Raw genomic sequence first — 54,223 nt, forward strand, 5'->3', positions numbered from 1 at the left:
GGTATAAAATGTACAAATTGTCAAGGCAGTGCTCTCTCTCTCTCTCTGTGTGTGCGTGTGTGCGTGCGTGCGTGCGTGCGTGTGTGCGTGTGTGTGTGTTTAATGTCTACTCCCTCCTGTTGTGACTGACTGATAGTTTGACTGAGTTCTTGTTGTCCTAGTCTTCTTTGTCTTTTTTTAAAAAGACTCACATCGCGACGCGTTGTGAGCTTGTAGATCTGCTATTTTCAAATATTTTAGTACTTTTATTTTGGGTTCTTTAAGTACCTTTTGATGCCAATACTTTTGTACTTTTAATCAAGTTCATTTTGAATTCCAGACTTTTACTTTTAAATGTGAGTACTTTTTCCACCACTGCAAGATCTGAAAATTGTTTCATCCACTGTTGTATTTATAAGTGAAATGTACAAAGAACACAGAAAAGGAAACAAGTCTTAGTCTGTTTAAAAACAATGTTCCTTCATTACGGTCATTGTAGAGAGGAAGGAATAACGTCAAGTAAATTAAATTGACTGATGATAGCCATAGGCCTAATCATATTTTACAATTAAAAGGTGGAAGTGCAGTATGTAGGACTAGTAGTGTGGAAATGTTTTGGTTATGTCCTCCAAATGTTATAAATAGTTTGGAGGACATGAGTGTGTTTGCTGCTGCTTGGCATTCTGGGTAATGCCTCCATTCGTACAGGTTGATGATTTTATTTGTGCTGACGCCGATTCAACCTTGTTTCGAAAAACAGTGGTTTAAATTAATGTGAATTAACTATGAATTAGCAGATTATAATGCATTATAGCCATGGGCTTCATAGGAAGTTTTACCAGATTTTCTGAAACATCTACCGTACGAAGTAAATGAATGGAAAATAACTCCTTGAAAGGCAATGAATTACGTAAAACGTTTTACACACTGCACACATTATATGCAAAAGCTTTGGAAGAGAAGCGGAATCTATGCTAATGGCTAGGACTGATATGGCCCTTTATGAAGTCTGTTGCCTTCAACTGTGTGATACATGGGACCACAATGAAAACAATTCCCCAGGACTCTTTTGTGTTATCCTTTTAGCCTTAATGTATAACTATATCTTGTGCTGTTTACATTTCTGACCAATTAAGCATTAAATAAATCAAGACATCCCACCTTGGTTCTCATTCGTCACTGAACTGTCAATCTGGCTAAATTGATGAATTCATTTTGTTGTGGGAAGGGTGGGTGTCTACAAGTGAGGCGAGAGGAGAGAAAAAAAACAAAGTCCAGTATGTGGTTAGTCTTATCTTCTTGATTCATATTACAGCTAGGAAGAATAAAAAAAAGTAATATAAAACCCACTTCAGATTATTCAAAGCATTACTTGTGTCTCATCTCAATCAAAATGATGATATTTGTGTCCAGCAGCGAGTTTTCCATTGCCCACGGTGGTCTAATTGACTGTAAAAGGCACATTGAGGTGAGTTAAAATAAGCTATGTCAAGCTAGCAGCATTGTTTAACAATAGTATGAAGCCCAGCTAAGCCACTTACTTAAGCCCTATTTATTATGGTTGTAGCTGCTCTCTCTCTCTCTCTCTCTCTCTCTCTCTCTCTCTCTCTCTCTCTCTCTCTCTCTCTCTCTCTCTCTCTCTCTCTCTTCTTTCTCTCTCTCTCTCTCTCTCTTTGTGGGTTTGTGGGGTGATGGGCGGTAGTGGGCAGTGGGTTTATGTAGTGGCGAGTGGTTTGTGAAGTGGATTTGGGTAGTATAGTGTCAGTGGCAGTGGTGGAAAAAGTACTCAAATTCTTTACTTAAGTAAAAGTACCAATACTGCAATACAGAAATACTCTGTTACAAGTAAAAGTCCAGAATTACAACGCGTCGCATCGCGACGCATTGTGAGCTTGTAGATCGGCTATTTTCAAATAGCCTAGGTATAAAATAGGGCTAAAGTGGTTAATGTATGTTTTATAATGTAATAATTTATATCCGAAAAGTAACTAGTAACTAAAGTTTTCAAATAATTGTAGTGGAGTAAAAGTACAATGTTTGCCTCTGAGATGAAGTGGAGTAGAAGTAAAAGTATTGGAAATTGGAAATACTCAAGTAAAGTACAAATACCTCAAAATTGGACTTAAGTACAGTACTTGAGTAAATGTACTTAGTTACTTTACACCACTGGTCAGTGGGCATGTGTGTAGGGTTTGTGGGGTGATGGGTGGTGTAGCGATCAGTGGGTTGGACGGTTGGGAAGTGAGGATTTATGTTGCTACTTTATGGATGTTAGCGTATCATTTGCATTATGTACTTATGTATGTAATAGATTCTATTTGTATGGATGTTTATTTATATGTTTATTTTTTATGTTGTGGACTGCTGACGTGTGTGGTAGTTCATGTGGCTCTGCACCACTTATAGACAGGGCAGCAAAAAGTAAAAAAGAGCATTTCACGTCACCTTCAAGTTGTTTTCAAAATATGTAGAAAAAATCATTTGAAAATAGAAGATCTACAACGCGTCGCATCGTGAGGCATTGGCATTGTGAACTTGTAAGTATAGGGCTGAAGTGGTGAATGTATATTATGTAATAATAACCCAAATCTGCAAAGTAACTGGTAATAAAGTTGTCAAATATTGTTGTGGAGTAAAGGTACAATATTTGCCTCTGAGATGTAGGCCTAGTGGAGTATAAGTGAAAGTATTGAAAATGGGGAATACCTCAAATTTTTTACTTAAGTACAGTACTTGAGTAAATGTACTTAGTTACTTTACACCACTGCATGATACTTCATAATGTTTTATGCAGAGTACTTGTTTTACTTTTTACTCGGTACAAGTTTGGTAGTCAAAAGTACAAAAGTATTGGCCTTTAGCATGCTGGGAACTGCAGTTATGGCTGCCCAGCCAATAGGATCACAGAGGGGGTGAGGCTTAAGCGGGGCTTAAGCTCCCTATTGGCTGTCTAAGAGCACCTACTAAGTTTGGGGCCTTTAGCATGCTGGGAACTGGAGTTATGGATGTTTAAAGCCCCACCAATAGGAACACAGATGTCCCTGGTGTGGCTATTCTGATGGCTAACCCCTGCCAAGTTTGGTGCGGATCGGCAACGGTGCGCCTCGCTGGTCCGCATGTTACGTTTGTGACGTCTACCCACCCACTGTTCGCCCGTCCAACCGCCCGCCGGCTGTCGGTTGACCCTCTAAGTTATTTTAATACAGGATGTAGGGTGGGATTTTTTCCCTGGGCTAGTGGGAATGAGCGTGCAAAGTTTCACATCAATTGGATGCTGCGTTCATGATTTGAGGTATTTTGTTCAAAACGGGCCACTCCTGTAAACTTTGGAGGTACATTTTAGCCAATCAGGATGGAATATGAAAAATCGGACAGATCCATCTTGATCACAAGTCATGACTATAGAGATAATGTGCACCAATTTACGTGATGTTTGGTAAAAATATGTAGGAGCAATATCAAACTAGAAAAAGAGCACAAGTCTCCGCCAGGTCAGGTAGGTTATTATGGCCTCCTGGTGGCGCTATAATAGGCCAATGTGAAAAGGGTGCCATATCTTCTTAGGCCTTGCACGGCAATGGGACACTGCATTCATGATTTGAGGCATTTAGTTCAAAACATTTGGTTTGCTAAATTAGACCTGCTGGTGGCGCTATAACAGGCCAATGTGAAAAGGGTGGCATTTCTTCCTCTGCCTAGTGGGAATGTGCATGCAAAATCTCACGGGAATCGCACACTGCGTTCATGATTTGAGGAATTTTGTTCAAAACGGAGCACTCCTGCAAACTTTGGAGGCCAATCTTAGCCAATCATGATGGAATATGAAAAATCTGAAAGACCTGATTCGTTTAATGACTATAGAGATACTGTGTACCGAATTAAGTGATGTTTGGATCAAATCTGTAGGAGTACTGTCAAAAAAAAATTGTTTTGCCAAAATCGGCCTCCTGGTGGCGCTATAACAGGCCCATGTGAAAAATTTGGGGCAGAGGTTCTGCTCTGGCATCCAGGGAGAGTGTGTGCACAGTTTCGCTGCGATCAAGCCAGCGGTGCCGGAGATTAGAGTACACAGACAGAATGACACACGCACTCAGTCATATCGGAAGGACGGACGGACAGGGTGCAAAACATAGTCTCTCGCCAGGCCGAAAGAAGACAACAAATAAAGTGCCCATTACAATCAGTGCTTCAAAGTCTCAAATAATAGTAAGTATCAGTGCAATTCCAATCAAAAAAGTGTCCATTTGGTCAGTGCATAAGTGTGAGAAGTGAAAGTGCCCCACCCTAGGAATGTCATTAGAGGTCTTTAAAAAACTATTTATACCATGGACATAAACCACCATAAACCACTGACATGGACGGACATAAACCACATAGCCAAGAAGCACTATCAAGTATCATTGGAATTTATAAGGATGCTATTTGAATGGCATTTAAAGGACCTTTAAAGGCCATTCCTACTTTTACTTTCTGCATAGCATGCATTTATCAACAGATATAAGCATGCTGAGATGGTTCGCACCGCAGAGGAGTTCAGAGTTTCATCTGGTGGTGAGTGAGACTTCATCCGTCCTTCATAGTCCTATAAATGTGTTAGAGATGTTAGCTATTCATAGTCATAAAAATGTGTTAGAGGTGTTAACTATTCATAGTCATATAAATGTGTTGGAGATGTTAGCTATTCATAGTCATAAAAATGTTTTACAGATGTTAGCTATTCATAGTCATATAAATCTATTAGACATTCATTTTTAACATGACTCCGTACACAGTGCCACATAGCTACCCACATGACCCGAGACTACACACAATGAGTGGGCAGCATAATTGATGTTATATTGTACAGATTTAAATTATTTATTTTGTGTTCTTTTATTTATAATGATATGGTTTAGGCCAGATTGGAATACTTTTGTTCATTAATTTATATTTAGACATTTCAATTATGTTATGATTATTTAAGTAATAATTTGCATTGCATGTACTTTTACATCTACTAGAGTAATTATTATTATTTTAAAGTAGCAATATTTCTTTACTTGGGTACAGTTTGGCTAGTCTACCCACATTCTAAATGTAACCTTAATTCATACAATGGAATTACAGTGTTGTAGAGAGAGAAAAAAAACTATCTAGCACTGCTTCAGTACTTAATAATGATAAAAAAGGATCATATGACAAAATGACAAAAATAACTTGGTGAATATAGGAATAAGCAAATAACATACACACAAACAAAAAAACTGAATCGGCAAGCATCATTTCATTTCAATAATATTGTAATGGATCACTCTTTTCAGATGTGGAACTAATGAGAACTTATGAAGTGGTGTGTGGCAAGAATGAAATTAGGATTCATATAATCTAATTTAATTCATGATTATAAATTGTATTGAATCATTCAACTCATATTAACGTCCTCAAAATGATGTGTTTCTTTCACACTTAAGGGTTTCACACAAGGTTTCACTGCTGCTGGTAGAGGGAAAAAGTGAGTGTTCATAATCTTTCATAACCTACACTTAGCCATAACCATAAGAATAGTCCTACAATTATCAGCTCAGATCTCAAGTCAGCAAAGGCATTAACACCATCTATTTGTCTGTCTACAGAAAGCCGCCACCATGAGTACGGACGCAGAGATGGAGCAGTATGGCAAGGCCGCCATTTACCTCCGTAAGCCAGAGAAGGAGAGAATGGAGGCTCAAAGTGCGCCCTTTGATGCCAAATCTGCAGCATTTGTGACTGATGTTAAGGAGCTGTACGTCAAGTGTAAAATCCTATCGAAGGAAGGTGCCAACGTCACCATAGAAACGCTCATTACGAAGGAGGTACGTAGGTAGAGGTGGATCTGAAATAAAATAGTGACACAATACAAACTGTAATTGCAAGACATTCTAAAGTTGTGTTTTTATGCTTAGGAAAGAGTTGCAAAGGAGGCTGATGTCACCCCTATGAACCCTCCCAAGTATGACAAAATTGAGGACATGGCCATGATGACCCACCTCACTGAAGCCACTGTCCTGTATAACCTCAAAGAGCGTTATGCAGCATGGATGATCTATGTAAGGTTTTCTACATGCTGAGAACAGTACAGTATTGCACCTGTCGATAGCAAAGAAAGAAAAATACAGAGTACAAGTTATATCATCAAGTGAAAACCATAGAAAAACAAATTCAAACAAACTGATCCGTTGTCCCAGATATGTGGCATGCTCAGTGTTATGTTGTATGATGTTAATTCTCTCTCTTCTCCCCTTCAGACCTACTCTGGCTTGTTTTGTGCAACTGTGAACCCCTACAAGTGGCTCCCAGTGTACGACCAGGAGGTCGTAAATGCCTACAGAGGCAAGAAGCGTATTGAGGCTCCACCCCACATCTTCTCTGTCTCTGACAACGCTTATCAGTTCATGCTGATGGGTACGTACTAGTCAAGACAATGTAAAGAATATATAACTCTAATGGTTTTGTGCAGTATCCATGACTAAAAGTTTGCTTTACATTTTACAGATAAAGAGAACCAGTCTGTCCTGATCACGTAAGTTTCATCAAGCCCATCTACTAGGCATTAAAAAAGTAACATTGTGTACAAATTCACTAACTGCATTTCTCTGAATGTATGCATTTATAACCAGTGGAGAATCCGGTGCTGGAAAGACTGTGAACACCAAGCGTGTCATCCAGTACTTTGCAACAGCTAGTTCTGGTGGAGAAAAATGTGCGGCCGATAGCGGTAAAATCAAGGTATATGTACAGGTTTTTAACATTAACAAAAAAAAGATTTTTTTAACATGAAGCATTTATATACAATATAGCAATTCAATTTAAAATAATTCTGACCAAATTTTTAATTGGGCGATGTCTAAAACATTCTAGGGGTCACTGGAGGATCAGATTATTGCAGCCAATCCCTTGCTGGAGTCCTATGGTAATGCCAAGACTATTAGGAATGACAACTCCTCTCGCTTTGTAAGTATAAATAATTACATTTTATGAGAATACCTGCAATGATTCCACAATGTAGAGGGATGCAACAAATTGTGCTATGTCAAACAGGGTAAATTCATCAGAATCCATTTCGGCACAACGGGTAAACTGGCCAGTGCTGATATTGAGACATGTAAGTATGATGATAAATTATATACAGTATGCGTTCATTTGAGGATTACTTTTTGAGTTGTACAACCCATATAGATTATTATTATTATTATTATTATGAGTTATGTACAACCCATACAGATCTGCTGGAGAAGTCTAGAGTGACCTACCAGCTTTCTGCAGAGAGAGGCTACCACATCTTTTTCCAGATGATGACCAACCACAAACCTGAGATTATTGGTAAGTGGAATTACTGTTGATGCAGTGAGTACATAAATGAATGAATAAAAACACATGTTCACCCTTTTTTAATCCCTTTTAAGAAATGTGTCTGATCAGCTCCAACCCCTACGACTTCCCGTTGATCAGCATGGGTGTGATCACTGTGGCCAGCATTAATGACAAGGAGGAGCTGGAAGCTACTGATGTTAGTGAACATATTTTAATACTTTCTAATACTCACTGTGCACTGCAGTCAGTTGCTCTGCAAAATTTATTTTATAAAGCAGTGGTTGACAAGCACTTTGGAATTGTAGCAGTTGAGGTATTACATTTAGTTTAACTCGGTTCCACAGATACATATTGTGAAAATAGCCGATCTACAGTACATGTTTTCACATTCTTTACCTCTTTCTTAGATAATATTCGACAATTTGGCCAATGTTTGACAATTTGTATAGTATAGTTTGCTGATTACTTTGGACGCAGTAATGGTCTTATTTGTTTTATTTGAAATTATTTATTCCTAAATTGTCACTTTAGAAATGAGCAGATACAATGTATACACTTATACTGTATGTTGGATTGTTAACTGTTGAGTTGTACATAGTTTTAAATTATGTTTGTTAATCTTATGTTTAATCTCAATCTTTTGAATACATCAGGATGCTATTGACGTCCTGGGCTTCAACGGTGAGGAAAAACAGTTAATCTACAAGCTCACCGGTGCAGTGATGCATCATGGGGTCTTGAAGTTCAAACAGAAGCAGCGTGAAGAACAGGCAGAACCTGACGGCACGGAGGGTGAGCTGATATTTATTATTATTATTATTATTATTATTATTATTATTATTATCATCATTATTATTCATTATCACAGAGGGTGAGCTAAATCTTCAACTAAGGAAAATGTAAATGAAAATAATGCATACTTTGTCACAAGTACTGTATTTACTTATATTCAAAATGAACTACTGTAAGCTAAATATATTTCCAATAGATTTCCATTATTTTATTTATTTATATTATACTGGTTGCGGTGGCACGGTGGCGTAGTCTGTAGTGCTGTCGCCTCACAGAGCTAGAAGTTCCTGGGTTCGATTCCCGCCGGGGGCGTGCGTGTCCTCTCCTCCGCGTCATCATTGCCCATACCCTAGGTGGGGTTGGCAAAAGGGCCTTTCTGTATGGAGTTTGCATGTTCTCCCTGTGTCCCCCTAGGCTAGACACCCTCACAAAAAACATGCAGTAGTCCTGGTCTCTATACTGCCTCCCCCTGGTCAGCCGGGGCCTGATGGAGGGGAGAGGAACATGTTGGAATAACGTGTTCCTTACGAGCACTACGTACTACTTGGCCCAGGTTTACAGCTTAGAAAATTGGCACTGGTTTAAAAAATCGTGGGATAAAAAAGAAAAAAATATCTTATACTGTTTAGACTGATGATTATTTGGTTTACCTATGATCCTAGATTACTATCTCTATGCATTTGACGTATTACCTTGTATTTACCTTGCTTACTGTAAATCGCTCTCTGGATTAAGAGCATCAGCTAAATGCCGAAATTGTAAATGGCAAATTGTATGAACATTTCAGAGGCTGACAAGATTGGCTACCTGTTGGGTATAAACTCAGCAGAGATGCTTAAGGCGTATTGCTACCCCAGAGTGAAAGTCGGAAACGAGTATGTCACTAAGGGACAAACTGTGCCACAGGTGAGTAAATTACATTATTTCCATGTTCTGATTTCATACACACCTTATATTCTCAACACAGCATACCATAAGAACTCTAATATCTTTTTGAGTTGTAAAATATACCACTCTGCGGAAACATGTACAGTTCCATGCACCTCTGACATATTATTTTAACAGTATTGTTATACCTGTAAAAAAAATTAATTAAAAAAACACTACACATTGTGTATGCAACCATACAAACCCTCCTGCTCACTCAGCTAACACAGGGAAGCTGTCAGAACCTTCCCAAAACACCCGGGACAGACTCTTCTCCCTTCTGGCTTCGAAACTGTGGAACGAACTCCCCATTGCAGTTACTGTAGAACTGCAGACTCACTCCTAATCTTCCGCCGAAATCTGACGACTCACCTCTTCAGACTCCACCCTAGTGTGTCCTTCCCCTAGCCTTGAAGACCTTTCAGGCTTATGCAAAGGCTTAAATGTAATTTAGATAGCATGTTATGTAGATAGATGCCAGGTTCAATTGTAGACCTGGCATCCTATAGTGTGTATAGTTTCAATGTACAGATTTGTTTTAATTATTTTTTTTATACCGTTTAGACTGATGATAGGTTCTTGGTTTACCTATGATCCTAGATTACTATTGATATGCACTTGATGTATTACCTCTTGTTTTCCTTGCTTACTGTAAATCGCTCTGGATTAAGAACGTCTGCTAAATGCCCGAATTCTGAATTGTAAATTGTGTAATTCACACCCCTACTAATGTTCCTATTCCCTTAGGTAATGAACTCAGTCGGTGCCTTGGCCAAGTCCCTCTATGAGAAGGAGTTCTTCTGGATGGTCATTAGGATCAACGAGATGCTGGACACCAAGCAGCAGAGAAACCACTACATTGGTGTGCTGGACATCGCTGGTTTTGAAATCTTTGATGTAAGTAGCATGGACTTGTTTTAAGTGGGATAATCATTATTTCTGTCACAAAAACTTTAAGAGACTGCAGGCTAATGATATTTCCACCCACAGTTCAACACCCTGGAGCAGCTGTGCATCAACTTCACCAATGAGAAACTGCAACAGTTTTTCAACCACACCATGTTTGTTCTGGAACAAGAAGAGTACAAAAAAGAAGGCATCCCCTGGGATCTCATTGACTTCGGCATGGACCTGGCTGTCTGCATTGAGCTCATTGAGAAGGTATACAATTATTATTATAGTATATTAATATATTATTATATATTATCATGGACTTGGCTGTCTGCATTGAGCTCAATGAGAAGGTATATTATTATATTATCTAATTATATATTATCATGGACTTGGCTGTCTGCATTGAGCTCACTGAGAAGGTATACAATTATTTTGTCCTTTAATGTACATGATGTTAATATTGTTTTTGTTTATGGTGATGTGTCTCTTTTGTCTCCTTTACAAAGCCCTTGGGCATCTTCTCCATCCTTGAAGAGGAGTGCATGTTCCCAAAGGCTTCAGACAAAACTTTCAACGACAAGTTGCATGGCACACATCTTGGAAAGAATAAGGCCTTTGAGAAGCCCAAGCCTGCCAAAGGCAAGGGTGAGGCCCACTTCTCCCTGGTTCACTACGCTGGAACCGTGGACTACAGGTAGAGCATTGTGCCATACTAAGTAAAATGAAATTGTGCCCTGACTTAGGTTTCGCTATGACTCTATGGTTTCTTCCATTTTATTTTATGCAGCAGGTGTGTGGGGTTTTGAGGAGGCCACCGAATGTAAAAAACATTCAGAGTAGAGCTTTGAGGTGTTTTCTCGGGGTGCACAAGTATACCACTAAGTTGGCCATTGATGGTGACACAGGAAAGCTGCCTGACAAGGCAGAGATGTGAAATGATCAGACTGTGGAACCACCCTTCCCAACTGCCAGAAGAGAGGCTTACGAAAATTATATTTAATTGGAATAGAAGATGTTACATCAGGAGCAGTGGAGGGTGGACATTTGGAAAAAAAACAAAGTTAAGAAATTACGTTCAATTCAAAGAGGACTATATCACTGAACCTTATGTTGCATTTAATTTAAAGAGAGGACAGAGGTTCCTCTGTGCCCAGTTAAGATCTGGTGCATTACCTCTGGCAGTTGAGGTGGGTAGATATACGTGCATTCCTGAGGAGCAGCGATTGTGTGTTCTTTGTGACCTGGGAGTTGTGGAGGATGAGTTTTAATTTGTTTGTCACTGTCCACTGTACAATGATGTACAGTGCACATTGGAGAAAAAAATGCAGGATAAGAATTATGTATTCTGTTTGTGGTGTATCTTGGTGTATGTACATTTTGTGAGTGTCTTATAAGCCTGTGCAGGCTGGGCATCTTGTGGTGCAGGACACTATGATAAAAATCTATCTATCTATCTATCTATCTATCTATCTATCTATCTATCTATCTATCTATCTATCTACTACAGCATCACAGGATGGCTTGAGAAGAATAAGGACCCCCTTAACGACTCTGTCATTCAGCTGTTCCAAAAGTCTACTGTTAAACTGCTGGCTGTGTTCTATCCCCCACCTGAGCCTGAAGGTATGTTTATTAATCTCTGTTGGCACCAGTGTTTTACTCCCCCATGAATACATGTCTCAGCTCTGGCCCCGTCCATGCTGCTTTTACATGCTGTGGTGCAGCCGTTATTAAAAAAGAAGAATCTAGAACCTTCCGCTCTTTCTAATTCTAGGCCCATCTCACAGCTCCCATTTTTAGCCAAGGTTCTCGAAAAGGTAGTATATCTCCAGCTTCAATCTTTTTTAATCACTCATGGCATCCACAACACCTTTCAGTCAGGTTTTAGAACAGGCCACAGCACCAAAACAGCCCTCCTCCGAGTTTTTAACAATATTCTTTTAACTCTTTGACTGCCAGATCAATAGTGTAATAGTGTGCCACTGCTGCCAGCAAAAACTGATATTTTACTGTACCTTTGACAAGTCATGGAATATTGTCTGTGACCGGCGTCCTCACGTTACGGGGTTGTCGTAGTAGAGGTCGCGATCCTCTATTCAAGAGCTACAGTATGGCCGCTTCAATGAGGCTTGTTTTGCCACAAAGCAGGAGGAACGGAGATCTAGAAGAGATATGGCCGTTTCTTTTGCTCTGTTTGAATGTTTTTTAATTTGTTCTTATTCAGCAATTTGGTTCGACCTTGGTCGTTGAAAATGTGCTATATAAATAAACTTTGATTTGATTTGATGATTCTAACAAATATAAACAGATAACACAAAGAAGGGAGGCAAGAAGAAGGGTGGTTCCATGCAGACTGTGTCTAGTGCTTTCAGGGTAAGAATATTTATTCATTATTATCCATATTATATTCCTGTAAGAATGAAGCATTATTATCATCAACATTATATCCATGTAAGAAAATAGGCACGTCTTTTCATGTTGGAATTAAACAATTTCTGTATCTTAAGTTGTGAGCTTGTAGATCAGCTATCTTTGAGTGGCTGAAGCTTAAAATAGGCCTTGAGTGGTTAATGTATGATTTAGAACAATCTAAGCTGTGAAGGAACAAGTATCTAAAGTGTTCAAATAATTGCAGTGGAGGAAAAAGAACAATATTGTATGACCTTTTATTAATAATAAGCCTACTTGACTCTTTTATGTCTCAATAGGCGAACTTGGGTATGCTGATGACCAACTTGAGGAGCACTCATCCTCACTTTGTGCGTTGCCTGATTCCCAACGAGACCAAGACTCCAGGTAAACACAGAAAAATAATAATAATAAAAGTAATTTATATATATATATATATATATATATATATATATATATATATCCAGGTAAACACAGGAAATAAAAATGTGCACAATGATTGTGAGGTGGTCATTTAATACAACTTTGGCCAGTGTGTAACTATTCTGTCCTAATAATAATAATAATGGAGCAACATCTTCACAGGTCTGATGGAGAACTTCCTGGTCATCCACCAGCTGAGGTGTAACGGTGTGCTGGAGGGCATCAGAATCTGTAGAAAGGGCTTCCCCAGCAGAATCCCATATGCTGACTTCAAGCAGAGGTATTCATTCCTTTTTCCAGCAGCTTTTAGTTCCACACCTATTAACTGGAGGCACGCAAAATGACCATGAACTTCTGCTAAACAGGTACAAAGTACTGAATGCCAGCGCATGTCCCGATGGCGCGTTCATGGACAACAAGAAAGCCTCTGAGAAGCTGCTTGGGTCCATTGACGTTCCCGTTGATGAGTACAAGTTTGGACACACCAAGGTAAACACACTGTGAACCTGGTTTAACATTATCAAGAGAGGACTAAAAGTTGATGTTACAGTTGTTCAGTTACAGTGTTTGTAACATTGTGTTCAGGTGTTCTTCAAAGCTGGTCTGCTGGGTACGCTGGAGGAGATGCGAGATGAAAAGCTGTTTGCTCTGGTCACCATGACTCAGGCTCTCGCACGAGCTTACCTCATGAGGAAGAATTTTGTTAAGATGATGGCTCAGAGGTACTTTGAAAACATAATTTATGTACACTTACTGTTCAATACAATTTTGTTATAGTGTCAAATCACTATAATAAAACTATTACTTCTTCCATCACCGTCCACATTCACGACACACTTTATTTTTTTTCCACAGAGAAGCCGTTTTCACCATCCAGTTCAACCTTCGCTCGTTCGTCAATGTGAAAAACTGGCCATGGATGAAGGTCTACTACAAGATCAAGCCTCTTCTGCAGAGCGCTGAGACTGAGAAGGAACTGGCCAACATGAAGGAGAACTACGAAAAGATGACGACTGACCTGTCTGCTGCCCTGTCCAAGAAGAAGGAACTAGAGGAGAAGCTGGTGGCTCTGATACAGGAGAAAAATAACCTCCTCACGGCAGCATCATCAGTAAGTACACTGGACATTTTACAATTCCCTCCCTCAGATCACAAAGCTGTGCTTTCTCACACTATGCTTCCTAAGAGTCTGTACCCCCCAACAAGCAAATGCAAAAGTACGTCTTGGCCAGAAAAAATGCTGACATGCTTTTGTGTTTTTTTCTTTTTCATTGACCAAAAGGGAGATGAAGCATTGAATGATGCTGAGGAGAGATGTGAGGGTCTTATTAAAAGTAAGATCCAGTTGGAGGCAAAGCTCAAAGAGACGACTGAGAGACTGGAGGACGAGGAGGAGATCAATGCTGAACTGACCGCCAAGAAAAGGAAGCTGGAGGATGAATGCTCTGAGCTCAAGAAGGACATTGATGACCTGGAGCTCACCTTGGCCAAAGTGGAGAAGGAGAAACACGCCACTGAAAACAAGGTATAGATTATACACTCTCTGGGGTTTTATCGAGTTAGTAGTCGTTGCTGTCGGGCAGAAACCTCCTATCTCAATATTAAAACCATTTGTTTTTTGTTTTCGTAAATTAACGCCCTACTTGATCATACTACAGCGTCACACACCAAAAAAAAAAGCAGATCTACAAGCTTGTGGATAGGCAACTTTTGCTATTTCTGGATGTGAATCCTGAGAAGTGACTGTTTTGGACACGTGAGGTTTCCACCCGACAGAGACCAAGTGCAACAATGATCTATTGCATGACAACAAATTATGTTCTGCTTATTTAGGTGAAGAACCTGACCGAGGAGATGGCCTCTCAGGATGAGGGACTCGCTAAGCTGACCAAGGAGAAGAAGGCCCTCCAAGAGGCCCATCAGCAGACCCTGGATGACCTGCAGGCAGAGGAAGACAAAGTCAACACTCTGACCAAGGCCAAGACCAAGCTGGAGCAGCAAGTTGACGATGTGAGTTTTACCAAAGTGAATCGGATGTTTGGAACACATTATGTTTATTGTTTCACTGAATGACGATGAACAAATAATGTATTATTGTGCAGCTGGAGGGTTCTCTGGAGCAAGAGAAGAAGCTCCGCATGGACCTGGAGAGAACCAAGAGAAAGCTGGAGGGTGATCTGAAACTGGCCCAGGAATCCATCATGGACCTGGAAAATGACAAGCAGCAGTCAGAAGAGAAGATAAAGAAGTAATGTGGTCCAACAATATGAAATATCATGGAGATAAAACACAAGCAGAATGACACTAAAATATGATGTGCTGTGTTCCACAGGAAGGACTTTGAAGTAAGCCAACTTCTGAGTAAGATTGAGGATGAACAATCTTTGGGGGCTCAATCACAGAAGAAGATCAAAGAACTCCAGGTACTTTTATATTTTGTCAAATCATTCATAATAAGTAAGAGTAAATTATTACTTTCAGATGTTAATCTAACAACATTAATTTGATAGGCTCGTATTGAAGAACTGGAGGAGGAGATCGAGGCAGAGCGTGCTGCTCGTGCCAAGGTTGAGAAGCAGAGGGCGGATCTCTCCAGGGAACTTGAGGAGATCAGTGAGAGGCTTGAGGAGGCTGGAGGAGCCACCGCTGCTCAGATCGAGATGAATAAGAAGCGTGAGGCTGAGTTCCAGAAGCTGCGTCGTGACCTTGAAGAGTCCACCCTGCAGCATGAAGCCACTGCCTCTGCTCTCCGTAAGAAACAGGCTGACAGCGTGGCTGAACTGGGTGAACAGATCGACAACCTCCAGAGAGTCAAGCAGAAACTAGAGAAGGAGAAGAGTGAATACAAGATGGAGATTGATGACCTCTCCAGCAACATGGAGGCTGTTGCTAAGGCAAAGGTATGATGGAATGCCTTTGTATAATATAATTCTTAACACTTTTTTTCATTTTCATTTCACCTTTATTTATTCAGAAAGGTCAATTGAGGGCAAGCTCTCTTTTCCAATGACGCCCTGATTACAGTAAACATAGCATAACATTAAACAAAGTAAATTACAAGATAACAGACATTTCAGATATTCTAAGAATGCAAGTGCAGACAGATCTCAGAGTATTTCTCACAAACTGTTTAAAGCAATCGAGTGATATGAAATTCTCCAATTTCAAAACTGATTGTAGACAGTTCCACATGTGTGGGGCATATTAGTGAAAGGCAGTCTTAACCTTAAGCTGATAATTAGACAATTTCTTAACCACTTAAACCCCAGTATGCGTATTGTGGGAACACGTCGCGGTTATTTTCAGCGAAAGCTTTCCCCACATTAACAGAAAATGTGGTTTAAGTGGTTAAGTAAGTAGATAAAAACAGTGCAGTGCTGTTCTCTCCTCATAGCTAATGATGGCCAACCCAGTGATGAGTAAGGAAATCATCTCCAGTTATAAACAGGAGGGCTGAATGATAGACTGCATCGAGTGGCTTTACTGTTCAAATCAAAGCAATGAACCAATCAGAAAAAAAAGATGATTGAATATGTCCAATGTTTATTTACAGGGAAATCTTGAGAAGATGTGCCGCACCCTTGAGGACCAACTTAGTGAAATCAAGGCCAAGAGTGATGAGAACGTTCGCCAGATCAATGATGTTGGAGCTCAGAGAGCAAGACTGTTGACAGAGAACGGTAAATGTTCATCTTTAAGTCTACTTTGTCTACATGGTTTGTCGATGGTACTTGAGCAAATTGACCATAATTAGAGATAATGTTTTGATCAGCAGTTATCCCGGGACTTTGATGTTTGAAATGTTTGAAACAAATGTTACATTTCTAACTAGGTGAGTTTGGTCGTCAACTGGAGGAAAAAGAAGCTCTGGTCTCTCAGCTCACCAGAGGCAAGCAGGCCTTCACCCAGCAGATTGAGGAGTTGAAGAGAGTCGTTGAAGAGGAGGTTAAGGTAAGGAACAGTTTTTCTTTAACCTTTTTTGTTAGGCCTAGTTTTATATTTTTGCTAATTTCATTCAGCTGACATTATTTTGGCCATTTCCTTTTGACAGGCAAAGAATGCCCTTGCTCATGCTGTGCAATCAGCTCGCCATGACTGTGACCTTCTGAGGGAGCAGTTTGAGGAGGAACAGGAAGCCAAGGCGGAGCTGCAGCGTGGAATGTCCAAGGCCAACGCTGAGGTGTGTCAGTGGAGGAGCAAGTATGAGACTGATGCTGTCCAACGCACTGAGGAGCTGGAGGAAGCTAAGTAAGTGATCAGTGTTTTAAACCAGTGTTTCTCATACTTTTGGGTGTCACAGACGCTCCAATTGATCTATATTTGGCCGTGGACCACCCCCAGGTTTTGTGCCAGGGACCCCCAGAAGAGAATATTTATGTTAAAACAAATTCAAAATTATTCAAAATGTTTCGATATTTTTCAAAAACAAAACAGCAGAAAATAGTAGATGTACAAGCTCGCAGCATAGCACCAAGTGACGCGCAGTGAGCTTATAGATCTGCTAATTTTAAATAGCCAACGTATAAATGGATAAAGTGGTTAAAACGATCTTGATGCTACATTAACTACTTTTGTTGGGGAGCTCCTGGATCCCCCCCGAAGGACCCCTGGGGGTCCCCAGACCCCACTTTGAGAACCAATGTTTTACACTGTCAGGCAGCACTCACCATTCAAAATATTGCCCATAATAATTTGATTTCATTCAACACTGATCAACAGGAAGAAGCTAGCCCAGCGTCTTCAGGAAGCTGAGGAGCAAATCGAGGCTGTGAATTCCAAGTGCGCCTCTCTGGAGAAGACCAAACAGAGACTCCAGGGTGAAGTGGAAGACCTCATGATTGATGTAGAGAGGGCCAATGGGTTGGCTGCCAACCTTGACAAGAAACAGAGGAACTTCGATAAGGTGCTTTGACATTCATTAGTTTAAAACTAAAATAATTATTGCCTCCTTAAAGTGGGGTAAATGACACATTTCATTACAAATGGTGTGCAGGTCCTTAATGTGGGGTAAATTACACATTTCATTACAAATGCTGTGCAGGTCTTGGCAGAATGGAAGCAGAAGTTTGAAGAGGGCCAGGCAGAACTGGAAGGAGCTCAGAAAGAGGCTCGTTCTCTCAGCACTGAGATGTTTAAGTTGAAGAACTCCTACGAGGAGTCTCTGGACCAACTGGAGACCATGAAGCGTGAGAATAAGAACCTGCAACGTGAGTCTTTCTCTACATCATTCTTTTAACAACAGTTTTTATTTTTGCTTCAATAGTTTTTGCATATTTGTTTTGAGCCAAAAGCTGGTGTTGTTAACGGTTCAAAAGGTCATCATTTTGCTTTTAAATTTATTTAAATGTTCAAGATTAATTGTGGATATGCAGTAGGCTACACCAACTTTATTCAAATGCAAATACAAAATACTTGCTGACTGAAAGGTTCCTCAATCATTATGTTCAATCAACTGCAGAGGAGATCTCAGACCTGACTGAACAGATTGGTGAGACTGGAAAGAACATCCATGAGCTGGAGAAGTCCAAGAAACAGGTGGAGACAGAGAAGTCAGAGATCCAGACAGCCCTGGAGGAAGCCGAGGTAAAACTGCAGAAGAATGCAATTGTGTGTAGTGTAGTGTAGTGATCCCTCTGAAGTGGCTATGAGCGAGCTGCTTAGCGCTGCATTGCCTGTTGATATATCCGGGTTCGATCCCAGCTCAGCTCAGGGTGTTGTGCTATTCACTACATTGGTGTCAGAAGTGGGATGCCTCTCCTCGTAAGAGGTTTGTGGAACATTAAGCACAAGGATGCACTTGGACTCGAACAGGGGGGTAGTGTAGCGACCCCATAGAAGTGGCCCGGCATTAACTCGACACCCTGAGCTAGCTAGCTCTCTTAGCGTTGCCTGTTGCGTGCTGGACCGGTGAGTTGTCGATCAAAGTTTGATCCCAACTCAGGGCGTTGCGCTATTTGCTACAATATTTTACGCTCCAACATTTAATATTTCTTTCAATAAGTTTTATATTCAAACGGTATAGCAGTATATGATCTTACATTTTGATCATTTGTTACATTTAAGGGTACTCTGGAGCACGAGGAGTCCAAGATTCTTCGTGTGCAGCTGGAGCTCAACCAGATCAAGGGTGAGGTCGACAGGAAGCTGGCAGAGAAGGATGAGGAGACGGAGCAGATCAAGAGGAACAGCCAGAGGGTGATTGACTCCATGCAGAGCACTCTGGACTCTGAGGTCAGGAGCAGAAACGATGCCCTGAGGATCAAGAAGAAGATGGAGGGAGACCTGAACGAGATGGAGGTTCAGCTGAGCCACGCCAACCGCCAGGCTGCTGAGGCCCAGAAGCAGCTGAGGAACGTCCAGGGACAACTTAAGGTGCAACACATAGTAGTTAGTAGACAGACACATATTCAAACAGTGGAGCTGCTCTGAAAAAGATTCTGATGTTTCTCCTCACCACTTCAAATGTGAATTATTTTAGGATGCCCAACTGCACCTTGATGATGCTCTCAGAGCCCAAGAAGATATGAAGGAGCAAGCTTCCATGGTGGAGCGTAGGAATGGCCTCATGGTTGCTGAGATTGAGGAGCTGAGAGTGGCTCTGGAACAGACAGAGAGAGGCCGCAAAGTGGCTGAGCAAGAACTGGTAGATGCTAGTGAGCGCGGTGGACTGTTGCACTCTCAGGTACGTAAGTCAATAAAAAACTTCAATATTAAGAATAAAACAATGTTTACATCATGCTTACTTACATTGTTCAACTTAATCTTTATTTTAGAACACAAGCCTTTTGAACACCAAGAAGAAGCTTGAGGCTGACCTGATCCAGGTCCAAGGTGAAGTGGATGACAGCGTTCAAGAAGCAAGGAATGCTGAGGAGAAGGCCAAGAAAGCAATCACTGATGTAAGTTAGGATGTCCTACCCTTATCTATTAGATATCCTAATGTTGTGCTTGATATAAACATACAATACAATACAAACATGACTTTCCAGGCTGCCATGATGGCCGAGGAGCTGAAGAAGGAGCAGGACACTAGCTCTCACCTGGAGAGGATGAAGAAGAACCTGGAGGTCACAGTCAAGGACCTGCAGCACCGTCTAGATGAGGCTGAGAACCTGGCTATGAAGGGAGGCAAGAAGCAGCTCCAGAAACTGGAGGGCAGGGTAAGATGTAGTTTACTTCAATACAGGTTATAGTCATAGACAATGAAATAAGAAGAAATAACCTCAAAATGTCTAATTCAACTGTGAAGGTGCGTGAGCTGGAGGCAGAGGTTGAAGGTGCACAGAGAGGTGGAGCAGATGCTATTAAAGGTGTCCGCAAATACGAGAGGAGAGTGAAGGAGCTGACATACCAGGTACTGTATATGATGTTCACTTAAATAACCATCATGCCTCTGACTAAATTCATAGATTGCATGAACATACAACTAATGTTATGAATTCACTCTGACTTTAGACTGAAGAGGACAAGAAGAATCTTGGCAGGCTTCAGGATCTGGTAGACAAACTGCAGATGAAGGTGAAGGGCTACAAGAGGCAGGCTGAAGAAGCGGTAAGACAAATATACATATTGATGAATTTTCACATGGCCATGGGCATAGTGCCGTTGTCATAGTGTAACTAAGACATAATAGGAATCAGTTATGTAAAAAAATACGGCTGGTACTATGTGAAGATGACCAACAGCAGAGCATGTTTCAGTGTCCATCTCGCTGCTTTCCACAAGTGGCACATGGAATCTCTAGATTGCTGTGCTTGTATGGCATCGGCACCACGGAGAGGCTGTGGAAGCTCTGTTACTGTAACAGGTGCTAAAAGGAAAGGCAACCTGTTCCACAACAATGCACACATGCTGCAGACGCAGGCAGTGTGTTTCAGGCAAAATGGTAGACATTTCCAAAATGGACTAGAGAAAGCAATAGATGTTGTTTCGCTCTGGGTACCGAACAAGAACACAGCCATGACCGTACCTTTCCAATGAGAACCTGTAGTCCCAAGTCACTCATGAACATGCCACATGGGCTACTGCATCATTAGCCACAACCACACATTACAATTTCCTGAAATTGTCTTGTTTGGAATATAATTGCAAGATGCTCTTTTGAAATATTGAGGCTTTGAACCATCTCTATCATATTGTAGGAGGAAGCAGCCAACACTCACCTGTCCAAGTGCAGAAAGGTTCAGAATGAGCTGGAGGAGGCTGAAGAGCGTGCTGACATCGCTGAAAGCCAGGTCAACAAGATGAGAGCTAAAACTCGCGACGCCAAGGTAAATACATGTGCAATATGAAGGTTTATAAAGATGATCATCTTTAACTAAGATTTAACCAAAGATTAATGTTGAATATCTAAATGTATATTCCTATTTTTTCAGGGAAAAGATGCTGCTGAATAAGTTCTCCAATTCAAGATACTATAAAAAGTCATAAAATATGACCATTCAATAAAGGCGCCAACAAAATAATTTTGTTGTTTCTTGTGTTCATTTCTTCGTCTTTTTATTGTCAAGTTTGTCAGAGTATTCTACTATATACTATTTTGTAAACCCATTGCAAAGATAAATAAATGTGTACTTAAAGGGATACTTCACTTTCACATAAAATAAACATTAAAAAAAAATATTAAAAAAAAATGAAAGAAGTTATGGCAAAATAAAGGCCCCCTCACACATTAGTAGGACACTCTAATGCGTGAGGGGGCCATGAATTTTCCATTACTTTTTTCATTTATTTTTAATATATGTTTTAAATGTTTATTTTATGTGAAAGTGAAGTATCCCTTTAATCTTAGACGTTTTCAATGCAAATCACATGATGGTTTTCAAGTGCCAAGACCTTGTCAGCATGCTCATCAAATGTTGGTCCTTAGACACTTGCTTTGTCATAATTTATTTTACCAAATCAAATTTGTCTTCCAGCATTTATTACACAGAATACCAGAACAATCTTTTTAGCGACAACACCAGGAGGCTGAGTTACAGTATACTCATATTAAGATGAAAAGAACACAATATAAATATTTTCAGAACATAAATATCAGTAGAACTCTGTTATGAAACAAATCTAATTCTATTCTCAACTATATTCTATGGTACAGAATGTTACCAAAAATATATACAGAAACTGTACGTTTGAACATAGGGCTGTCCTCGACTGGAATTGTTAGTCGTCTAATAGTCATAGGAATATGCTTGCCTACTGTAGTATGATGTTTTCTGCATACAAACTTTTCAGGATATTGAGGTTGAGAACTGAACATTCCCAATTTAATTTCACAATGTCTACTACTGTAGCTATTGAACATTTTTGAAATGCAGAATGAAAGGGTTATGTCGAGTTTACAAGAGATGTGGCAAAGAAACTGGCAAAGCCTTTGTCAACTAAGACCAAACTGACCGATTAATTGATATGACTATGAGGGGACAGCCCTACAACATGTTTACAGTACGCACACACGCACGGCCGCACACACACATCCACGCACTTATGCACGTACGATTCACAAGCAAGTGCATTCCATAATGAAGTTGTGAACGAAAACATTACAAACATATAAACAGCTGCAAGCACATCATGTAGGCTACAACACAACCAGACAGTCAGAAAGTCAGAAAGGTCCTTTGACCACAGTGTTAAAAATGGAAGCAATTAATTTGTGTTCGCATTGTGATGATAAAACATCAGTGCATAGACAATGTTCCATTCCTCATTGATACAGATGTTCAGCTACAGTATTTCTGTGAGTTGGACATGGACAGTTGTGTCAAGCATACAGTAATACTTACTATAGCAGTGGTTCTGGTTGATCCAAGCCGGAACACAAGCCATTGATAATTAAAGTAAACATGCTATGAAAAACTTAACATGGCTGCCGTGTTAAGTGGTCAGATGGGTGATTGATTGATTGATTGATTGAATACTTTATTAACAGTTTGCAAAGAAATCACAGAACGTACAGTCTAATACAAATACAATGCTAAAAGGATTGAACCCAAGAAAGCACTATGGCTTGTTTCCAAGCCATGGGGTCCTCCTGTGTATTCAATTCTTTGAAACATTTAGTGACAGACAAATACTATGCAAAAACATCATATAAACGAGTAGTAATCAAAAAGAAAAATATGTACAGTAAACAGTTCAGGAGGGGGGGAAGGGATAGGCTTGAACTTTTTACGCTATAGAAATTCAAACACACTCAAACCCCACATGACGAAGCTCCTCGGCTGTGGAATGCCCTCCCTGACCATCTGAGGGCACCACAGTCCGTTGACGCTTTTAAAAGGGTAAAGAAAGGTTTTTAACTTTTCTTTTAAACAAGGCATTTGCCTAGATGGACTTATTGATGCCTTGTGTGTTTTACTTTTTAAACTTTTTCTTAGCTAGCTGACCTTTAATCTGAATTTTATTAATTTCACTGTTTCTAAAAAAAAAAAAATGTTTTTAATTATGTAGCACTTTGAGATTTGGTTCAAATATAAAGTGCGTTACAAATAAAATGTATAATTATTATTGAGGGGCCGAGGCCGTAGGTTAAGCTACGAACCTCTTTACATCTCTACACTTTCACTATTATTATTCTTCCGCCGTTTTTTCTGTCACGGCCTAAAGGTCCTTACACACCGGGGCGATTTTTTTCATGCGAATAATAAGTTTTTTTTAAAAACCTTATAAAGTCAATGCAAGCTTCCACACCAGTTTCGCGGAGCGAAAAAAGCGTCTTTTAATTATTCGGAACGAGTCCGAATTTTGCGTATATTCGCATATTCGCCGGTGTGTAACCGCCTTAACCGTGAGGTAACTTTTTACGAAAATCGGCAATATGGTAGAGGGCTATGCCAAACGGCCAAGGCACGAAACTCACAACCATTGGCTAAAGGGTGGCGCTATAGCAATCAATTGAAAGATGCCAACTTTGAACAGGTACAACTCATGCCCTGTTTGACCTACAGTTTTTTTTTTTGTCTGGGATTACATACTTTTATGTTAGTAAATTAGCATATTTCACTAAATGTCACTACATTTCAAAGTAAAAATACATTTAAATAAAAAATAGAAATACATTTGAAAAAACAAAATAATTCGAATAAAAATACAAAATAATTGTAATTATGTATATAAAACATTCGTAAGTAAAAATTTTAAATTATAAAAAATACATATTACTTAGTGATGTGCTTTTATTTGAGATAAAGTATGTTAATATGACTTATTTTTACAGTGTTACAATTGCCCCCAACTACTGTTACAACTGCCCCCGTCACGGGGGCAATTGTAACACTGTGACTCATTGCATTCAAATTAATATTTTAGTCTTGTCCTTATTAGTGAAAGCTTAAAAATGGTATTATTAATTAGGGCACATACATATGTTTCTTATAGCAAAAGATGACTAGAATATTTCAAGTAGTCTGTGAATTATGAAGGCAAATACAAAAAGTGTTACTTTTGTCTCCGGTCTCCCCTACTGTACTATTGCCACAGCCACTGTACTATTTTCAAACTGTTAATAAAGTATTCAATCAATCAATCAATCAATCAATCAATCAAACAAACAAACAAACAAACAAACAAACAAACAAACAAACAAACAATGTTAGGTGACCCTCGAACCCCCGCAAGGGGGAGCAAAGCTCTGGTTTCTATTATTGTTCAGCATGCATATCCGTTTTAAAGCCCGCCTACTGTATCCGGTCATTTTCACATGCACGTATAGACTGTTTCCGTATCCTTCTAGGCCGGATATGCAAACTTCAACTTGATCGCTGTGTAAATAATAACAGCGTTAAACCAAAACCAGGAAGAGCGGAGTGACGGGAGTGTCGACTGTTTTGTGCTGCGTTTGACTCGCTGTGAAATCACAGAAAACAACTGACAGTCCGGGAAATGTCAGCCTGAAGAAGCCATACAGACAAGTACGTAAGGTTCAGCATGTTACGTTTTTAGTCATGGTATTTACTGGGTGGTTGTGGTGTAAAGTAACTAAGTACATCAAGTAGGCCTACTGTATACAATTTTGAGTTTTAATTTTTTTTACTTTCTTAAGTATTTACAATTTTCAGTACTTTTACTTCTACTCCACTATATCTCAGAGGCAAATATTGTACTTTTTACTCCACTACAATTATACGAAAACTTTAGTTAGTTACTTTGCAGATTTTTTACAAAACACACATTAACCACTCCAGCCCTATATTTCGGCCATTTGAAAATAGCAGATCTACAAGTCGCGATGCAGATCGGCTATATTTCAAAAATATTTTTTACATTTTGAACTGAAATGGGACATTCTGCACAATGAGTAGTTTTACTTTTGGTACTCTAGGTATATTTTGATGACGATACTTTTGTACTTTTACTCAATTACATTTTGAATACAGGACTTCTACTTGTTACAAGAGTATAGACCAATTATTTGTTTACCAACATTGAGACTGCACGCACAGATGTTTCATGTAATCAATTCTCAACCTGTTGTTTTGAGGTGCGCTGGTTTCAGCACACCCCAACCCCCCCTCTTGTGTGTTGGCTAGTGCTGCGCGCCCTAGCGAGACCTGATAGAATGGGTTTCATTTGCAACCAGTATGACGCTTGCAACCAGTGTGACGTCGTCTGTTAAGGGGTCTATATCTACATTGCAGTATTGATACTAGAGTATTGAGTCATTGAGTATTCATTGAGTCATAACCAAGCCCCCCCCCCCCCCTCGAACTGTTTACTGTACAGACAGATACATGACTATGCAGAACATATGAACATTTTAACGGTAAGAAAAAGAAAAAAAAATACAGTGAATTTTTTTTTTCTTTTTTTTCTTTTTTTTTCTTACCGTTAAAATGTTCATATGTTCTGCATAGTGTATATCTGTCTGTCTTTTAATGTCTCCATGAATTGAGTATGTGAGGATCCTTTTTGAAACAAGCCATTGCGCGGCTTCTATGGGCGACCCATTTTAGCTGACCTTGTATTGTAAACTGTACTTACATGTGCTTTTTCTCTGCAACCTTCTAAATAGGGTTAACCCTAACCCTAAGTATTCAATCAATCAATCAATGTGATACTTTCCAGAGACTTTCCAGAGAATAGTTTTCATTGTTTGATATGTTATAGTTTTTGAGAGAGAGAGAAAGAGACAGACAGACAGACAGACAGAGAGATATGGTATTATTGGTTATTGATTGACAACATTGGCCAGGGGACAACACATAAATGAAGGACTTTGTCTTTACAGATAATGTCATCTGTGATGATATCAGTGGCCCAAAAATATTTATCCTGCATTTTAATAGGTCACATGACATGTGTTAATTAACTACAAAAGTGGAATAAGTGAAAAGGTGACAATATTGAATTGTAACAAGTGAAAATATTTGACTGTTCATGAGATGGCCCTTTTCTTTTCTTTTTCTTTTTTTGCAATGTACATCATATGATAAACGACTCCTGTATTTCCTTCCCAGCACTATTCCCCACTTTGCATTCCATAGTGGGGAGGGTCAGGCTCCTCTGTGTGAGTGTGTGTGCGCGCATTCATATGCCTGTGTGAGTGAGCTTTTGTATTGCACACAAGGCAACGCCAGAGTTATAAAGCCTTCAGTCGCTGTGCTCTCCTTGCAGGTGCAGTATGGCTCTATTTGAGAACTGCTCCGTGGTGTTGGAGCTGAAGACCTTGCCCCATAAGGAGAAGAAGAGGCTGGCGTTGACCCTGACAGAGCATGGAGGCAGCATCTCCTATGTGGTCAACAAACAGGTGAGATGGACACACAAGTATAGGCCAGGTGTAAGTTACACCAGTGGTTCCCAAACAGTGGGTCACCGGGGCTCATTTTTGATTAGTTGCGGACACATTTTTATGGGTTGCAACTAAATATCCCATTTTGTTTAAATCTTTTTTACATAAAAAAAAAAGGGAAAAAAATATTATTTATTATTTCAAAAGATTACAAAAATATATATATTTTTCAAAAATAATTCCAGAAATATATTTATATATTTTTAATCTGTAAGAAATATTGAAAATATTGTAAAACGACGCGTCGCGAGATTGTAGACTACTACTTTCACTATTGTTGAAATAGTGCTTAAGTGGTTAATCCATAATGTATTTTTGTGAGTTTGGGTCCTGGGGAGTCACTAAAATGTATCGTTTGGTCTTGAGCTGAAAAGGTTTGAGTTACACTCACTGCACACACTGTGTACCACTAACGGGTGTGATACTTAAAAAATGTGCAAGAACAGGATATATTAAAGTGGGAACTGGGAAAAGCATTTTGTGGGGAAGCATAACAAAACAAATGGTTTCAGGTTTCGTTGTGAGTGTCACGGACAAGAACCCTCTTTGTATGTGGGTGTCTAATGTAGGTTATGTACTGTTCTTGGTTGCAGTCAAAGGATTCTTCCATTCTCTCATATCGTCTTTGTCTCCAGGAGTAAGAACGTTTTGCACAGCACCTACAAGCACCTTATCTTTGTAAATGCTGCTGCTATTCATGATTATTATTATTATTCATTTTTTAAATTATTTTATTGTTACTTGTTATAAATACGGTATGCTGCAGCAAGATTTGACTAACCATAACAAAATAATTGTACTCTTATGTACCTGTACACAAGATGTAACAATAAGGAAACCTTGTGTTTCTGCCAGTTTTCTCACTTACTTGTTCTCCTTTTTTATTCATCTGTTTACTGACTGACTCACTCACTGTATCTGGCCTACACTTCCCACAGTGCTCTCTGGTGGTGGCCAGCAGCGTGTCCAGTCTGAGTTCCAACAGACTGAGGAGCATCCAGAAGCATCACACTCCAGTGGTGGCTGTAGATTATGTTTACAGCTGTGTGGAGAGGGGAGTGCTCCTCCCCGTTGACCAGTACGAGCTGGACACCTCTCCCTCTCCTCTTCTCCCTCTCTCCTCACAGAGGCCAGACCCACCCTCACAGCCAGGTATGTCACCTTTCTACCCAGTGGTGGAAAGTGGAAACCTGTCTAACATCTATCATGCTTATCCGCACCCTCCTCGATCCTGCAGTCAGTCCATTGTCAGAAACGGGCGATGATTCCTTAAGCCTGATTTATACTTAGTTGCGCGACACCGCACGTAACAAAGTACATCGAGCCTGTGAGCCTATTGAGCCACTGTCTGTTTGTATGTGCACATACCACAGGTGCAATATGTACTTTTCTCACAGCTAATTGATGTACTGCTTTGACATAGTAGGCTTAACCAAACGGCCCCATCAGTTGAGAGAACATGTTTTAATGATGAATTTGATGAATGTCATTGCACATTGTTCCACAATGTGTAATTCTGAGTATTTGCGAGTCAAATTATAAAAAAATTTAATGATTGTATTTGTGAAAATATACTTATAATGCCCCAAAAAAATGCAAACTACTTGCAGTGTTGTTAAGAACCACTCATCCGATCGACTTCGTATTTCCTTGGGTCCTCCTCAGCAATACACCTGCCAAGTGTGAAGTGGATCGGACAATGGGTTCTCAAGACTTAGGAAGGACAAACTGACTGACAGACAGACAGACAGACAGACATTGAATTTATATATAGATAGATTTGGGGGGTGGAGGGATCTCTCTCTTTATACATAAACTCAGAGAAAACCGCAGGTCTACTACAACTCAACTTTACTAAGGTTTATTTTATTTTCTATAATTCCTTCTGCATTGTAAATTTATTCTTATTCTTCTGTTTTTATTATGTTTTTTCACTCTCTTAATGCTCTCTTTGAATTGCCTTTTTGTTGAAATGTGCTATACAAATAAACTTGCAGTGCCTATATACAGTAGTATAATAGTTGCTGCCCAAATTTAAACTTTTTATGTTTTTTTTTCTCCATAAATGAATGCCCTACTTCATCAGACAAGAGTGTCGCACAATAGTAGTGAAAATAGTTTGGCTATTTTCACTATTTTAAAATGTAAGGACATACACGATTTTTCATCCGACAGTAATGATATTTCCACACACAGCATGGGAGTCTTGTGCGTTTTCAGTACTGTATGCAGATCATGTGACTTGAGGTTTGATGTGTTTACTAATGGTGGTGCTGTTCTGTGTGTTTCAGTATCTAATGTGACAACCAGCACACAGGGCTCCTTGCAATCCATCACTGTCAACGTGGTCAGTCAGAAGACAACGGCAGGCCGTCAGGGGGGGACTGCTAACGTTGTTGACCAGCTCAGGTGTGTATTGTTATGGTGTAGCTGTGAGTCCCGTTTGTGTCACCACTATAGTGACACTTTTAAGATTTGTGGGTCGATGCCTATTTTATTAAAGTTTCTATATTTGAGAACATTTAACTTCTACTGTCTGTGGGTTTTATAAATATTTAACCAATGAAACATTAACAAGAGCTTGTGACTGAATAGTAACTACTGTACATTGGATCCATTGGAACACATTTCTAGAAAATTAACGGTTTTGGACATAAAAGGTTTCCAGCCGACGGTGATGATATACAAAATGTGCTGTGATAATATCAGATAAGCAAACCCTTTCTCTTCCTTTTATGTCTGTATGGTTTCATTGTGAAGCACGTTGAGTTCCCCATGTGTAAAATGTATCAACAAAGGAAGTTCAACTTGACTTCCTCGATGCGATTTGGACAATTGTCATAAAACAAAAGTCATATTGTAACAAAAGGATGAGTACAAACTGCAAAGCTAAGGAAATGATATCTGTCTGATGTTATAACCCTGTCATCTAAACGTTCCTGTTTGCAGGGTGGATACAGAAAATCTAAGTGATGTCCCAGCATTCCCATCTGACTTCCAAGTGGCCAAATATTCCATATTTGAAAAGGTGAAGCAGCAAGTTAACTTGTTTCAGCTTTGCTTGGGTGCTGGTGAACCACTTTTGTTTTATAAATCTGGGTGCTGGTGAACCAATTAAAAATATAAATAAATCTGGGTGTTGGTGAGCTAAATTAGTTTTATAAATCTGGGTGCTGGTGAACGAATAAGAAATAATAATCTAAGTAATAGACACAGCATGACCAATTCAACGGTGTGTGTGTGTGTGTGTGTGTGTGTGTGTGTGTGTGTGTGTGTGTGTGTGTGTGTGTGTGTGTGTGTGTGTGTGTGTGTGTGTGTGTGTGTGTGTGTGTGTGTGTGTGTGTGTGTGTGTGTGTGTGTGTGTGTGTGTGTGTGTACAGTAGCTTCCTTTTTCCATGAGAAGTGATATAGAAATACAATACAAGCACTACTATTAATAACTACTATTAATAATAATGATCATGTAATATATAATATTAATAAACCTCAATATTCATTGCTGACAGGCTGACAACAGTATGTGGGGCGTAGTGGAGCTGCAGAGTGCCACAGGAGAGGAGGGGCAGCGGTATCGTGTGGTCAGGAAGGCCACGGGACCCAAGGTGAGAGGCCTGCACTGCAACATACTGTATGTCATGCCACATTCTTTTAACTACTTCAACCTGGTAATGGTGTGATGTTATGTTCTCTTTCTGGATTACAACCCCCTCCCCTGCTGGGATGTATTGTATGTATGTATGTATGTATGTATGTGTGTGTGATCTGTCCTCTTTGTGTCAGGTGTCGTTGGATAAGGTGGTGTTGGTCTCCACATCCGAGGAGGCTGTGGAGACCTACCAGAGCCTGAGGCAGGAGCTCCTGGAGGCTGGACTCACGCTGACCAACACCCTTCACCCACAGGCATCTGTTCTGGTCTCTGCTGCACTCAAACAGGTCTGATGAGCACCGTTATAGGCTGCCGTAAAGCCCTTGTTTTTACGTCTGACTGACGTCGCAGACTGGTCACATGAATTCTGAGATCCACACGGGAGCCACACCGTTCCCATGTAGATCTCGAGATCCATATGATTAGATTTTTTAATACCAGTGGTTCTCAAACGTTTTCATGTCAAGGACCCCCAAAATGATATGTAATTTATGTAATAATGTATTTGACTCAAAAAATATTTTCTGCCAGGGACCTCCTCCAGAAGCAAAGCTTTGAGTAAAAAATACACATGACAAATTACAGATATAAAACCAAAAACAATTCATATATAGTACACTACAGTACACAGTACTGTATCCTAGTCTATGGTCACTCACCATACGTATTAGGATTTTACACTTTATTACTAACAGATAACCTATATTATATATTTTGTACTATGTTGGACATCACTTGTAACACAGTCTGCTGCATCAACATTCACTGTTCATACACATTCTACTGTACAGTATGAGTATGTGACAAATTATGTCTTTGAATCTATCATTTGGATGGTTCACCACCTTGCAGAGAAGTGCACCAGGCTCAGTTAGACTAAACTAGATCAAATTAGACAAGTGGGGTCCCGGGACCCCCAGGGGTCCTCTAGGGGGTTCCAGGAGGTCCCCTAGTTAACCTTACAGGTCTGTAATTCAGAGAATGTACACTCTCAGAGTTATGGGGTCTGTGGGGTCATACCAAACAGGGGGTCCTTGAAACAAAAAAAAATCTAGACTGAACTAAACCAGACTAGACTGGGATAGACTAAACCTCATTAGATCATAATGACTATGTAGGCTAGACTAGACTAAAGTGAAATGAATGGAAGGTAAACTAAACTCACTTGACTCTCGAACCTGTGTGATTGATTGACAGCTGCGGCTGGAAGAGAACCTGAACACAAGGAGTGTGTCACAGGAAGTGGGCGTGTTCGTGGAGCTGCTGTGGAGAGAAGCTCAGGGTTGCCTGGGCAACGTCCTCAAAGTCCCCATCTCCAGGCTCAGCCTCAATGACGTGAGATTTGTCTTATATCTTCCTGTTTGCATTTTACCCATGTTAAGCCTGATTTATACTTGGTTGGACTCTGGTGCTGCGTGCCATAAATAGCAGATATACAAGCTCACAACGTGTCACATTTGTGATGTGTTGTGAGCTTGTAGATCTACCTGGGGCCTTGTCTGTTTGGAGGTAGTCCAGGATTAAAAAAATGTCGCACCAAATATTACAACTTTCAACCTGGCATTCCTATTCTGGTCCATCCGTCTTTCCGTCCGTCCATCCGTGTGTGGGTCTCTGTGTACAGCTTTGCATGCACACTCCCAGTAGACTAGGCCAAGGAAGAACCCCCACCCAAATCTCTTTTGAAATCAGCCTCATGGTGGCACTAACAGGCAGCTTTACGTTTTGGCCTACAACTCTTGAACCATACATTGTACAATCAAAATTTTAGTGGGTAGAGAGGCCACAGTATCTGGGAATTGAGATGTTGCTGGTTTGGCCCTAAAGATTGTGATGTCCTCAATGTGTGTGTGTGTGTGTGTGTGTGTGTGTGTGTGTGTGTGTGTGTGTGTGTGTGTGTGTGTGTGTGTGTGTGTGTGTGTGTGTGTGTGTGTGTGTGTGTGTGTGTGTGTGTGTGTGTGTGTGTGTGTGTGTGTGTGTGTGTGTGTGTGTGTGTGACGTGTTTATGTCCTTTGTACTTTCTACTTCTTATTATGTGGACATAAATAAATATTTCAAATGTGTGTGTGTAGGTTAGCAGGGCAGAAGGTCTGCTGCTTCAGATTTGGAAGAAGGTGAAGGAGAACACTTTCAGTGACGTTTCAGAAATCCACTCTGCCACAGAGGACTTCTACACTCTTCTACCGCACCGAGAAAACAACAAACTGCTCAATAACGCCAATATCATATCACACAAACTGGACCTGTGTCAGGTAACAAACAATATCCATATCAAATCACTTATGAAAACCTACTTTTATATCAAGGCTTTTTCATAGTTGTGATTGCCTCTTTATCCGTGCTTTTTTCCTCGTATACCTTTTCATGTTTGTCTTCATTTGTTTAGATGTTAATTGATGCCATGTGCTTTTATTGATGTTTATTTTATCCTAAATGTCTGCCCTATTGTTTTTGTAGTTTTTTTCCTTATGGCTCTTTTTTACACTCACCGGCTACTTTATCAGGTACACTTGACCAACTGCTGCTTAACGTAAAATTCTAATCAGCCAATTACATTGCAACAACTCGATGCCTTTGGGCATATACACATGGCCAAGATGACCTGCAAACCGAGCATCAGAATGGGAAATAAGAGTGATATAAGTGACCTCGAACGTGGCATGGTTGGTGATGCCAAACAGACTGGTGTAAGTATTTCCGATTAACTGCTGCTCTACTCGGATTTTCACACACACATCTCTGGGGTTTACAGAGAATGATCCGGAAAAGAGAAAATATTCAGTGAGCGGCAGTTCTGAGGGTGAAAATACCTCGTTGATGCAAGGGTTAGGATCACCAAATTGGACAATTAGAAGATAGGAAAAGCGTTGCCTAAACAGATGCATTCAGTTTAAACCCTAGAGATGGTTGTGCATGAAAATCCCATTAGATCAGCAGTTTGTGACCAGCCCGTTTGGCATAACCAACCATGCCACAATTCAAAGTCACCTAAATTCACGATGCTCGGTTTGAACTGCAACGGATCGTCTTGACCATGTGTATGCGCCTAATTGCATTGAGTTAAGGCATGTATTTTAAGCTGATTAGAAATCTGTATCTTGCTACTGTAAAGCACTTTGTAACACTGTTTTGAAAAGCGCTTTATAAATATAGTTCTTTATCATTAGTTTTTCCAAGCCCATCACAGTAATCTTCTTTCTAACATGACTATGTTGATTTATTTTTGCCTCATCAAGTTGATCAGAGATGTACTGAACGTGAGTGAAGAAACCTCAAGAAGCCCCTTCCCTTCCTGTCTGGGGAAGTACCGTGCCCTGAGGTGCGGCATTGAAAACGTTCCCCCTGACAGCATCGAGTTTAAGGATGTCAGCAATCTGATTAGACACAGGTAATGTGCCACCTATTAAAACAGCCTCATGCTTAAAGATTTTAAGTGAATTTGTTTGCTTTGTTAAATTTGTTAAAAGTTCTATATCCTGTAACTTACCTCGTTCCCGACTTGCATTGTTCCCGAATAGGCCTATTGTTATATAAATAAGTTGTGTGTGTGGGTGATTGCGATGTGAGATTTTTCTAATTTGGCACAGTAAAATGTTACCATCTGTTTAGCAGTGATAGAATAAGACCTTCTCACATGGTTTGAAAAGGAAAAGCGAACTGACCTACTGAGGAATTTGTTTGCTGAAAGGTCAAAGTTCAGATCACATACGCTGCTAGCCATGGTTCACATGACGCTTGTATACAAGCGTCATGGTGCCGAGTCCCCCTGGTCTAAAGTTGTGTTCGATTTTTTTCACATTGCCATCTCTCACATAAACATAAACGTTCAGATTTCAAATATAAAGTGCTTACCACCGAGCCACGGATGTTACAAGGCGACGCGAACCGCGATAAGTACTCGTATCTCCCGTATTGTTCAATAAAAAGCATTTTAATCCCATCGCCGGCCATTTTCTCCAAATTGTCTCCGATACTTTCAACCATGCGACACTAATGGTTGGGAGGTGTATTGCACTCTGATACATTACAAAAGAAAAAAAAAAGAAAAAAGAAAATGGCCGGCGATGGGATTAAAATGCTTTTTATTGAACAATACGGGAGATACGGGTACTCATCGCGGTCCGCGTCGCCTTGTAACATCCGTGGCTCGGTGGTAAGCACTTTATATTTGAAATCTGAACTTTTATGTTTATGTGAGAGATGGCAATGTGAAAAAATCGAACACAACTTTAGACCAGGGGGACTCGGCACCATGACTGTCATGGTGTGACAGTCATGTTTCAGGGCTAATACGCTGCTTGCCATGCTGTGGTACTAGATCTCACGATCCTGTAGCTACAAAATAACTTTTACACAGGAGAGCAGATGGTTCTCTTCTGTATGGACCGTGGCTCTCCCTGAATGTTAGTGGAGATGACTGATTTATCCTGCTGTGCCTCGATTACCAGTTATAGTTTGACTCAGGCCAGGTGTGACTGCTTAAATCAGTCATCCTCCATCTCACACTCAGAGAAATGGATACGTGTTTATTGCATAAGTTGACTATAGCAGTTAGTGTATATGTTGTATAATTATTTTATATGTTGACTGTAGCTATTACAGTGCATGGTGTATAATTATGGTATATATGTCCGTCTCTTAGCAACGTGCAGGTCCAGCAGATGCTGCGTGTCAGCAGAGGGGCGGAGCTACATATGTTTAGGAAGGAGCTGGGCAACATTAGGCTCCTCCTCCATGCCTCCAGCCCCAGCAGTTTTGTGGGCATCCTGTCTCGGTGAGCAGACTGAGCACGCATACACACACTCACATTGGTTGTATTAGAGGACATAGACATTTCAGGGTACCAATTTTATAAATGCCATTTTAACCCCAACCCTAAAGCCTGAGTTATACTTGGTTGCGTTGCGTACCTGTATCGCGCACCGAAAATAGGCAAACAGTGGATCAACAGTATAAAGATGAAAATAGCCGATCTACAAGCTCAACACGCGTTGCACTGCGATGCGTGCTGAGCTTGTAGATTGGCTATTTTCAGTGAGTGACACTGGCATGCAACTAAGTATCAATCAGAATAAGTCTAACCCCAACCCTTAAACATAACCTCAAAATGCCTAATCCTAACCCTAACCCCAACCTAAATCTTTTCCTAATGTAATCATAGAGGTATAATATAACTAGAGGGCGGATTGCCCCGCCTCCAGCTATTCATTTCAACGCAATTGCTCAGTGGTGTTTTGAAGCACCCGGAAGTAAGAAATATTGGTTCCATATTGGTTCCATGGGTCCATTCCATTGGTTCCATGGGTAGTGACGCGTCGTGAGCATGCGCACAAACGGGAGATGCACGAGCAGAAGCATTTTAAGTGCATTCTCAGGTTTGACCACCAGGCTTGGCCGCTTCACTGTTCTACCGTGGTTCTGGGGGCTTGAATGTAATCCTAACTGTAAATGTAATTTCTCTTGTGAGGAACAGGAAAGTCACAATGTTTATTTAGCAAATTCTACTATACTTGTGGGGACATTTGGCTTTCACAATATAGTAACAAAGTACACACACACTCACACACGCACCAATAAAAATGATTGCTTACCCTAGTATTGTATGACTGTGCATCTCTCATGTTTTCTATCCAGTGGTCTGTTGCTGCCCACTGTTGGAGTGAAGCATCATGGGATTGAGAGGACAGACATTGGGGACCTGGGCAGTGGAGTCTACTTCAGTGACTCCATCAGGTCAGCAGAACAACAGGTTTCGGAAGTAGGCTGCATACATACTGTTTGTACTGTATGTTATACGTATCTACTAATAGATTAGTTGACACCTACTGACCAGTGAGGAGCCCCAGAGGGAGGACGTATACAGCCTTCGCCCTACTCCTCCCGCCCAACACTCCCTGCTAACATGTTCGCCCCAGCCCGTAGGAATACATGCAGAGACAGAGACACCCTCCCCGCCCGGCTTCCGTCCCCCGAACACACCAATTGTGTTCATATTGAGTCTAGTCGAGTCAGATACTTTACCACTGCGCCACCCGAGCACGTCACTACAATTATTTGAAAACTTTAGTTGCTAGTTACTTTTCAGATATAAACTATGTATTATAAAACATACATTTACCACTTTAGCCCTATTTTATACAAAGGCTATTTGAAAATAGCCGATCTGTGAGCTTGTAGATGGTCTATTTTCAAATATTTCAGTACTTTTACTTTTGGTACTTTAAGTACATTTTGATGCCAATACTTTTGTACTTTTACTCAAGTAAATTTTGGATTCTGGACTTTTACTTGTAACAGAGTATTTCCATATTGCAGTATTGGTACTTTTACTTAAGTAAAACATTTGAGTACTTTTTCCACCACTGCTGTGATGTTATGTGTTTTATGTTTGTAAAAATCAATAAAGTATTACAAAATAAATCATGGAAAGGGTTAGAGAACCACTGGTCAGTCAGTGAGTCAGTCAGTGAGTCATTCTCCATCTTCTCCATCTACAGCACCAGTCTGAAGTACTCCAAGCCCAGTGCGACCGACGGCTCTCGGCTGCTGCTTGTGTGCGACGTGGCCCTGGGGGAATGCAGGGACCTGCACAGGAAGGACCCCAGCCTCTGTCAGGCCCCGGAAGGATACCACAGTGTCCACGGGGTCCGCCAGACCCCCGGCACTCAGTCTGAGTTCCAGGTGTGTTTGTGGTCCTGTGTGTGTGTGTGTGTGTGTGTGTGTGTGTGTGTGTGTGTGTGTGTGTACTGTCTGGAATGTTGACCTTCCAGTTTGTGTAAATATGTGTGTTTGTGTCACTGAGTGTTGAATCTTGCATGTGTACAATATGCTTGGGGGGGGGGTGGTGCAATTGGCTTTCCTGTTATTTGTTGTGTGTTTTTGAGAGATGTACACAAATAGTTTTTCCCCAATGAATATCTACAACATATAGTATACAGTGAAGAAGAAAGCAGAGTAAAAAGGTGTTCTTTGTTACAAATGGGTAACAAAAGTAACTGTCAAGAAAAGGAGGAGACCAAGGCACTCTTGCGGAACAATTAAAAAGCCTTTAATAGTCTGGCTAATGCATGGCAAGTATAAAAAATACACCTACGCGTTGCGGCAACAACGCCTTCAGGGTGAATCCATGCTAGTATACAGTTGTATACTGCGTGCGTGTGTGCGTGCGTGCGTGCGGTACAGGACTGTATGTGGATGCAACATTCAAATTAAATAATAAAATGTGTCTCTACCATAATATTATCATCTCTGTCGGGTGGAAACCCGACAGAGACGATAATATTAAACTGTTACTTTTCAGGCTTCAAATTAAAAAATAGCACAAGTAGCAGATCTACAAGCTCAAAACGAGCTTATAGCTCTGCTCCTTTTGATGCTGTTGTGTGACGCTGTAGTGTGATCAAGAAGGCCGTTAATTTACGAAAAAACACAAAAAGTTAGAATATGGAGATGAGAGGTTTCTGCCCCGACAGCAACGGTATATTTTATACATTCTCTAAGTGTGTGTGTGTGTGTGTGTGTGTGTGTGTGTTTGTGTGTTATAGGTGTGTATTTGCATTTACCCAACCCATACATCCCAGCCTGTGTCTTTGCACCAACAAGTGTTATGTGCGTTGCAGGATGATGAGTTTGTGGTGTACAGTACCGACCAGGTGAAGCTGAGGTTTGTGGTCCAGTTCACTGTTGAAGGAGACCAGCTGAAGGAGTTCCATCCCTCCGTGGACACGTGCTGGGCGGAGCTCCCTCCGCCCCCCACGCCATCCTCTGAAAGTAAGGCTACAATTATCCATTATTTTCTTAGATTAATCGAATAATCGGAAGTGGGTTAAAATGTTTAGTTTTTTTAATTAATGAATCGATTAACCACTTGAGCCCTGTTTTATACTTATTTTACAAGCTCTTGTGAGCTTGTAGATAGGCTATTTGTGACATTTATTGTTTTTTTTTGCAATCTTCTGACATTTTGGGAAACTGGACGCCAGTTTGAAAGTGGTGGGTCATTTCTAACCCATGTCTTTTTATTGTTTTTTTTAAGAGTATATACTACTACTGAATGAACACAATATTTCAACCCCCACAAAGCTCCCCACTCTGATACAGCCACAATATTATTGTACTCAATAAATGTAATAAACAATCGATTTCACAATTACATATAGATATTTGTGTGCGTGTGTGCGTGCACATAGTTCTGTCTGATGAGGACAGTATCTGGAGCAGCGAAAATCCACTGGATAAGGTGACTGCAGGACTGTTGGACAGCTCTGGTCAACGACTCCCTCTACAGGCCGTTCATGTGAAGTGCAAGCTGATGGACCTGCTCTCCCAGGTACATGACGGCACATTTAAAATATAGATGAACCTACTGAATATAATGATATACACAACAGACATCTAAATATATATAAAAATATGTTTCAATACACATTTTGGTTCCCTGAAATACATTTTCACATGTTTTGATAACAAATAGAACTTTCTGTACACTTGTCCCTATTGGCTCCCAGGTCATCATCTTCCAGAAGTACACCAATCAGAGCTCTGTACCCATCGAGGCCAAGTATGTGTTCCCATTGGACGATTGTGCCGCTGTGTGCGGCTTCGAGGCTTTCATCAACGGGAAACATGTGGTGGGACAGGTCAGCTGGTTTTTCTCTCTCATATGGCCTACAGCCACGCCTTCTATATCAGTGTTTCTAAAAGTTTTTCGTGCCAAGGACCCCCAAATTGATTTATATTTGGCCGTGGTGCCAGGGACCCCCAGAAGAGAACATTTGTGTTTGAATATTCTAAATTAGTCAAAAATGGCATATGTACAAGTGACACGCTGTGAGGTTGTATATCTGCTATTTCAGCTAACATATAAATGGATAAAGGGGTTAAAATGATTGTGATGCTGTATTAACACATTTAGCTGGGGAACCCCTTCAAGGACCCCTGGGGGTCCCCGGACCCCACTTTGAGAACCAATGTTCTACATCAGTGTTTCCCAAACAATGGTTCGGGACCCATTTTTGGGTCCACACTGTTCACTTATCCATTTGTGACTCAGAGAGTATACAAGAGTAACCAAATGGACCCTTAGTGTTGTACACCAAACCCCTCAACAACGCCCTGTCAATTCAGGACTGACTGAGTTGCGTGCTGTTTTTTTTTTTATCCCAGGTGAAAGAGAAGGAAAAGGCGCGTAAGGAGTACAAGGAGGCTGTAGCCAAAGGTCATGGAGCTTACCTCATGGACCAAGACGCCCCAGTATGGCTCTGTTTATACCCAACACACACACACACACACACACACACACACACACACACACACACACACACACACACACACACACACACACACACACACACACACACACACACACACACACACACACACACACACACACACACACACACACATACACACACACACACACACACACACACACACACACTGTTTCTGTTGATTCGTGTTTACAGGAAGTCCTATTTTTTTACTTCTTGTGTTCAAAATACTGCGTTGGCACCTACAATGCCACCTGTCCTGTGTATGATGAAGTGTCAATGTACGATGAATAATAATGATGACGTCATCTCCGTGCGACCACCAGGATGTGTTCACCATCAGCGTGGGGAATCTGCCGCCCGGTGCGACCGTCTTGATTAAAGTCACGTTTGTCTCAGAGCTTATTATCAGGGACGGCCATGTTGTCTTCTCCCTGCCTGGCAGCGTGGCGCCGTGGCAAGAGAGCGCCGCGCTCAACCAGACCACCCAGGTGAGTGGGGAGCAGTGGTGGAGCAAGTACTCCGATGTTTTACTTAACCTATTAAGACCTGAGGCCGATTCTACAAAATATCTTTTAAATCCTAGGTTTTTAACATTTTAGAAAGATCTTGAAAGTGTTTGGAAACAATTTAGTAATTTAAAAAAAAAATCCCAAATCTTCTCTTCTGGAGGTCCCTGGCACAAAAAAAATCACATGGGGTCCGCGGCCAAATACATATCATTTTGGTGGTCCTTTGAGAACCACTGATTTAGAAGGTATTTGTAGAATTGGCCTCAGGTCTTAATGTGTTAGGGAAAAGTATAAAAATGCTCTGTTAACAGGAATAGGGCCTGTATTCAAAATGTTACCTGAGTAAAAGTATTGGCCTCAAAATATACAAATAATCAAGATAACCTCATACCAATACAGCACAAAACATGTTTTATTAACAGGCTACTGTCGAGAAGGTGTGTGTGACTGACCTGGATACTAAGGGGTGAGTTACACTTGTCTGTTTATTGTCTGTTAAATTAAGCTTATTAATAGGTGTATCTGAAGTATATTATGCAAATATATTTCCAGCATCCAAAATATATTTTATGAATGTATTTAAAAAACACAATGTGTAAAAAAGAAGCATATATTTTTTGCACGTGGGAGCAATGAAATAGTAGCCATTTAAGCCCCATTTTATATTTCAGCTATTCAAAATAATAAACCAACAATACATTAGGAAATTAAATCAACTTGTGTTTGTGTGTGTGTCAGTGAGTTCTCCCTGGACATGTCCATCGACATGCCCAATGAAATCACCAGCCTCAAGTGTGACTCTCACAAAGTCAGAATCAAGGTAAGAGTTACAAGCAGTGCTCACAACGCGACACATTGTGCGCTTGTAGATATGCTATTTTTGAACGTGCACGTTATGTATTTGTGCTGTGCGCATGGGCTTGTGTCTATAACTTGTGTATCAACGTTATTATAGTTTTTCATTCGTTTTTTTGGCGCATTTTAAGTTGGTTTCAGACCAACTTAAAACGTATCCCTTGCAGCCTTTACTACTTTTCATTAGTGTTAGTCTTTGTTAACTCTAGTGTGTGTGTGTGTGTGTGTGTGTGTGTGTGTGTGTGTGTGTGTGTGTGTGTGTGTGTGTGTGCTGTTGTGTAGAAAACAGCCTGTAAGGCAGTGGTGAGTGTTGTACCAGGAGAGGTTCTGGGTCCAGACGGCTTCCAGTTGTCAATCAAACTGTCCCAGATCCACTTGCCCAGGATGTGGGTGGAGAATCACCCTGACAAAGACAGCCAGGTCAGTCTGTCTGTCTGTCTGTCTCTCTCTCTCCGTCTGTCTCTCCTTACTTTTATCTCTTCCACTTTATGTGTCTGTCTTCCCTAAAATTGCTATCTTGCCCACACACGTTTGGGAGAGCGCATAGCGGATTCTAAAACCAACCCCTATTCCAGATTCGTTGGGTAGAGCATGCCTGCAATGGACATGTCGGGAGTTTGTGTCTCTCTATGTCTCACCATCTGTCCACTTACCCTGCCTCACCATTTGATGAAGATAGGCAGTACAGGTCTGTTCGATTGTTTTGCCCAGTTTATGCTCCATCGTACAATGGTGCCAATTTTTTCTTTTTTAGATAGTCGTTCTACAAGCTCACACCGCGTTGTGTGCTTGTAGAACGACTATTTTGGAATGATTTTTGACACCAGGTTGAAAGCGGCTGAGTTGATGTCAAATGAAATGTGATTCGTAAATGGATTAGTCTTGACTTGACTGTGGTTCCTCCTCCAGGCCTCCATGCTGGTGTTCTACCCAGACTTTGAGGTGTCCTCTTCAGGCCATGTCGGCTGTGACGAGGTTGTCCTCCTGCTGGACTCGTCGGAGTCCATGCGTGGAGAAGCTCTTCGTAACGCCAGGGCCATCGCCCTGAAGCTCCTCACAGACCTTCGCTCCTCATCCCGCCGCTGGAAGGCCAACGTCATCCTCTTTGGCACAGGTCAGAGGGTGGGAGTGGGTAGCGATGGCTCTTAACCACTTTCAACCTTATAGGTGTCGCTGTTCGCCACGCGTTGTTTGTGAGCCTTGTAGGCCGGCTATTTCGAGCTCTTGTGAAAATGTTTGACGATGTCCAAGACAGGCATGCCAGGTTGAAAGTGGCCTGTCTGCATTTAATCAATGAAAAGTGTTAATTCTGTAAGAACTTGTGGCTAAATAATAACTACCATACATTGGTGGCTTTGGAACAATGTGGCTTTTTTGCCCAACAGCGCTGAATATAGGGCTGTATTTTTTTAACACTTGGCTAATTTGAGTAGGATATTCATTAAAGTGGAGTAAATTGTACTGCCAACAGCAGATTAACCTTCTTTTAACACATTCCATGCCAGAGTTTAATCTCATAATGTACTCACCAGTGCCAGCGTTTTATTGTTGTTTTTTAGTTTTTTTCATGTCGCCACAGACCTCGCTAAATAAGTTAAAAGTGCGCGTTCATTTGGTTCTAAACACACAGCGGATCCGTGAGAAACGGCCAGCGAAAACAGTTTCCAAATCCGTGCCGCCATCTTGAAGCTACAGCCGATCAACGGTAAACAGTGATCAGCGAGGAGAAAAACAACAACCGAGAAAATCGAGTTTTAAACAGGATCCCAGACAGGAAGCGGATACGATCGAAAAAAACGGAACCCGAATAATTCCGTTTCCGACCGGAAACCGGAAACGGAAATGGATAAAAAAAAATCGGAAAGTGCACCTGGGGCGATTACAATGGGAATCGGCGGTTCGCGTAGATCTACGCGACTGGCACGCTGCGGCTTTAAATAGGTTCGCGTAGATCTACGCGACTGGCATGCAATGTGTTAATGTATACTGTATGGCTGTCTTTCAGAACACAAAGATGCCTTCCTTGCTGCCCAGGAATGTAAGGTCTCTGACTCCGCTAAGAAGTTCATCCAGGTGAGATTTGAGGGACAGATGAGGCCTGCAGTGATGGAAAATAACTAATAATAATGATAATAATTATTATTATGTTTTTATTTTACACTCTTGTATGATGAAGTAGGCTGTTAATTTTCGAAAAAACATTAAAAGTTTAAATAATATTTAAACTTTTTATTTATTATTATAACTACTGCTTTATGCATCTCCCCACTCTTCCTCCATCCCCCTCTTGACTCCCGTCATCACCAGAGATTGGCTTGTTTCATGCCTATCACTCCAATGCAAATGCAAATGTAGTTGTAAATGAGATCCATGCATTGTTAACCTTTTGTATGAGGCAGGCTGGGGTTTTAAAATGAAGATGATGAATTGTGTGATTTTGTTTATATTTTGTGTAGGACTTTTGTAATTGTTTATATAAAAATTATAATAATAAATAAATAAAAGTTGACTCTCAAGGCTACTGCTGTTTGATCATCAAATTAATAGTTTTGCCAAATAGGTTCATTGTTAATTCAGTTACTATATAATTTTATGAGTAATTAGTAAGAAATTCCCCTTCTCCCTCTTCTAGTCCCACCCTCCAGTTGGGGGCAGCACTGAGCTGTGGAGGCCCCTGCGAGCCCTGAGCCTGCTGCCTCCGTCCCGCGGCCTCAGGAACTTGCTGCTGCTCTCCGATGGCCACATCCAGAACCCGGACCTCACCTTGAGACTCGTCAGAGACGCCGCTCAGCACAGCCGTCTCTTCACCTGCGGCCTTAGGTCACCAGGGGTCACGGGGTCAAGGGGTCAAAAATGTCGAAATTCAATTAGGGCTGCAGCAGTTAATCGAACTAATCAATGTAATCAATTATATTGATATGTAATTTGAAATTGGCTTGTGGGTGGACAGACAGTCGGTGTCACAAACATAACATCCAGATTTGATTGCTCTACACTGCTGTCATGTATTACTCATGCATGTTTTGTCACTTCAGCCCGACAGCCAATCGGCACATGCTGAGAGCCCTGGCGCAGGCTGGGGGAGGAGCCTATGAATTCTTTGACACAAAGACCAAACACACCTGGTCAGCGAAGGTGAGACACACTCTGTGTACATTTACTATTACTGTAGCAGAAGCTCTTCTCCAGACTGGCGTATGTGTGCATCCAAACTCCACAATGTTTTAAGCTACCAATAGTCTGTGTTTTGGGGTGTGTTGCTTGCTCAGATTGATAAGTGAGTCGACTCTGTCGTTTCCAGGGTTCAATTCCTTAAAAAAATCACACCCAGTGTGAAGTGGGCGGTGTGGTCATCACAGTGGTCATCATAGTGATGGAAGCTCACTTAAAAAAAAATGTTTTTTTGAAGCCCAAAAATCAAGTCATCCGCATAGATAAACCCATATATGGAGTCTTTATGACATCATAGACTGACCTGGACTCTATATTTGGGCATAAAAGGGTCAAACATACAGAAATGTCCATATAGTATGAGCATAAAGTGGACACAGAGAAACATGATGGGTACAATAGGTACCCTGACAACGGCTACAACGGGTAATTATTGCATAACCAGGTCCAGTCTAGTTCTGAAAACTAAATATGGATGCCAGGGTTAATATGGTTAACGTACATATTTAAATATCAAACATATAAGTCAGTCTAGAAAAAACACATGTTAAATCATTAATTACAGTTATTTGTACGACAATTAATCGTCAAGTAAACGTTCATGATGGTGCCAGTCCTACCTGTGTGTCTCTCTGTGTGTAAGGTGTCGTCTCAGGTGAGGCGAATGGCATCTCCGGGCTGCAGCTCGGTGTCTGTGAAGTGGCAGCAGTTCAACCCCAGAGCGCCCCCTGCTGTTCAGGCCCCAGCCCAGCTTCATGCCCTCTTCAATGACTGCCACACCCTGGTCTATGGCTTTGTGCCACACTGCACCCAGGTACACCACTCATTCCTTTAAAACTGTGTGTAGGGATGGGTAATGAAATTCGGTTCCAGTGTGTATGGTGTGTGTGTGTGTGTGTGTGTGTGTGTGTGTGTGTGTGTGTGTGTGTGTGTGTACTGAACAGTGGCCAGGTAAAACTTTTAACAGTATGTTGGTTTTTGAAGGCTTCTCTCCATGGTAATCTGAGTGGTGAGGAGATTAACACCATGGTGTCCACCAGCGAACTGCAAAAGACCAAGGGCACGGTGAGAACACACACACACACACACACACACACACCTGAGATAGCTGTCATTTTGGCCTGAAGGTGGTGATGGAGGAAAGATCATGGGGTCACTCAAATAATTAGCCTTCACCTTCATCTACGGCAGTGGTTCCCAAACTTTTTAATTTCAAGGACTCCCATAACTCTGAGAGTGACACTCTCACCCTTACAGACCTGTAAGGGTCAATTTGGAACCCTGAGTTAACGTTTTGGTTAAATAGCGATAATAGCCGATCTAAAAGATCACAACGCTGACCTGAGAAAAGATTGTGCTCTGTGAGATGATAAGGATGATGATCATGTCTTTATATTTATGTGTACAGTTCCTCCACAAACTCACTGCCAGAGCGCTCATCAAGGATTATGAAGATGGAAACCTGGGCTCCAGAGAAGCTGAACATGAGGTTGGTGTGTGTGTGGGGGGATGTATAAATTCATTTCATGAATACAATTTAAATTCATGAAATAACGTAAAAGGAGGTGGGTGGCCCAGGATACGACACGTGGAGGATGTCACTCACACACAAGGAGTGAGCTGTTCTCTACCCTGGGGAAAGGCCAGCCGGGAAACCAATTTAGCTTCGCCCAATTTGAATCATGTTGGAGCCATGATTGTAGGCCAGCTTTAAACTTAAGCGGGGAAATGAAAACTTTCAGGGCTGTGGATAGAGCATTCCACTGTGTGTGGCCTTAAATGGATGATGGATAATGGTGGATTAACAACTGTCAACCTGGTGTCCCTATTTTGGCCATTTCATTATACTGTAGGTGAAAATTATCAAAAAAGTTTAAAGAAAATAGCCGATATGCAGGCTCACAGTGTGTCGTGAGCTTGTAGATCAGCTATCTTCAGGATTTGTCATACGACTAAGGGCTATGCACCTTTCCTTGTCCATCCAATGAATCATATGAGCTATAACCGATGATCTATTCTGCTGTGCCATAAGACGTGTGTTTGGATGCATGCTTGGGTGAGTGGCACAGCGTTCTGGCTGATTTAACTATAATACCTCTTATTAGATTAGCCGTTCCCAACCCGTGGGCCAGGGGCCACTGGAGCGCCGTGAGGATATTGCAAGTGGGCCCCCAAATAATTAGCGAAACACTAAGATTGTATTGATAATATAACTAACAAGGCAAGGTTCTGACCACATGGCATAACAAGGCGGCAGCCTAATGCCTGTGTTATAGGTGTTAAAGGAGAGTTCCAGTCATTTTAGGTGTTTGCTTTGATGTGTCGCTAATCACTCACCAACATACCAGGGGCAGTTGACTTTTTTCAAAGATGCCCCTGTTGTCCATTGTGGAGACCCCTTCCACTGGCATAATGGAGTAATGTGGATAAACGAAAATCGCCTATTTTAGCAGCTCCAAAGTTCGTTTTTTTTCCACTAACCCACATTATGCAGTGTCCTGACACTCAAACATGCACTGAATGTCCCTTATGAGCTGCCGTTCATGCAGAACGACGTGGAAGCTAGTCTTCGGTGTTGCCAGATTCTGTGAGAGAAACGAGCAACCAGCTCCATGTCGTTCTGCATGAACGGCAGCTCATAAGGTACATTCAGTGCATGTTTGAGTGTCAGTACACTGCATAATGAGGATTAGTGAAAAAGCAACAACTTTGGAGCTGCTAAAATAGGCGATTTTCTTTTATCCACATTTCTCCATTATGCCAGTGGAAGGGGTCTCCACAATGGACAACAGGGGCTTCTATGAAAAAAGTCAACTGCCTGCCCCTGGTATGTTGGTGAGTGATTAGCGACACATCAAAGCAAACACCTAAAATGACTGGAACTCTCCTTTAAGGTCAGATACTGTAGGTGGGCCACGAACGCTTTCGAGATTTTCCCATATCCAGAAAAGGATGGGAACGACTGAATTAGATTGATGCTGATAAGAAGGTTGTTAGATTGATTTAATTGATGTGTCTTTCTTTTTTTTCATCAGGAGAAGAAAGCCGAGGTGAAGTCGTTCATCGTAGAGCTGAGTAAAGAGTACTCCATCTTGTCTCAGTTCACCAGCTTTGTGGCCATCGAGGAGAGGGTTTGTGATGTACACTACATAACACATAGCATTCCTTCTGCGCACACACACACACACACACACACACACACACACACACACACACACACACACACACACACACACACACACACACACACACTACACTCACGTATGCACACATGTGCAAACACACACACACACACACACACACACACACACACACACACACACACACACACACACACACACACACACACACTCACACTCACACTCACACTCACACACACACACACACACAGAGAACTCAACAGACCAACCAACTTTTGATAGAAAACTAATTTGTAATACATGTTTTTAGTACTGACGCACGCACACGCGCATTATTGTTATATTATTATTATATTGTGGTAGCAATACCACAATATAAAAATACTCTGCTACAAGTAAAAGGCCTAACGTATGTTTTATAATATAGTCATTTATATCTGCAAAGTAACTAGTAACTAAAGTTTTCAAATAATTGCAGCGGAGTAAAAGTACAATGTTTACAATGCCTCTGAGATGTAGTGCAGTAGAAGTAAAAGTATTGCAAATTGGAAATACTCTAGTAAAGTAAAAAGCAACTAAAATTGTACTTAAGTACAGCACTTAAAAACATGTACTCAGCTACTTTCCACCACTGCTGACGCTGCCTGTGTGTAAGGAGCTTTTCTCCGCTGTGTCCCAGGACTCAGAGCGGCCACAGCAGGAGGACTTCACTGACGTTCACAAGTTGGTCTCAGAAGAAGACGTGGACTTCCTCCCGTACCTCACATACTCTGAGGAGGAAGACCTGGAATTACTGGATTACGATGAGGATATATGTGATGATGTGACATCTGACGATGAAGAGTCATATCATAGGGTATCTGACTTTAATTTTGGAGTATATTTTTATGTTATGTGGTTTTATTCATGTTTGTGAAAGGCTGTTTATTAGTTTTCTTTTTTTATTATTATCATTATCATTATCATTATCATTATCATTATCATTATCATTATCATTATCATCATTATCATTATTGTAAAGGTAAACAAGCAAAGCCCTAATGTGGAATATTTCTCCCATCTCTCAGCAATCCCCTGTTGCCCTAGTCAGGGGATCGTACGGACGATTTGGGGCTGCTGCTTCTGACTCAGAGTCCCTGAGCAGTTCGTCCTCGTCTCCTGCAGAGGAGATGATGGACATGGTGGACATAGATGGGTCCTCCCCTGCCTTGCACAACCCACGGATGTTGGGCTCCTCCTCACTTTTTTCCAATTCTGCTCCTATGGCACTCAAGAGAGCTGTGATGAGCAGGACATTTTCTGCTGCTCTTCCCTCCTCCTCCTCCTCCTCCTCTTACGATTCCCCCCATGCTACCCTTAACTTGTCCCTTAAACCTTTGCCTACACTTCAAAGAGCCAAGGCTTACATTCCCTCGTCTTTCATTCCCACGGTCACCTGTCCTACCCCTCCAAGAGGCTTATTTGGCTTATCTTCACCTCCTCCTCCGCCTCCTCCTCCTCCTCCCAACGTTGATTCCCTCCAGACTGTTGTACTGGAGACGATGACTGACGGCGATGCAGGAGAGTCATTTTGGGGGGCTTCTAGAGGAGTCGGACGATACAGCAGTCACCGTCAATCTCCTGTTTTTGGGGCTCCCATTGGGGCTCCCAAAAACAGCCGTGTCCCTCATTCTATCCCTTTGGGTGCTCCACCACCTTACCCTCATTCTGCTATGGGTGCTCCACCACCCCTTACCCCTCCGTCTGCTCTGGGTGCTCCACCACCCCTTACCCCTCCGTCTGCTCTGGGTGCTCCACCACCCCTTACCCCTCCGTCTGCTCTGGGTGCTCCACCACCCCTTACCCCTCCGTCTGCTATGGGTGCTCCACTATCCCTTACCCCTCCATCTACTATGGGTGCTCCACGACGCCGTACCCCTCTGGGTGCTCCACAAACCATTACCAACCATTACCATCCTATGGGTGCCCAACAAAGTACTCTACATTCTATGGATGCTTCACGAAGCATTCAACAGTCATCGATGAAAATTCCAGATGGTGTCCGCGCGCGACTAAGCACTCGACTAAGTGCTTCACGAAGCTTTCAACTGTCAGAGTGTGCCAGACCAGTACCAACCATGTCTATGGGTGCTTCACAAGCCTTTGGATCTCCGTCTGCTATGGGTGCTCCACCACCCCTTAGGTCAGTGCCTGCAGCGTTGGAGTGCAAGAGCAGGAAGCTGGACATGACGGACATGGGATTTGGATTAGGAGGCTTGCCCAGGACATGTTCTGCTCCTCCTCCTCCAGTTATGATGGGATCTGCCAGTCCCCCTCCTCCTCCTCCTCCTCCTCCTCCTCCTACCAGTTTTTCCCCTTCAGGAGGCTTATTTGGCTTACCTTCACCTCCTCTGCCGGGTGCGTCTTATCTGGGTGCTCCACCACCCATTACCCCTCCGTCTGCTCTGGGTGCTCCACCACCCCGTATCCCTCCGTCTTATCTGGGTGCTCCACCACCCATTACCCCTCAGTCTGCTCTGGGTGCTCCACAACCCCTTATCCCTCTGTCTGCATCTGATTTCCGACCAAGCACTCTACATTCTAGGATTGCTTTTGAACGGTCAGAGTGTGCCAGACCTGTACCAACCATGACCGGCGGTCTGTCTATGGGTGCTTTACAACCCTTTGGATCTCCGATTGCTTGGGGTGCAGTGCCTGCAGAGTTGGAGTGCAAGAGCAGGAAGCTGGACATGACGGACATGGATTTTGGATTTTCTGCTCCTACCCGTTTTTCCCCTTCAGGAGGCTTATTTGGCTTACCTTCACCTCCTCTGCCGGGTGCGTCTTATCTGGGTGCTCCACCACCCATTACCCCTCCGTCTGCTCTGGGTGCTCCACAACCCCTTATCCCTCTGTCTGCAGCTGATTTCCGATCAAGCACTCTACATTCTAGGATTGCTTTTGAAGGGTTAGAGTGTGCCAGACCTGTACCAACCATGACCGGCAGTCTGTCTATGGGTCCTTTACCCTTTGGATCTCCGCTTGCTTGGGGTGCAGTGCCTGCAGAGTTGGAGTGCAAGAGCAAAAAGCTGGACATGACGGACATGGATTTAGGATTTTCTGACTTTTCTTATGATGATGTTATGATGGGATTTCCCGGTGCTCTTCCCCCTCCTCCTCCTCTTCCTTCCAAATCTCAATCTGTTGCTATGGGTGCTTCACCAACCATTACCCATTATTTTGCTCCACCACCCCTTACCCCTCCGTCTGCTCTGGGTGCTCCACCACCCCTTACCCCTCCGTCTGCTATGGGTGCTCCACCACCCCTTACCGTCACTCTAGCTCCTATGGGCACTCTACATTCTATGGGTGCTTCACGAAGCATCATCAGAAGATATGCACCTGCCATTCAGGAGTCAGTGCCTGCAGAGTTGAAGTGCAAGAGCAGGCAGCTGCCTGCTCTTGCTGCACCTGCAGGTCATACCTTCAGAGTAATGTGAGTCCCAGGAGCATTTTTCTGATTGTTATTGTTTGTATTACTACTACTACTACTATTCACCATAATTGTGTGTCTGCAGAGGAGAACCGGAAGACAGACTCGAACAAAGATCACAACAACTACTACTACAACGATTTCTACAACAACAACAACAACGCGTTGAGCTGATGAAGTGGGTGTCCATCTTCTTGAAGCAGCATCCAGTAGGTCCTCTACAGTCTACACTGTACTTCTCAGTTCTCACCTTTCTCTCCTTTTTTGAAAAGAAGAGAGAATATATACATAACACACTTATAAATACATAATAGTGTGTGTGTGTGTGTGTGTGTGTGTGTGTGTGTGTGTGTGTGTGTGTGTGTGTGTGTGTGTGTGTGTGTGTGTGTGTGTGTGTGTGTGTGTGTGTGTGTGTGTGTGTGTGTGTGTATATAACTGCCTTACGAGAAATCAAACTGATTGGTTTTAATTTGAGGAGAATATTATTAACATTTAGGCTAAGGTTAACATCTAGGCTGAGGTTAGTGTTAGGGGCTAGGTGAAAATAGCTCCCAAAATCCTGGTTAGTGTCAGCTTTTCCTTGAATTCACTAACCCATCAGTCATTTTGCAAACTGACTGATTTCTCAAATTTACCGTAACATCTATGTATATCATACAGAATCTTTGTTTTTTTCGTGTTTATAGTATCGTGTACGTGTGTGTGTGTGTGTGTGTGTGTGTGTGTTCTTTTTAGGAGGGCTACTGGGAGTGTACTGCTGAGCTGGGTGGATTCATTAGAGTCGACCTGCACTCTTTTGCCAATGTCTTCTTGAAGAACAAGGGCATCTTCTCACTGGGTACTACAGCTGTGTGTGTGTGTGTGTGTGTGTGTGTGTGTGGGAGGGTCTTTCCCGGTTCGGGAGCAATGGGTGGTCCAAAGATCCAATCTTAAGCATCCCGATCTGTTCACAGTTGATCATGGCCTTCCGGATAATTTTCTAATATGTTTGATATTTATCTGCATTATGGAAGGCAGGAGTGGCGCGTGACCAAGAGAGACAAGTCTACAAGGAGACAGATGTTCAGTGAATGACGTTTGCAAAAATGGCATTCATAAAATTCCCTTTTTGAAATGTTGATGTCCTCACGAGTACAGTTATATAAATGTGTGTGTGTGTGTGTGTGTGTGTGTGTAGGTGTGAGGGCCCGTGCAGACATCCTGAGGCTTTTGGCCACTCTGTTGGTGCTGCAGCTGATGCGGGGGGAGCAGCTGGAGGAAGGAAAACTCTTACGGAGCCTCTTCTCACTTGAAGAGGCTAGCCCTCTTCAGGCCAGGTGTGTGTGTGTGTGTGTGTGTGTGTGTGTGTGTGTGTGTGTGTGTGTGTGTGTGTGTGTGTGTGTGTGTGTGTGTGTGTGTGCGTATAAAGGATGGGTATCTGATTGGAGACAAAACCCTGATTTTAATCATATTTTAAAAGTAATCTCTCTAGTGTTCCCTCCCTGGTTCGTTGACCATGTGACTACAATTTCCTGGGTTCGATTCCTTGCTTTGGAACCATGTTGCATGCAGCCCCACCCTTCACTGTATTGTCTTCACCGCTTAACCCTATATATATACAGTACTTCATTGAACAATGAATAGGGAAAATAGCCAATCTACATGCTCTCTATGCCTTTGGTTCTCAAAGTGGGGTCCGGGGACCCCCAGGGGTCCTTGGGGGGGTTCCAGGGGGTCCCCAGCTAAATGTATTAATATGGCATCACAATAATTTTAACCACTTTAACCTTTTATACTTTGGCTATTCAAAAATAGCAGATATACAAGCTCATAGCACAGCACTTTCTCACATTTTTGCAAATCTTTGAATATAATATTTTTTAAAGCGAACATTTGTAACTCAAATCTTTGCTTCTGAGGGTCCCTGGAACAAAATATTTTGACATGGGGGTCCGCGGCCAAATTACATATCATTTTGGGGGTCCTTGAGCTTGTACAGTACATCTTCTATGTCAGCAATTTTTGGAGTATTTCAAAAATGTTGACGTTCCTTTTTTTTCCGTCATAAAGCTAATGATCTCATGGTAATAATAATGTTATGTTAATTCTAACTCCCAGGCCAGAGCGATGGGAGGCTGTGAAGAAGGCAGTGGACTGGGCCTGCTGGGCGGACCGGCAGTACCCCTGCGTGTGCAGCCGCCTGGAGATGGGCTGGAGCTGGGAGTCGTCCACCCGCCAGCTCCTGGGTTATGACCAACCCGCTCCGCACTCCCCCCTCGCTGGGCTGACTCACTGGAGGCTGGGGGCCGTGGGAGGCTTACCCCACCCAAGTCCAGTAAACTAGGCACAGGGCCAAGTTGCGACGTCACACATTTGCCGCCACACATTTGCCTTTTTTTCCCTCTCCCGCCTCTTCCCACTGATGCGTTTTATTTTATGGGCATTTGTGTCAAAATATCATTGTATTTTTCACGGGGAAATTATTTACTAAAATCAACTATTTTGATCATTTATATCTCTGTTGCTTCCACATTGAAGTGTCAGTCCTGAGTGTGTGTTTGAAGGGTTTGGGGACACCTGGTGGCGGTCACATTAAGTGCGTTTTTGTAACTCAGATCCCAGAGATACTACACCCACAAACAAACCACTGATTTTAAACTGGTAGTGCGGTGTTTCATTTAGACAATAAACCGGGGTACCATGTTTTAACATATTTTTTTAGCAGGAATACAAGCTCAGGAATACTGTATTGCTATTTGACTGTGTGTGCACACATCATTTCCTGCTCGGGCAATCAATTTGCATATTTGAGTGGACACCATACCATAGAGCACTGTTTACCAAACACTGGGTTCAGGGCCCAATTGTGGGTCGCAGACTAATTTTTGTGCGTCACGAGTAAATATCCCTTTATTTTCTGTTTCAATCAATCAGCATTTTTCACAAAAAAAAAAAAAAAAAAAAAAAGGAAATCAAAATGTCTTTTTCAAAATAATTTCATTGATGATTTACTAGTTTGGGTCCCAGGGAGAGAAATGTCTCTTTTGGGTCTCGAGGTAAAACGTTTGGCAATCCTCATGTCATGTCACGATGTTACCGTAACCGTATCCAACATATCTAGTCCCATATCGCAACATGGATACATCAATATATTGCCCAGCCCTAGTTCTTTGTTAATTATCCATTGTTGTGTTGTCACTGCACTTCTTATTTGGCAATAAAGTTTTTTCAAGACTCTCATTACCTTGTTGTTTCTTGTCATTTCAAAAACATGTTTATTTACTGTGTTGCTGGGTTTTTCACACAGCGAGCGTTTTGACGTGCCATGTATTTAACGTTCAATGAGAGGCGAGTGACAAGCGGGCGCTCTCCTGTGAAACTGTCATGACATTCTTGCTCGTCTGCAACAGGAGCTGGATTGTGGTCAACCTTTTTTTAACGTATATTTTATCCTCATGGCCCTCTGATTGAGAGTCGCTGTGATATTCAGCTGAAACGTGATATTGAGGTCCCAATTAATCTGTTGGTGTGATTCATTTGGTAATCATTAGCTGCTTCACACAAAGCCCTCTTGATATGTAATAATGGAGTTAATGTGTAGTATAAATGGAAATACTCAAGTAAAATAAACATACCC

The 54,223-nt window shown here is 41.6% G+C and overlaps 2 protein-coding genes across 2 annotated transcripts; both read left to right on the forward strand.

The window, feature by feature from the left end:
- Positions 1 to 5,603: 5,603 nt before the first annotated feature.
- LOC308105769 (myosin heavy chain, fast skeletal muscle-like) lies at positions 5,604 to 21,149 on the forward strand (the record flags this gene model as incomplete). Its single annotated transcript, XM_080456698.1, has 40 exons — positions 5,604 to 5,810; positions 5,901 to 6,044; positions 6,243 to 6,399; positions 6,490 to 6,517; positions 6,615 to 6,723; positions 6,856 to 6,948; positions 7,036 to 7,099; positions 7,219 to 7,317; positions 7,401 to 7,504; positions 7,962 to 8,100; positions 8,888 to 9,006; positions 9,775 to 9,924; positions 10,018 to 10,188; positions 10,428 to 10,615; positions 11,429 to 11,544; positions 12,230 to 12,294; positions 12,630 to 12,717; positions 12,916 to 13,033; positions 13,119 to 13,242; positions 13,339 to 13,475; positions 13,609 to 13,864; positions 14,036 to 14,278; positions 14,587 to 14,763; positions 14,856 to 15,001; positions 15,086 to 15,176; positions 15,264 to 15,653; positions 16,307 to 16,433; positions 16,586 to 16,704; positions 16,805 to 17,001; positions 17,473 to 17,656; positions 17,795 to 17,960; positions 18,212 to 18,336; positions 18,817 to 19,125; positions 19,232 to 19,435; positions 19,527 to 19,652; positions 19,743 to 19,913; positions 20,003 to 20,107; positions 20,209 to 20,304; positions 20,895 to 21,023; positions 21,129 to 21,149. The coding sequence occupies 40 exons, from the start codon at positions 5,604 to 5,606 to the stop codon at positions 21,147 to 21,149; spliced, it is 5,802 nt and encodes a 1,933-aa protein (XP_080312824.1).
- A 3,401-nt stretch (positions 21,150 to 24,550) lies between these two features.
- parp4 (poly (ADP-ribose) polymerase family, member 4) lies at positions 24,551 to 53,829 on the forward strand. Its single transcript, XM_080456865.1, has 35 exons — positions 24,551 to 24,665; positions 26,368 to 26,500; positions 27,481 to 27,694; positions 28,834 to 28,951; positions 29,492 to 29,570; positions 30,049 to 30,144; positions 30,323 to 30,475; positions 31,386 to 31,523; positions 32,261 to 32,440; positions 33,425 to 33,576; positions 34,831 to 34,962; positions 35,823 to 35,921; positions 36,686 to 36,869; positions 37,808 to 37,958; positions 38,378 to 38,517; positions 38,696 to 38,827; positions 39,354 to 39,440; positions 39,784 to 39,948; positions 40,392 to 40,435; positions 40,708 to 40,789; positions 41,107 to 41,244; positions 41,734 to 41,938; positions 42,830 to 42,897; positions 43,457 to 43,644; positions 43,860 to 43,959; positions 44,639 to 44,809; positions 44,980 to 45,060; positions 45,404 to 45,484; positions 47,031 to 47,126; positions 47,815 to 47,991; positions 48,203 to 50,610; positions 50,693 to 50,816; positions 51,343 to 51,445; positions 51,785 to 51,923; positions 52,705 to 53,829. Exons 2-35 carry the CDS (start codon positions 26,375 to 26,377, stop codon positions 52,928 to 52,930), a joined length of 6,777 nt encoding a protein of 2,258 aa, XP_080312991.1. The 5' UTR covers positions 24,551 to 24,665; positions 26,368 to 26,374; the 3' UTR covers positions 52,931 to 53,829.
- Positions 53,830 to 54,223: the final 394 nt, after the last annotated feature.

This window comes from Gymnoscopelus braueri (genome assembly GCF_963280865.1).
Source record: "Gymnoscopelus braueri genome assembly, chromosome: 18".
Classification (NCBI taxonomy): Eukaryota; Metazoa; Chordata; class Actinopteri; order Myctophiformes; family Myctophidae; genus Gymnoscopelus; species Gymnoscopelus braueri.

Bases quoted from the DNA above. Each gene is read 5' to 3' on its own strand.
- parp4 (XM_080456865.1), top strand. From the start codon at position 26,375: ATGGCTCTATTTGAGAACTGCTCCGTGGTGTTGGAGCTGAAGACCTTG. The intron at 36,870-37,807 runs GTGTGTTTGTGG...TGTGCGTTGCAG, and splicing joins GCACTCAGTCTGAGTTCCAG to GATGATGAGTTTGTGGTGTA. The intron at 43,960-44,638 runs GTGAGACACACT...TCTGTGTGTAAG, and splicing joins AACACACCTGGTCAGCGAAG to GTGTCGTCTCAGGTGAGGCG.